The sequence below is a fragment of the Cornus florida genome, unplaced genomic scaffold, assembly GCF_030987335.1.
Source record: "Cornus florida cultivar Cherokee Brave unplaced genomic scaffold, ASM3098733v1 CherokeeBrave_3.0.0_Hap2_Chr03, whole genome shotgun sequence".
Taxonomy (NCBI): Eukaryota; Viridiplantae; Streptophyta; class Magnoliopsida; order Cornales; family Cornaceae; genus Cornus; species Cornus florida.
Genome location: NW_026775573.1, coordinates 34648263 through 34720351, shown reverse-complemented (window position 1 = coordinate 34720351; position 72089 = coordinate 34648263). Strand labels below are relative to the sequence as shown.

At 34.0% G+C, this 72089-nt stretch overlaps 3 protein-coding genes and 1 long non-coding RNA gene across 4 annotated transcripts; all 4 read left to right on the top strand.

Annotated features, from left to right (window-relative positions):
• Positions 1 to 13092: 13092 nt before the first annotated feature.
• On the top strand, positions 13093 to 30957 carry LOC132300242 (protein EXECUTER 1, chloroplastic). Its single transcript, XM_059797250.1, has 12 exons — positions 13093 to 13704; positions 15318 to 15434; positions 15534 to 15599; positions 16699 to 16805; positions 22222 to 22303; positions 23544 to 24263; positions 24373 to 24496; positions 24678 to 24847; positions 28900 to 28974; positions 29150 to 29242; positions 29366 to 29511; positions 30630 to 30957. Exons 1-11 carry the CDS (start codon positions 13231 to 13233, stop codon positions 29456 to 29458), a joined length of 2121 nt encoding a protein of 706 aa, XP_059653233.1. The 5' UTR covers positions 13093 to 13230; the 3' UTR covers positions 29459 to 29511; positions 30630 to 30957.
• A 1163-nt stretch (positions 30958 to 32120) lies between these two features.
• LOC132300243 (uncharacterized) lies at positions 32121 to 36810 on the top strand. Its single transcript, XM_059797251.1, has 3 exons — positions 32121 to 32827; positions 35041 to 35437; positions 36058 to 36810. The coding sequence occupies exons 1-3, from the start codon at positions 32390 to 32392 to the stop codon at positions 36456 to 36458; spliced, it is 1236 nt and encodes a 411-aa protein (XP_059653234.1). The 5' UTR covers positions 32121 to 32389; the 3' UTR covers positions 36459 to 36810.
• A 16875-nt stretch (positions 36811 to 53685) lies between these two features.
• Positions 53686 to 56228, top strand: LOC132300241 (uncharacterized). Its single transcript, XR_009480356.1, has 2 exons — positions 53686 to 54149; positions 55955 to 56228. It is a non-coding gene; the product is annotated as an uncharacterized LOC132300241 (long non-coding RNA).
• A 1617-nt stretch (positions 56229 to 57845) lies between these two features.
• Positions 57846 to 68574, top strand: LOC132300239 (GATA transcription factor 24-like). The gene is made up of 8 exons (XM_059797249.1): positions 57846 to 58638; positions 59208 to 59291; positions 59370 to 59503; positions 64824 to 64940; positions 65138 to 65243; positions 67635 to 67706; positions 67868 to 67959; positions 68199 to 68574. The coding sequence occupies exons 1-8, from the start codon at positions 58294 to 58296 to the stop codon at positions 68209 to 68211; spliced, it is 963 nt and encodes a 320-aa protein (XP_059653232.1). The 5' UTR covers positions 57846 to 58293; the 3' UTR covers positions 68212 to 68574.
• The last annotated feature ends 3515 nt before the right edge of the window (positions 68575 to 72089 follow it).

Here is a 72089-nt window from a genome sequence, read left to right as displayed (position 1 = left end):
CAACACACACATCTATGGTCAATTGCACAAAAACCCTTTTTTAAAACCATAATCTCAAAGTGATCAAAAAACAATTGCAAGATTTAATTTGGAGCATACACTTGTCACAAATCCAAGGCTCCATCCTAGGCTTAATCTCAAACCTACACTTGTCAACCATCCAAGCCAACAAGTGCACCAATCCTAGGCCAACAAGTGGTTAAATCTCCACCCTCCACATGTCCTCATCCAATGCCTCAAAGTGTTTCCGCACACATGTCAACAAGTGGACCAATGAGAGTGTGACACTTGTCACACTTTCCGGAAATTGCAAAAAGGTTCTTTTTGAAAATATCTTCCAAATCAAATTATAAAATGGTCCCTAAGACGAAAAATAATTACTTTACAGTAATTACACAAAAACCCCAAAAGTTTAAAAAATTACAAAAAGGTTATACGTCTATACCCTTTACAAGAAAAGTAAGCACTTAGCATGTTTTTCTACAAAAGTGAAAATATACATAGTATGGAATTTAAATATCGTGAATGCATGCAAAACCGGAATCAAATCCGAACACGAAAAGTGAGGTTATGCCAACAAAGTGACAACCGAGAAAAAGACGAAAGGTGAATAGTGTCACAAAAGTGAAAATGTGAAAATAACTCGGTCCTCAAAGGAAGTCGTCAATCCACGGAAAAGAGTCTCGGAAACCATCCCCGAGCACTCAAGATGACACTAAGTGACGAGAAACCGAACTCAGAAAGGAAAAGATCAACAGAAAAAATATATCCGTAAAATCTGAGAAAAGGAAAGGAAGGAAAATGACCGAGTCATTAAATGAACCAAAATAAAATTAGGAATAAATTACACTTACCTTCCCTGAGGTTTAGACAAATTTCACATGAGTGAAGCGCAGAACCATATGATCTATATACACGGAGGGATAGGCATGGTTTGTAAGAATTTTTGGGCTTCCATTGATTAACGTTATTAAAACCCGGATTAATGATTGAGACCATATATATGATTACCGGATTCTCTATTGAGGTGATTATAAATTATTGGGTTATGGTATACCTTAGTCACATGTACTAATATGTTATGAGATATGGATAAAGATATTAATATATATTAGCATTATATACGGTTACCTATAATGCGCTAAACATAACTCATGTTAGATTTTATTAGATACTTGATATATATATATATATATTGTTTGGTCCCCACTCTCACATATACGCTTAATTCAGTTTAGTCTAGCCCCATTGAAATAGACGTCTAAACAAAAGTGGAGAGGCTGGAAGATCAAGCAAAACTTTCTTTTGCAGATCTTGTATGTTGTTCTACTTCTCGTTAGTTGTTTTGATTTCTTACTACACGTTACGTAATGATTTCCGCAGGTATTTATTATTACATGTTGTTAATTATTATATTGTTGTGTTTTAAGCATGTGTATGGTTTTTTAAATTTATTTACATGTGGCATCAGAGCCGTCCATACACATCTTTAAGACCCATTTTGATTTTAGTAACAAAGTATATATTGTCACTAGTGTGATTAAATTAATCATTATATAGGATTAAATCTATTGAGATTAAATCAAAAAAATAACATTACACCCGTATGATTGTTTATACCGTGTTGATTATTAAGGATTGGTTATTAACGTATATAATTTGATATATACCCTATCGCTGAAATCCAACAACTTTTATATATGATTTTATAATATATTTTATTTTGTTTATCATGTTCTAATTTCAAATTACATTATTTTGAAACATGAATTGTAATTCGTGTCGTGACTTATTGGAGCATAACCTAGATTGGTGTATTCTTATTTTATCCAGATTTTGGTAGTATTTTTTCCTACCTGGTTTACGTTTCTATTTTTTCTATTATATTATTATATGATAATTTTGATAACGATTTTAGATTGGAAGAATAGTATTCCGATTATACAATCCAACCTATCATTCCCATCTGGATTAGTAGTTTACTCTCAACTAGAGTTATTGTTAATGGACAAAATATATGTACCATTGGTTTGGTATTTACTAACCTTATTTACAAAGGCTAAAAATAGTCAAATATTTGTAAGATACATGAAGTTATGTTTGTATTTTATAAGGCTAGTCACTTTTAATTTTAGCTATTCGGTTACGTCTTTCCTACCCTTTATATAAAAATTATCTTCCTTGATTATGGCTAAAATTAATTCTTTAGAAAACTCTTCGAAAATGATTTAAGATTCTTACAACTTAATATAACTCTTTGTCCATTAGAATTTGTCTAATTTACATGTTAATACACATTTTTAGAATTCTCCAATTATATAGGAAACGCGTGACATCAAGATTGACGATATAATGACATTAAGTGTGGCACAATTATATTGTGTTTTTAATATATAGTCATAAGTTTCTTAATATAAATTGCAATCGTGTATTTTTCACATTAAATATTTTGACACTATAACATTTTTTTATGTGATTATTTAAGTCATCGAAGTATGTCAAAATATAACTAAAAATTGTCATTATTTGTTTATGCTTGTGATAACATGTAATTTAATATTTGATCACGTTCTAAGAAAATTCTAATGGATTGATTGGGTGTGCTACCAAAGTGGTACATTCATGAAATTTATAGGATTTTCTTAGTTCAATAGTGTTAAAATTGCATTTTTGGATTATAACATAATAATAATCCACCCAAAGGAGATTTTTATTTGGTTCAATTCGAAAATGGCACAAAATAATTTATAAAATGTAAACTTTTTAATATATCTTTACCCAAAGGTGTTAAGGTTTTTAATAATTTTACATTTTATAAATTAGTTTTATTGCATGTTATTTTCACCTAAAGGAGAGAGTATAACAATGCATACAGAATTTTTGGGGTTAATTTTTTTTATTAAATTAGCTATTTACATTAATTTGTGTAATAGCAAATAGCATGATTTTATTTCTTTAGCGTTATGAATGCTTCTATTGTTAATAATCATTTTTCTCCCATTAAGATATTGATTGGACCAACTATTTTGGGCTTATGGACGCTGAGTGAGGATGAATCTTGTAAGTCATCTAGTGGTAGTTTTCATAAATAGAGAGTAAAATATAAGGAATGCGATAAAGTGAACTTCATGTATCTATTAATTCCTAATGTGTCTGTTGATTATGAATAGGATATGTCTGATGCGATGAGTTTGTTCATCATGTTTGATACTATTTTTTGGGAGATTTAAGTGTAAAACAATTCTTAAATGTCCTAAAATTAAATACATGAAGACATATTTTGGATGATATGGCAACTAAATGTTCTTTTCTCTATTCTTGGTCCACGTGGGAAGTTGGGTTTCTTATAATCTTTCACATGTAACATTGTAGAGTGGTAGAATTTTTTAGAATGTTTATTATAATATCTAGTTAAAATATCTTGGTTATAGATTGAAATGCATCCAAAGGAAATTATATTATATGAACGGAATGTCTATATAATTGGGATGAATATTTATTGTACTGAAGGCCTTTCCTCTTTATTCCATGATGTAGAGAGAAGACATATTATTCAGGGGCTTAAGATGGGGCGGGGATGCCCTTCGATAACTCATTTACTTTTTGCGGACGATGCCCTTATTTTCTGCCGTGCCAAGGCTCCGGAGGTGAGTAAGGTGAAAGTTCTTTTGAATAGATATAAGGCATTATCTGGACAGCTTATAAACCTGGATAAATCGTGCTTGTATTTTTCGCCTAATACTCCTCTCTCTTTTAAGAACCTTTTTCGGCCTCTTTTGGGGATCCGTAATGTGGACTGGACCAACCAGTACTTGGGTCTTCATTCTTTTCTCGGCAGATCAAAAGTGGCGGCTTTCAACTTCATTGTTGATAAAGTGTCCGCCAAAACAAAGTTACTTAAGGGGAAGATGATGTCCAAGGCCGACAGAGAAATTATGATTAAGGCTATGCTTTTGGCCCTTCCTACTTATTCAATGCAATGTTTTAAGCTTCCACAGCACAATTGTAAAGCCCAAATTAGTAAGTTTAGGAATTTTTGGTGGAACGGCGATGAACATTCAAACAAAATAAATTGGGTTAGTTGGGATCAGATTTGCAAGTCCAAATTGGAAGGCAGTTTGGGTTTTAGAAATGTTGAAGCGATTAATACGGCCCTCCTTGCAAAAATGGCCTAGCGAATGGAGGTGGGAGACGATTCTCTGCTTTTTCGTTCTTTTAAAAGGAAGTATTTTAAATCTTGTGATTTTGTTGATGCTCCAAATAAATCTAATGCCTCATGGGTATGGAAGAGTATTCTTTCGGCTAAAGATGTTATTAAAAAAGGTTTGAAATGGCAGATTGGGGATGAGTCTCTTATAAATTGTTAGAAGGATAACTGGCTTCCAGATTTGTCTAATCTGGCTATCACGTCCCAATGTTCCAATGCGCGCTTCGCCACAATGGCTGACTTTATCATTCCATCCTCTCATTCATGGAATGCTCCTTTGGTTTGTTAATATTCAATAGCAGAGATAGTACGTTAATTTTGCAAATTCCCATTAGCTTTCGAGGGGGGCCTGATTGTAAGGTCTGGGGGAATACTAATAATGTCTTTTTACAGTTAAAGAGTGCATATCAGGTAGCTTTATCCTTGCTTTGTGCTCATTGTGATACCCCGATATTTTAAAGGATTAATAAATTGAAATTAATTACTTTTATTTTATTTTAAATGATTTATTTGATTAATTTGAATTAATTGCGTTTATTTTAATTTTTAATTGATTTATTTTATTGAGTGCTTAGATTAATTGTTTTATTTTAATTATATTTCGTGATTATATATGGTGATAGTTTGTGTATGTGCTTGATTATGAATTGAATTATTGATATATTGATTTTATTTGTATGTTGCGACTTGGTTGTAATTTCTTATTTTGTTTATATGCTTCATGCAATTAGATTTATTTTAATTTACGTGTTTATTTAATTATTTGATTTATTTAAATTAATTGGATTTTGGCTTAAGGGAAGTTGTCCCAAATGATTTAGTCTTAGGCTTGAAGGAGACCTTATTGGGTTAAATTAATAAAGGCCCATGGTTATTTAATTATTTAAATGATCATTTTTTGTATTAATTATAAATATATAAAATTATATATAAATATAATTAATTAATAATTGTTAGAGAAAGATATATGTAGAGATATATATTTATGGATATATATAAGTTTATATGATTTAATTAACTAACGGTTAATTATGGAAGATAAATATATATATGCTTGAAATATAATATATTTATATATATATATTATATTAACTAAAGATTATTATCTTATTAGTAGTCCTAGTTGGAATAGGAGTTAAGTTTTAATGTGTATAAATATACACATAAAGTTTAGGGTTAAAAAGTTTATACGTTAGAAAAATAAGAGAATTAGAGAGAAAGAGAAGAAGAGGAGTCCGGCAAAGAGGAGACCGAATCGGAGAAAGAGGATGTCGGGATTCGAAGAGTCTTGAAGCGTCGGTTTTGTTTTAAAACCTTCAGGCGAGTTCTTCTCTATTTTTCCTCTTAGAACTCATAAGCTTATCACCTTGATTATCGAAATTATAATTTTATTTTATTAAATTAAATTATTAATCGGATTAGATGAGTATATTTATTCTTTATAAAATTATAGGTTTAAACATGTGAATATATGTATGTATTGTAATTTAAATTTTGTATGTGAGGTTAGCTTAATTGAACTTTATTTTTTTAAAATTTTTATAGCTTGCTTTTATTTTGTATAGCATGATTAATTAAATTAAACCGATCTTAATTTGATTATATATCTTCTTTTATGCTTAGAATAATAAATAAAGCTTTTGGGATTTTTCTGGAAATTTTCTGGAATTAATTTAGATTTTTTAATGTTACTTTAAGAATTTATATATATATATATATATATATATATATATATATTTGTTGTTATACACATACTGGGCTAGATTCAAATCGGCGCAATCTAGTGCGTTGCAGTCCATGGTGGTATGGTGTGCCGCGGATAAGGACTGTGGATGGGGTTGATCAAAGGGAGGATGATCTGGTGTGTCGCAGCCCAACACGCTATGGTGCATGCGTGGATCAGAGCTGCTGATGGCGGTTTGATTACAGGAATCGGATCCGGTGTGGGCAAGCTTACCTGGACACAAGGGGAGGACCAATGGAGGCACGCCAGCATACGCAGAAGGCTCACAGAGGCACGTACAGGCGCGTGGACGCGCCTGCCAGTGTGTTTTAGTGCGTGGAAGCGTGTGTAGAAAGTGGAGGCGCATTTGATGGCGCGTGGGGCCGCGTGCGAGGGTGTTTGAGGTTCCGGTAAGGTCCTGTGGGGTCCGGTGAGTTTCCAGATTTAATTTAAGTCTGTGAATATTGAAATTAACCACTAGAGGTGGTATTCCTAAGGTTTTGGAGAGCCGTTAAGTATTACTAAATATATAGTAGCATTTATTTATGTAAAACAATTATTTAATAATTGATTACGGATGAGGGGTATGTATATATATATATACAATTATTTATATATATATAGGGACATGATTTAATTAATTTGTGATCAGTATGGAATGAAGTGAAATATATGGAAGGAATTATACATATATATATTGTATAATATATTGGTATATGTATATATCATTTAAGATGATTTAATTATTAATCTTATTTGGTATATATGGGTAGGCTGGTTATTAAATTAATTATATGCATATGACATGCATGGAATGCCTAGGTAGGTGTTGTTTTGTTGATAAGTTAATTTGCCTATATATGGATTGTTTAGTTGATAAATTAACCTCTAAGGTTTGGTACATGGTTGAATTTTAGGCATGGATAAGTTGTCAAAGGACATAAATATATTGCCTAAGTATAGGGATAAATAAAATATAAATAGGAAGCATGGATGAGTTGCTAAGTTAAAAGTATAAATATATATACTTAAGGAGGCATGGTTGAATTACTAAGGTATAAATAAATATACTTTCAGGAGGCATGGTTGAATTGCCAATATATAAATAAATATATTTTTTTAATGGCATGGTTGATTTGCCAATGTATAAATAAATATACTTAAGGAGGCATGGTTGAGTTGCCAATATATAAATAGATATATTGCAATAGCATGGTTGAATTGCTAAAGCGTAATTAAATTATTATGTGTTAAATGATTAAAATATCATCTATGGTTATTGTATGTATAGGTTGGATTATGTTTAAATATTCTTAAATTAGAATAGTCTAGTACTTATAGGTTAGTGTATTATTTTATGCATATTAATAAAATAATATTGGTGGAGACATAGATGATTTGTCAAAGCTTAGATTTTGGATATGTGATTTAAATAATTAAAATCATTATCGGGTTTGGGATTAAATATTATATTCTTTTTATTATAATTTATTATTTAAATGATTAAACAACTGACTAAGATGGGATTAAGGTTAAAGGAGTTTCTTTTTAAAATAAATGGAAGATTGGTCTAGAAATGATTATTATTTTAATAATTATTTAATAGGTATGGAAATTTAATAAACCTATTACTGGATGTGATTAGTATAGTATATATAATTATATATAGACATGTATATTGTGCTTTGTTAAAGTTAAAAATTTATTAGGTTTGGTTTTGATCAGAAATGATCTGCTTATTGGTTTTCAGAGGCCTGGTAGAGTGAACTTGCTCGTAGGGTTTAACCCACGATTTATTTTTCAGGTTATTAGAGGTTCCAGTCTCGAGGTTGAGGATCCGCAGCTGGAAGACTATCATTCATCTATTCATCTTGTGTACTTTTAAGTAGTATTGGATAATGTTTTGAGGGGTCCTTGAGTTGTGGGATTCCCGAGCTGTAACCATTGGATAATTATTAATGGATTTATTATTTAATAGATTTTCCTTTAGCGAGTTATTTATTCTTTTTATTTTCTTTTTGTACTCTGTGCTTGTTAAATACTTAAATTGTTTTGATATCCCTTAATTTTGTGCGCGAATTTGATCAACCCGTGTTCCGAAATTAGGGGGTATCACACTCATCCTATCCCCCTTCCCCTAAGTGTGGGTTGTAGTTTTGACGCTGCCAAAAGTATTATGTGGCGCGGTTTGGAAACTCAAGGCTCCCAGAAAAATCCAGCTTTTTATTTGGCAGACTCTTTATGACCGTATTCCAGTGCAACAACAGTTTTCTTTCTGCGGGGTGTCCGATGTGTCTTGTTGTTTTCTTAGTGGAAATTCTGTTGAGACGGTTGATCACCTCCTATGTACTTGCCTTTTTGCGTACAAGGTTTGGAAGCTTAGTCCTCTTCGGATTGATTTTGCTGGTCAGCAGCCTTCAACTTGGCCGAAACGATGGATGGACATTTGTTCTCGATGGTCTTCCTCTGACTCTTCTGCGGATGGTATTGGGTTGGTTGCTTTTATTTGTTGGCATCTGTGGAAGAGCAGGAATGACCTTATTTTTAACTGTCATCTTCGGGAGCCCCTGGATGTGGTTCAATGGGTGATGAGAGCTTTTCATGAGTTTTTGGAAGTCTCTAGGCAGTCGGATTTGATGTCTCTCCCTGCTCCTTCTTTTCTTTCTCTGTCGGCAACTTGGTACCCCCCTGCCCTGGGTTTTTTTTAAGCTTAATATTGATGCCTCTTTCCATTCTTTCAAGAAGTTTTGTGGCTGGGGTCTGATCCTTCAGAACCACCTCGGTCATCCAGTTAAGATTGCCTCTGTTTTTCTTCGGAATATTTCGGGCTCTTCTTTGCTGAGGGTCTGGTGTTAAGGGAATCCCTTATCCTGTTGAAGAGGTGAGGATATCAGAATGTGTTGATTGAAGGGGACTGTCAATCTGTGATGCGGCTGTCCCCCTCTGTGGAGTCTCTTGCGGTGGTCCTTTAGGATGTTTCTTTTCTCCTTAAGGATTGTTTGGGTGCAGCGTTGGGATGGGTTCCTCGTGGAGGAAATTCGGTGGCTCACTTGTTGAGTAAAAAGACTCTGGTAGCCGTATGTGGCGATGTTGAGTGGAGCGTATGACCCCAGTGGTTGTTAGACGTTCTTCTCCCTAAATGTAATTTTTTCCCCGGTTGAATGAATTTGTTTCTGTTTTGATAAAATTAAAAAAAAAAAAAAAAAAAAAAAAAAAAAAAAAAAAAAAAAAATTGTTGTAACCAACAAATTCTGGGTTAAGTATCTTTTGTAAGGCTTAAGGTATACAGTGTCATCCAGTAGACTTGTGATTGCGAGTGAGTATACAATATTTTAGTGACAATAAAGTGTTAATATAGAACTTTTCTACATATCTTTAGAAGAAACGACGTTAATTAGATAGGAGTTATTAGGTTTCAGTTAGAGTCTGATTTTCTTTAGACGAATGATAATTCTACCATACCCTGGCATAAACGGTTAGGTCATTTTTTTTTAAGGAAATAATTGAAAAAAGAAATACTGCTTCCACTGTATTTTGGAGATTTTGGTATTTGTGTTGATTGTATAAAAGGAAATTAACTAATTCTATAAATAAGGGTTCCAATTATAGTTAACAACTTTCAGAGATTATTCACACTGGTTTATGTTGTCATTTTCCTATACCAAATATTAGTGGACATCGTTACTTTGTAATTTTCATCGATGATTTTTTACATTATTGTTATATTTTCCTATTATCAGAAAAATTGAGTGTTCTTGATGTCTTTAAAGTTGAGGTTGAAAATCAATTGAATAGGAAAATTAAAATTGTAAGGTCAGGTCGGGTGGAGAGTATTATGGAAGATATGATGAATCTGGTTGTCATATGGGTCGTTTTGCTAAATTTCTTGAAGCTACTCCTGGGACGCTTGAACAAAATGGGATTGCAGAAAGACGTAATCGTACTTTAAAGGATATGGCCAAGAGCATGATTTGTAAATCTTCCTTGTTTTTATTTTATTTTATTTTATGGGGTGAAACCCTTAAGGCTGCCAGTTATATTTTGAATAAACCAAATATATTTTGAATAAGGTTCCTAGTATATATTTTGAACAAGCACTTAAGGTTGCTAGTTACATGGTCGTGCAAGACTGAATGACATAGGGGATCCGAATTAGGTATTCTATGTGTAGAATTTTTAGATATTAGTTGCTCGAATTCGAGTAACTAATATAAATTGTTGGAAGATTGCATTGATATTCACTCTAGGTGGTTTATATAAATGTCGGTGATAAATGCGTCATTTCAAGCTATTTTGATGAATATTTTTTAAAAAAAATGGTAATTTTTTTAAAATTTGACCTCGCTTTGATATGTGAGATGAAAGACATTAACAAAGCATACTAGCCAACTCTATTTGAGGACAAATATAAAAATTGTTAAATGTAAACTATTTTTGTATATTAATTGGTCTTTATCTATTTATTTGTTTTTTTATATATATATATATATATATATATATATATATATATAATTGTGTAAGATCATCATCTCATAATTTATTACTAGCGCGTGCAATTTTGTCCCATCAGACAATTGACCTAAAAAGTTTCCTAAGGGTGGCCCAAAAGGGAATATTAATCGATTTTTACACTAGTTTTCTTGTGGTTAATTTCATATAATATCTCTGAAATTATTAGAGAATATGCTTTTATATATATATATATATATATATATATTATTTCTTTTGAGGTAAATATCACACAAAATTATTTGAACTCGGTCTTTAGTGATATTACATAATATTTTTACTATGGAGGTAATGATCAAGGCTTCTCCTCTACCTTTGAAAGGGAATGATGTAACAATTTCCCGTAAGAACAAATGAGTATGTGTGGAGGGAAAAATCCCCCTCCAATAAAAATCATCCACGTAGCCACAACATAAGTCTTATTTTTAATCTCTTGGTGGGTTACAAAAGCCCAACACTGTTCAAGCCCAGATAAAATCACTTACGGCCAACATCGCCAAATTTGAACTTCCAGCTCATTAATAAAGTCAGTTGGACCAAGTTACATTTGGCCCAGATTTGTTTATAGACAGAACCAGTCCTACCAAATAAATGATCCTTTATACAAGGAAGTTCTAGAGCAAGAGAAATCTGGCATGGAAAGAAGTATAGAAGGAAACAACAATATATGAAAGAACATTGTATATGGAATGTATTAGAGGGCAAACAATGCGAGTCCTACCATAATTTCACCACCTTTTTGTATATAAATAAAGGCCTAGACCTCCAATAAAGATCATCAAGCAACGCTTTTCTCTAAATAATTATTGCTGAGTTGTATTTTTTTCTTTTAACTATTTTAATTGATTGAAGTGTAAAAATGGTTTCTTTTAACTTATTTATTAATGTTTTATTTTATATTTTTGCCCAATTGTAAAAGACATGTAAAATCATATCTTCTAGTTAACAGAACAATAAAAATCAAAACTTACTGTTTGTTTTTTAAAAAATGCCTAACTATATTATAAATTTTTTCCTCTCCAAAGCACATATGTTTATTGATTCTAAAAGAATTTAGAAAGTAAAAAGTGAAAAAATTACACTTCATTCCTTCCAAATTTCCAATCTTCCACCACCAACTCAAAAAATAAATTACTTAAAATAAAAATAATCACAAAAAATGTGATCTCATTATGTTACAAATTTCAGTTTATTCCAAACATAAAAAAGAATTGAATTGTAAAGAATTTCATTTTAATTTATTATTCAATTTCTTTTGTCAATTCCAATTTCAAATTTGATTCAAACAATGAAATGTGAATGAATTTGTGTTGGTATATAAAATTATAAAAATTAAATAAATAAAATAAAATAATCACATGATAATAATATAAGGGGTAAAGTATAGTCACACCCCTTGAGGTTTGACAAAAGGACACTTGGAGGAAACTTACCTGTTTTTTGAACAAAGACCCCCCCTAGAGGTTCAAAAATGGACAAAGACACCCATTTACATAAGAAATTGACCAAATTACCCTTTGATCGTGTAGGAGACTTTTTTAACTTTACAATTTAATAAATTGGATCAATCTATTCTCATGAACAATTTATGCATAAAAAAAAGTTAAAAAAAAAAAACTTTATATTGTTCCTTTTTTTTTTTCTTCTTTATTTACTTTATAACTGTCCTAACTTTTTAAAAATGTAGATGTCTAAAATGATTTTTTTGATCCAATACATATATTTCAAATAAATTATATTTTGTTATTACTTCTTTTCTTTTTCTTTTTTATTTTTAAATTAAGATACTTAATTATTTCATCTAAAAAAATTAAACCAATCTCTTTTCTTTAAAAATAAAAAATACGGTACCAATATAAACTTTATGCATCTTAAATTATATATCAAATATTATGCATTTCCCAACATAAAAGAAAATAGGTAATAATATAACTTTATGTATCTTAACTTTATGCATGTCTTTTTTTTCCCCCCCTTTTTTTTTTATTATTATTTTTCCCTTTGTTTTATTATTCTTTTCTCTTTGTTTTATTATTATTATTATTATTATTTTCTTTTATGTTGGGAAATACATAATATTTGATATATAATTTAAGATGTATAAAGTTATACTGGTACCATATATATATTTTTTTAAAGGAAAAGAGATTGGTTTAATTTTTTTAGATGAAATAATTAAACATCTTAATTTAAAAATAAAAAAGAAAAAGAAAAGAAATAATAACAAAATATAATTTATTTGAAATATATATATTGAATCAAAAAATCATTTTAGAAGTCTATATTTTTAAGAAGTTAGGACATTTATAAAGTAAATAAAAAAAAAAAAGTGAATAATGTAAAGTTTTTTTTTTTTTTTTTTTATGCATAAATTGTTCATGAAGTTAATTGGTCCAATTTATTAAATTGTAAAATTAAAACAGTCTCATAAATGATTAAAGGGTAATTTGGTTAATTTCTCATATAAGGACGCGTCTTTGTCCATTTTTTTTATTTTTTTATTTTTATTTTTTTTTTTGTCAAATTTCGTGAGGTGCGACTGTATTTTTACTCTAAAATGAAAGTAACGACAAAAAGATTTGGAAGCACGAATGAATTCTGCGTATGATGTGTGTACGTGTTATATATATAATATACGTGTGTAAGTTTGTGTATTACAACGAGTCTCGGCCTTGAGTGCGACTGAAAATCATCCTTATCTCTGTGTCTCTCCAATCCACAGACTCTTCCTGAAACAAACTTCATTTCACCCTCTCTCTCTCTCCCTAAAACTTTCTCGCTCCTCCATTTCATGGCGTTAATACCTCCGCAAACCTTCCCCTCCCCATCCACTCGCTCCGACCCCTCTTCTCACAGATTCACCTTCCCGAACCCTAAACTCAACTCTCACTTCAAACGATCAGCACCCTCAATTCCCCAGTCTCACTCTATCTCTAGCTCTCATTCTCTCTCTAGGGTGTCCGATTCCACCACCCTCTGTCGCTGCCACAACAACAAGGATAGCAACCCTGACTCACCTTCTCCCTACGACAACTCCTCCTTGAACAGCCGGTGGGACTCACTCCGAACCCTCTTCAAACGGTTCGATGATTACATGAATTCTTTTCGCGATCAGAAGAAAGCGGAGAAAGGTGTTGCGAAGAGTGTGGATGTTGTGGAGAGATTGGGTGGGGTGGAGAGTGACGATGAAGACTGGGATTGGGAGAGATGGAGGAAACATTTTGCCGAGGTAGATGAGCAGGAGCGCATTGTTTCTGTTTTGAAGGTACTTCCGGGGTTTTTATTGATTGCAGAAATGCATTTGATATATGCCAATGACTAAGTTTCTTCATATTTTATAATTATAATTAAGATAAATGGGTGTGACAGGAATGAGTTGGATTAGGATATAAAATAATAATTAAGATAAAAGGGTGTGACAAGAATGAATTGGATTAGGATTTTGGAACTCAGAGGCCCTCAATCTCAATTTTGTAATAAATCAAAAATAAATTCATTAATTATGCACTTGAAGCTAGAGATGCACTTCTGAAAATTTAGTTTATTGATGCAATTATCGATTGAAATGAACCTGTTTGTGATAGAGTTAGGGTCGTGCCATTTGAGGCAGAGGCAATGGAATGTCATTTAGGATTCAGCCATTTTCAACGGTGACCACTCAGTAGAACTGTGTAAAGGAGATTTGATTATAGTTGAAGGCACCAAAAGGGCAAAAAGGAAAGCAAAAAAATATGTGCATTGAGTTGGTAAGGAAAGATAGTATTTTTCAATGCTTAATGGAGGAGAAGTACTAGATAGAGTATACTCCAAGTCAAGGGGCTAAACAACTATTCTAATATCATTTTGTGGGCAAGTAGTGCTTCAAGAGGTTCCTGGACACTTGGCGCTGCTTTTTCCTTTAGGTTTACACTTCATTCTCTTCAAAAAATGAGACAATCTTGAATTTAATATCTAATGCAATTGTTTGCCTCTTCCATATGTTTGTAGTCACTCTTGTTTGTAGTTTCATTTTGGTAGACCAAAAAATGTAAGGTTTTGGAAATGTTTCAGAAAGAAACATGCGAAGTGTATAAATTTTGAATATATTTAGAAATGTGGGAACATTTGGATGAAGAAAAATAGAAGGATTTCTTTTGGGGTGGAACTACTGTGGAAAAGCTCAAGCATATCCTATTGACATCTCTTTCTTTCTCTCATTACTTTCTGTGTTAGCTTTGCATATTTTTTGGTTCCTTGGTAGAGTTTCAGGATGAGTTAGGTCATTGTTGAGTTTGTTTAAAAGAATATATATGAGTCTGTATTTTTCAGAAGGAAAAAGCTAACCTTTCCACATTTGTGGGGAGGAGTAGAATATTCCCGTGCTACCAAAAACAAAAATGACCCCATTGAGATTTGTTGCTTATTAATTACTGGTAAAATAAGTAATTTAGTCAACGAAAAAGTAACAGATGTGAAATCGAGGAAATCACTTTCATGAAATATGAGTTTCTGTGGTAGCTCTCTGACTGGCTCACCGGCACATCCACTACCCTCTCTTCCAGTTTGAGGCTTTGAGTGCCTTCTTTGTATCCCTGAGTATTTGAAATCAATTTGGTCATATTTTGGAACCTCAAAAGAACTACTATAATCTTAAGCTATCCAAAAAATACATGAGATCCTCCAGTCTTACAATGTCAACCATGGATCCAAAAGAATAAGGAAATAAGAATATAGAATTTGAGCGTTCAAACAACACAGGTATTCATTGCTTGCATGGATTCATCAATTATTGTTGATACACTTTGTTTATGCATGCTTTGTAAAGGCTATTTTGGTTTCGCCAAATTTTGTTACAATATTTGATTTTTTTGACACTAATATTTACACTGTTCTCAACAGTTACAGTTAGCTTCCGCTGTTAATAGAGAAGATTACAACGATGCTGCTAGGATTAAGGTGGCGATTGCAGCTGCAGCTACTAATGACACTGTTGGGAGAGTGATGTCTCATCTGAATGTAGGAGAATTATGTAACTATTCTTGTTTTGCAAAAATAGCCATCGTCGTTTGCTAATCTTTGTTTCTTTACTTTTATATTGTGGACTTCTGACTGTAGGGAGCTGTAAAGGAACAGCGCTACCAAGATGCAGCTTTCATACGGGATTATGCTGGGGCGGGGCTGGTGAGTTAACAGAAATTTCCAAAGTATAATTTGCATATAATTGCTTGTCCTATTGCATTAAATTATGATAAGGAACGACTGTTTGTTTCTAAATTGAGTGCTTTCACAAACTTTCCTGATGGACCATTTTTTTTGCTTAATATGTCTAGTTTCATGAATTGTTGCCTGCTCTGAATTTATGTGGTGTTGCAGAGCATAATTGATTCTCCATTAATGTTATAGTTTGCAGCCAGAATGTCCTTTATACTCATGGATTTATATTTTGCTGTATTCTTTCCTGTTTATTGTTGTATTTGAAATAGGGGTAAAATCATAAATTCCCCCTGAAATTTATGCATATAACCTCCTTGTACTAAGTAAACCTCATGAAACCCCCTTACCTTTTCAAAAAGTCATCAAATTACCCCCTTACCGTTGGTTTGCCGTCAGACACTAATGGGAAAGGAGCATGTGACACACGTGAGTATCACGTGCTCCTGCTTACTTTCCATATGACCAAAGTGCCTCTGTATATACCCTTTTCAGCTTTGTAAATTAAAATTAAAACAGTAAGGTCTATTTTGTCATTTCACAATCTAGTTAACAGATCCATCACGGAATGTTGTAAAATGATCACTCTTGTTAGTACTGGGGGATTATTTGATACTACAGGGGTTTATGTGATTAATTGGAATAGTACAGGTTTTTTTATTTTTTATGATTTTACCCCTTTAAAATATTAAGTGGTTTCTTCTTTGACGACGCGATTTTGTTATAAAAATATTTTGTCTTGTTTCTGAGAAATATTTGTTGAACATGACCATGGCTCCCAGCCTCCCCCTCCCTCTCTCTCTCTGTTCTCCCAGCTCCCTCTCTCTGTGTCTCTTTGTTATTCTTGTCATATGTGGTATTTATATGGTCAATATATGTTATGGAGAAGTTTCATGTAGCTTGAATTGGTATGCGATTTTCCAATTCCCTGTATCTAAAACCATATTCCAACTTCCAAGTCTTCCATTGGTGTTTCATAGTTATAAACATCAAATAAACTATATATGCAGTTGCATATTACATGTTTACTTAGTGTACCATTAGTTATTTCTTTATCCTGGCATTTCAGGTGGGTTGGTGGGCTGGAATTCCGGATGATGCTAATGATCCTTATGGTCGCATTATCCGAATAAGTGCAGAGCATGGAAGATATGTAGCAAGAAGTTATAGTCCCCGGTAAGGACATTCACTTGCTTTCGTCGTTCCATTTCAACTTTGCACCTTTTATTGGGGAAACTGGAAAGAACTTTACTGCAAAATAAGCTTTCTGGAAAGAGGAAGTTCAAATGTTTAACATTATAGTATTGGTGAGGTTTTTTTTTTTTTTTTTTTGTGATAAGTTATTGTATTGGTGAGATGCAATCTTAGAATTTACTGGAAGACCAAAAAAGATAAGTGATCTGATGGCCTTTTTTTGAAAGATTCAACTGTGTGTGTGTGAGTGTGTGTGTTTGTGCGTGTGGAGATTGTCTGTCTAAAAGATGCTGATTGGACTTTTTGTTTGTGAGGATTTCATCATATTTCGCTTCCCTCGCGCTCCTTTGTTAGTCCATTCCCTCTTCCCTTCATGATTTCTTGCCTTCACATAAACGAAATTTTTTGGGTTTTGTTTCTTTTAACTTTGCAGAAGTTAGACAGTTCTTTATCTTGATCCACAATTCTGTAATTCGTGCATTTTTTCCTGTTAATAATTTGTTTACTTTACTAGTTGACCAATTTAAGAAGGGAAAGTTCCCACATGTACTTCTCTCTTCTTTTTTTTTTTGATAAATAAGATTGTATTAAAAAGTATTTCAAAAGGGGAACGCATCCCTCAAAAGCTACACAAAGCCAAATAGGGCCTTTAAACTCTCAAAGAGTCCAAAAAATCAACTAACTCCTCCATGGATTTACAATATCTCCCTAGAACCCAACAAAAAAGAGTACTAATGATGGAGAACTTAAGCGCACCAATAGGAGTCGGCTTTTCTTCAAAAGATCTCCTATTTCTTTCAAGCCATAAAAACCACCAAACGCACAAAGGCGTGACCCTCCAGAAATCACAAACTTGGGCCCCCATTATACCACCTCTCCAAGCCTTAACTAAGCCTCTATAAGACATAGGCATAACCCGCTGAACCCCAAACAAACTCGAAAACAAAACCCAGCAATCACGAGTCACTGGGCAATGCAAAAGAAGGTGGTCAATTGTTTCTTCATCTCTCTTGCACATGCAGCAATAGTTGATCACCGCCTGTCTCCTCCGCTTTAAATTATCTTGGGTTAAGATTTTCCCCAGCACTGAAGTCCAAACAAAAAAAGCCACCTTGAGGGGGGCCTTAGAATGCCAAATAGCCGTCCACTGGAAGGCATCCCCTGGAGCATCCATAAGACACCTATAAAAAAACCGATCCTCAAAACAACCTTGGGTAGATGGAGCCCACACTCAAGAATTAGGACCTCCCCCATTCACCTAGCTATACAGCAGCTCCAGAAAAGCAATGGCATCCTCAATCTTCCAATCTTGAAAATGCCTCAAAAAATGCACATCCCAGTATGTTCTCCCGCTATCAAGTTGATAGCAGTTGACCACCAAGGCATGACGATCTGTGGCAATCCTAAAAAGCATGGGGAAAGAAAGGGCCAAAGATCGCTTGCCACACTAAATGTCCTCCCAAAAACGGATCCTCCTTCCATCCTTGACACGAAATTGTTTAGAAAATTCATGTCGACCTTTCCAATGAATTTCCAAACCCCTACTCCACCAGGAGAGCGCACCTCAGAGAGCACCAACCTCCTCCATCCTCCCCAAATCTACTCGCAATAACCCCCCTCCAAAGTCTCTGCCTCCCACTCCCAAATCTCCATAACCACTTCCCAAAAACGGATCCTCCTACCACATATATTGTTTTGCCCTCCAATTTTGCATAACATCAGGCTAAACTTGTCCTGTTGTTGCATATATATTGCCTGGGTCCTTGGTAGCAAGCAGAAACAATCCCCTAGGGGGTGTCGCTGTGGTGGCGTGAGACATGTGTGGCGAGAAACAATCCTTGGTAATATTTTGTTATTACATTTACAATTGGTTTTCAACGAGTTTTTATATTAAACAAGACTTTCATACATATTGAAGAAAAAAACTTTGTATATTTACATAACACAATTATACAAAACAAACTCAATTGTGCGTGTTTTTAGTGTATTCTTCATTTCCTTTTACAATATTAATAATTTTTTGTTAAGTCAAATTAGTCAAAGATTCAACAAACCTAGAAAGTCATCGCTTGCAATAATTAAAAATTAAATGAAACTTGTCTTTGTATTGGGAGTGTGAACTATTTTCAATTAGGTTCTACGAGTCAAAAACTAATTGGTAATTAGATTAAACCAAATAAATAAGGAAATTGCTCACTTTACAATATAGGTCTTCACATTTTTTTTAGCGGGTTTATATTTATGATTTCCATGTATCATATACAATAAAATAAAAGCAGATGAGGATTTTTTATTTAACTTTATTTATTTATTTATTTATTGTTACTTTTGGGTACCTTCTCAAAGATTGTGATAAAAAAAAATAGATGAAAAGAGACTCGTGTAGCATAAGAAAAGAGATGATTAAAGATAGAGATTTTTTTGATAATTAATATTTCAATAGAAAACGCTCAAAAACAGGGAGCGTAGCCCAAAAAAAGCTGCACAATGACCGAATAGGGCCCCTAAACTCTCAATATGTCCCAAAAATAAAAAATCAACTATCAACCCCAAATATTTACCTCCCGTATACCCAACAAAAATGATAACTAATAATTGATAATTTCAACACCCTAATAGAAGACTCCTCATCATCAGATGATCTCCTATGCTATTCCCTCCAAAGACATCACCACACACACAAGGGCGCAACCATCCAAAAATCATGGACTTGGGAACCCATTGTACACCTCTCCAAGCCTCTCGAGGACCCCGGCATGACACGGTGGATCCCAAACAGACTCAAAAGCGAGCCCCAATTGTCTCGGGCCATTGGATAATACAAAAGAAGATGATCAATCATCCAGTGTGGCAGCGTCAAGATTCTCCCCAAAACTACTGTCCAAGCAAAGAAGGCCACCTTGAAAGGGGCCTTAGTGCGCCAAAAAGCCTTCCACGGAAAGGGAGGCCCCGAAACATCTAAGAGTCACCTATAGGAAATCCTGGAAGTGTCACACAAAGCGCGCACAGAGATATGGAGTATCTAGTGATCAAAGAGCTAAGAAGCATGGGCACTTACACAGGACATGAACACAATAGGACACTGATACGCCAACATGTCAAATTCTAAAAAAGTAAGATACGAACATGACTAATATAAATATAAATATCCATATATATATATATATATATATTGATATGGACAATTATAGGACTTCCAAATTAATTTATAATTTCTATACTAAACGAATATAAAAAAGAATATATTATATTATTTTGTTCATTGCATACTACATCTGTTGAATGTCAAATTTGTAAAGGAAAAGATGTTGGACACTTTGATGTATGGTCATAATATTGTTTTCAGGACTGTCACGTGTTTGTTTTATATAAGCTGAAGAGTGTAGGATGTGTTCTTGAAGTATCCGTAATGTGTTGAACAAGTGTCCTAAATGTGTCGATCAAGTGTCCAAGATGTGCTGGCCAAGTGTTCTAAATAATAAAAAATATTTTTGAAGTATGGACACAGTCATGAAGTGTTGGACACGTATCCTGGAGTGACCATGAAGTTACTGTGTCCCTGTACACACAAATTTCGTAGTCTGCAAATAAAAGAACGAAATATGGGGCAAATAGTAATTTTATTGATTTATGAACATTCAATCTCCTTTGTAAAAAGAAAGAAAATATCCTCTAATTCGATCTCCATTGTTAGTTGGATCTAAGGGCTGTTGGAGCTTGATCTTGAATCGGGCTATTGACAATCTTCTTCAAGTATTTGTAGTTGAGGAAGATCGCCGATGAATTCTGATCGATGGCTAAAGAAGCTTGGTCTTGAACAGTGTTGTTTGGCGATTCTTCAAACTTGTTGAATCGTATGGAAAGAACGGTACGATTTTGATGTGCTTGTTGTTCTTTGTTGAATTTGAGGAACAATGGTACGACTTTGGATTGGATGTGCTTGCTGTTTTTCGTCTTCAGAGAATTTGTTGAATTTGTGGAAAAACAGCACGACTTTAGTTGTGCTTGTGGCTCTTCTTCTTTAAGGATTGAGTGTTGGGGATGAATGTCAACAGAACTTCTGTATTTTACTCTGGATTTCTGAACTTCTAAGTCTCTGAATTTCTGCCCCTCTGAATTTCTCTCTGTAATTCTGGATTTTTAGAATTCTCAATATCTAAACCCCTTCCTCCTTCCTCCATGCCTCTATTTATAGGCTTCTTGGATTAATAAGATGATGACATGTGTCCTCTCCTGATAAGGACATAATTATAACTTGGCCGGGCCGTTTATATTGTGATAATTATCTATAAGAATAATTATTTCAAATATATTTTTTTAGGAATAATTATCTTTTTTTATTTAATCATCTGCGCTAGGCTAATTAAATAATTTTAAGTGTACCAAGTTTGGGCCAATTAAATAATTTAATTAAACACGAGACCCACATTTGATGGGTCAATTTCTCAAAACAAAAATCCATGAAATTTCAGTATCTACAGTCCCACCTGGACACGGCACCTTTGTAGAATTTTCGTGATTCTTAGTCAAAGAGAGATTAAATTGGAGTCTAAAGATTAGAAGTTGGTCAATTTTAGAATTTTGAAATTCTTTATATACAACAAAATGAAAATATTAAAAAGTCAAGGGGTGATTTTAGAATTATAAAATTTTATATTTGCAAAAAGAGAATATAAAATTTTTGAGGTGGGGCATGACATAGCTCCATCCCTGGTTGTACTTGTCTCTGGTGTCTATCCATTTCCATGCTTCATGTGTATTTGTTATATTGTAAATGATTTCTTGGCACTTCATTTTAATACTGTGGATGCTTTGAATGCTCGCTAGAACAAATTCTGCTTTCTTTTCTCATGTTTGGATAAAAAGGGAAAAAAAAAATTTAAGAAAGCAAGGAAAGGATAGTGTTTTCCTTTTATCATGTTTGGAAAGTTGATGAATTGAAAAGAAAAGAAAGGATTCTTTTATTTTGTGAGTGGAAAGGGCTAAACAAGACTTCATTTGTTTTAAAAACTGGGGCAAGATGGGTGATTTCTAACCCTCTTATCCTCTCCTTCCAAATCCTCCCACTTTAGAAATATCCAAAACACTACTCAAAGGGTTAGACTTTTCCTTCTTTTCCATTTCAATTCATCTTTCCCTTGTCATTTTAAAACAAACACAACATAGGCAATCCCTCCTTTTCCTTTCGTTTCTTTTGTCTCCAATTCCCTTAATCTAAACGAGGTGTAAGTTAGGTCATCTGAATTTTGAAGGTATAGCTTGGTTGTTTTTGGGATTTGAACTTACTGTTAGATTGAATGATTTGAATTACGTTCACAAGTTTTTTCTTAGGTCCTGCAGTCTGTTTATTATTTGTGTTTACTGCAGAAGATATTGGCTGATGCACTTTGTCTTTCAGGCAGCTTGCTACAGCTACAGCTGGTGCTCCGTTGTTTGAGATCTTTCTTACAATTAACAAGAAAGGTGAATACAAACAGCAGGTACATTCCTTTTCCTACCCATGTTTGTTCTATTATTTGCTGCTTGAGGGAGACCGTGCTAATTGCTGAAAGTATGAATAAAAGCATTTTTTTAAGCATGGGATGGACTGCGAGAATCTTACTGGATATTTCCAAAATGCTTAATCCTTACAGATTCTTTAATGCTTACTTTATATGGTCTTTATATGGTGATCGAATGCGACCCTAAGGCTTTGATATGTCGGAGTGTGAGCGGTGGCTTAGATTATGGGTGAAAATATCTTATGGATAACAATTTTGATTTTTAGTTATTTTTGGGTGATTATGCTGATTGTGATTTGGATTTAAGTTTGTATCCGTTAAATTTTAAATTCTTTCACCACCATAATCGTGCATTCATAAAATGTATAGTAGATTGGAGACTATTTTTACGTGGAAAACCATAAATAGGAAAAAACCATGGGACCTAGTCCAGTCAGGAAAATCCACTATATGAGAAAGAAGTTACAACTACATTAACAGTCCCCAAAAACTGCCAGTTGTCTCCTGGCCATCTGTCCATTTGTCAATAGACTTTGCTTATCACGAATCTGCTTAAAGAAGGCAAAGCGAGCAGCAGGAGAAGGATTGGTAATAGAAGGTAATGAACTAGAGACTCAGAGAGAAATCAGAAGCAAAACTCGAGAAGGAGAAGGTTGATCTCAGGTGCTACACTACAATAGGTGTCACCTGGGGCCGCACGACTCAGGCAGACTCTCTATCCGTGTGTATGCATATTTTGCTTTAGGAGGTATCAGAGTGGAGTTTTGGGTAAAATCCCTTTCGATTTCTGCTAATTCTCTTGTTGTTGCACCATGTCCACGGAATTTAAATTTTACATGGTGTTATTTCATCTTGTGTTGACATTGGTGCGTACAAGTCTGTGTGTGCATGCACATTGGTGTTTTACGTGTTTGTTCATGTATATCTATCTGTGTGTGTGTGTATATGTACACACACACTCGTAATTATGTGAACATGCATTTGTTACATGTTTGTTCATGTGTATCCAGCTGGTGATATTTATATGTATATACACACAATTTTAAATATGTCCGTGTTTATTTGTTTATGAATCTTTTTTTGGAACCTTATATACATTTCACGGTCGTTATGTTCTAGCGGTTTTTTTTTTTTTTTTTGTATATACATTATCTCAAGGTATTTAGATGTTTTATTTTCTCTTTCGCCCCCCTAAATGGTGCATTCACATGATTTCCAGGCAGTGTACTTAAAGCGGAGGGAAGTTTCTCAAGATTTCCCAATCGTCTCCCCCAAGTCATCAGGTCCTACCAGTGGCTTGAGCCCCTTAGGCCCAGCCGAAGACAAAAATGATCTACTTGTCACAAGCACGGAAGATGCAGAAGGTGGTGAGGAAAGGGACGATGATGATGTAGCTGTGGGGTTGTCTGGTTTTGAGAATATCTTGCGAGATATGATTCCTGGTGTGAAGGTCAAGGTTTTGAAAGTGACAGCCCCGGGGAAGGTAGATCGGGATATAATATCTAAAGTGATTGAGCAAATAATGGAGGAAGAAGATGAAGAAAAGGATTTTGAGTTGGATAATGTTGATGCAGAAGATGAAGTCAAAAGTGACAGCGATCAAGAGCTAAATGAGATTGAAATGGATGCCGATAGTGGAACTATTGATGGTGAAGAGCAAAGTGAAATTGCAGTCAAGGTTGTTCTTGGTAGTGGTCTTGTACAGAAACTTTCCAGCAGTGCGCGTAATAAAGATTTACTTCGAGTGCCAGCTAAGCTAGAGAATAAAGGTCGCTTGTCATTTTCTTTTTCTATAGAGAAAGAGGACAGTCGACAGGTTTCTGGTGGCAAGGGGCAAACTTCACCAAACAAAAAAGCCAAGCTTCAAGGTCAAAATAGCATAGAGCGTGTTATGTTTGATCTCTCAAAGATCGTTGGCAGGGGAAAGATACCGATGAAGGTTGGTCTGAGTGTTTACATGTCTTATTTTTTTTTTTTTTTACTTCTATTTTCTTATAACTAGTATTTACCTAAGATTACGTGGTTCATAAACTATTCTGCATATGCAGGTGCTTAGAGATGTTGGTGAACTGATAAGTCTCACCCTCAGCCAGGTTCAAAATCGTCAACCATTGTATGGATCAACAACATTTAGTCGCATTGAGATTCCAGCATCTCCTGATCCTCTAAATGGTAATCTAATTGCAGTATTTCTTGGTGATATCATTGGATGCTACTTTGTTGCTTCAGTGCTGCCTGTAGTACTTTAGTACCTTATGCTTCTATGCTTCTGCATCTCCACTTACTCTGTTATAGGCTGAATGTTCTAGCCTATGTTACTCTAAATGTACTGAGAATGTTGTGATCTCGTCAGGCCTATACATTGGTGCGCACGGGCTTTACACTTCAGAAGTCATTCATTTGAGACGCAAATTTGGTCAGTGGCAAGATGATGGTGGGATTAAGGGGCCTCCAAATCTTGAGTTTTATGAGTATGTGGAAGCTGTAAAAGTAACTGGGGATCCTTATGTGCCAGCTGGCCAGGTAATATTTATTTTTAATTTTAGCATTTGATTTACATGTCCTTTTATTTATTAACTTATTTATTTTACTTTATAGCTTTATTAATTTTTTTTTTCCCCCTGTTGAGGTTTAGGACATGTTCAATGTTATTGGTAGAGCTAGATTTAATGCATGCATCGCCTGTTTGATAGACACCTCATGAATATTTGGAGATTTATGTATTTCTAGAACACAATAGAGTTCTTACATTTGTTATATTAGATATTGTAAAAAGATTTAGATCTTCTACAAGATGTACTTGCATGTATTTTCTAGACGTCCAAGTAGCACAAACATTTCTATAAAGGACCCTTAAGTGTCTCAGGTACCAACTTTGACCCTTCTAGATAAGTGTCAGTATTTCTTAGATGTGTCCATTATTTGAAAATACCTTTTATAATTTTGGGCACTTGGTTGAGACTTGGTGCCTTGGCAGAGACTCCCTAACACATGACATATACTGTCACAGTCCAGGATGTGAGGGTCAGGGAAATAAGGAAGTAAATTAAACATTTGTTTATATGGTTATTCATCCTTTAACCACTTTGATATGAACAATGAAATAAAATAAAAAAATTATTGATTTGCTGGGAATTTCTACTTGTCTGGAATTCTAATGTCCCTAAAGTCAGTCTCATGAGAACTAGGAAAATATATATATATATATATATATATATATATATATATAGGGAATCCAAGGGGATTTGGGTTCTCACTAATAAATCAAAAGAAACTTCATTAACGGCCTTAGGGACTGAGTTTAACAAACTATTTTATTAAATAAGTTTGCTTTCCAAGTTAGGAGGCCAAAACTAAATCTTAGATACCAAAGAAACTTCATCAATTAGCTACCAAAGAAGTCCATCTTTTCAAATGTCGTTAAATTTCTTTTTATCATAGCAGATTTTTACAGTATTTGACATATCAGCTTCCTTGAAAAATTTAAGATCAGTAGCAATGTCAGTACCAATCTCAAATATTCCATGTGTATTAACAGAATCATACCAAAGAATTTTGTTGACTCTCCCTTAAACAAGTTTTAAAAAATAAAAAATAAAAACAAACGCAGCAGTTAAATATCAAACCAGAGAATGAAAATAAGCATTTTAAGATGCAATCTGTAATAATAGATGAAAACATACATAGCATATGTAACCATTAGACCAGAAAGCTCTACCAGACCAAATCACTTCCGAGGGGACACAACAAACATGGATTCAAGCTTCTCTATACATACCTAGAACATGGAAAAGGTTTCTCCAATACATACAAAACATGGAACCTTAGAAAGCAAGAACTAGGCATGTTAAAAGTTTTCAAAAGAAGTGAGTTTCAGCACCATTCATCCAGATTAGGCCATATACATATGTACATAATAATCACATGCCAAAACAAAATACAGTAAAAGAAATCTATCCAAGGAGTAGCACTGTATCAACAAAAGTAATTCCATCTACAAGTTCCAAATTCCTCATTTAGCATCATCACCACCACCTCAGGTATCATTACCTGAAATAGTAAAGGGTACTAACTAGTACCACTATGAGGTTTTTTTAATGCATCATGCTATTTTCCAAAAATACCATTTTTGCAAAATACATAGTCTCTAAAATGTTTATAAAATGAAGGGACTTAACTTTAAAATATACTCCCTCCGTCCCACAAAAAATGTCTCTTTTTGGGAATCTAACTTTGTAAGAGGATGAGTTTTAGGATTTTTTTTAATTGTATTGTTAGTGAATGAATTGCCAAATCTATCCATAGTGGGTCCACATGGATGTGATGGTTTACCTTTTATAAGTTCAAAGCAACAAGGTTAAATTGGTAATTTTACAAAAAATAGTACTTTTGACTTTTGAATTGGGACATTTATTTTGGGACAGCCAAAAATGGAAAGGTGGACATTTTTTGTGAGACGGAGGGAATAATATGCAAACTGATCATAAAGGCTGCAATAATTATTAAAATTCCTTTCCAGTCCCTTCTTTTATTTTCAACAGGTGAATGCATTTATCAAAGTATCAACCAATGGCGGTTCTCCCAGAGGATCCACCGGCCAACCTTCCGCACTGGCATGGCCCCAATACCCAAACAAGGGTCTACCACGTGGGTTTAAGATCTTACACCCAAGGGTAACTCCTCACTTGCTTCTTTAGGGAATTTCACCCCAGTATCGCAGCCCAAAATTTTCTTGATTCAACACGTTCACCAGCAACATACCTAAACACTTGGTCAAAACCAATAAAGCTCATTTTCTAAAAATATCAAACCCAAGTTGCAAATCAAGAGCTTTTTCATATGACATTTGTTGTCTAAAATCGACAGTGCAATATAACGGATAAATCCGCATTTTAACAAAAGAATAGGCTATAATCATGTAGAATACGGTATAACATTTCATGATTAAATTCTTGTAAATAATCATGCTTAAAAAATAAAAAATAAAAAATAAAACATCATGCAAAAACAGATCTGCAATTATTTATGCTTTAAATACTTTTTAGAAAGAAGGCCAAGGTATATACATTAGAAATAGAACAAGAGCTGAAAAAAAAAACCAGTTTTTGCAAAGAATGAGAACGGACTCAAAGTGAGTAGAGGTCAGTATTTCCTTACCTAAAATGCAAATTTGCTATGATCATATGAATTTTCCACTTTTGCTTCTTCTTCTTCTTTCTCTTTCTCTCTCTTTGTTTCTCGCTGGGCACAACCAGCTATCTCTCACTTCCTTTTCTTTTAGTTTTTCTCTCTTTTCTTCTTTTCCCTCTATATTTTCCCCATTACAACCCACGTGTATGAGACCTCATACACTCGTCTTACTTCTTGCATGGGGTTGACACGTCACCCCATGTTTGAAATATTATATTTGACCCTCCTATCTCCTTATATTTCTGTTTCCTCCACCACTACTAATTAAATTTTATTCTTTACCACTCTACTTGGCTCCCCACATTTCCATATAATTTAAAGAGTATTAACAAAATAAAATGATTAATCTAAATTAAATGTGATTTAATCCATAATACATAATTAAATAGCCTATTAAAAATTTAGGACATCACATATACAATAACGTTGACACTCTTAGTAGGAGCCCTGTTGGTACGCTTGCAAGCACAAAAGCCAATTCTTATTTTCCATGAAGAGTTTGACATCTTACACATGGCTGCTACTAACCAACCATGCGACATCACTTTTTCGTATAGGAAAGTGACGTAAGAAATATAAAACTAGATAGTAGTAGTTTCATATGCATAATATGATTCTGTAAATAACATTGTTGAGTTTCATATTCCTTATTGTGCAACTATTTTATTTGGTAGATAACTATTCAAAGTTAAATGTCTTATTTGTGTGTGTGTTTGTATTAATATATTGTTGTGTTTTTTCCCACGCTCGAATTATATACTGAAAAAATCCTTTATTTTGATCTTGTATTATGTGTTGCATTTTTTATTTTTTCCCATGTCCATTTAATATTTATCTTTATTATACATGTGCCTTACTTCGATCATGCTCACGCTTACGTTGCGCCGTGCACTTAGGTTCGAGGAGACCTCGTCGTCTTAGTGCACCTTGAGCTTTTAATAACTATGAATGTGCATGCCGTGTAACTTCAAATGAGATTATAGTAAATAAATCAATAAGGTTGCTATATTTAGTCAATTGTGATGTTTTCTTCTCTCACTTTTTTTTTTTTTTTTTTTTCATACCAATTAGTTTAGATTTTATTGATATCAACCGTCTCGTACAATATATTTTTATGGGAAGCTTTTTAGGCTTAAGAAACTGAAGGCGCTATTTATTGTCTTTTTGGGACACAAGATTACTATTTTAGCAGAACTTGATATACAAAATGTGGAACCTTGACAACCCAAAGGGGCCATTTATTGCCTGTTTGGGATGCAAGAGAAATTTTGAGCAGATCATGATTTAAATAAGTTATACTCTTACAATAGTCTTTACAACAATACTCTACATATCTAGTCCTTCGGACTAAAGCTTGATGATGTAATATTTGACCATATCTACAGGTAGCATTCCGTGCAAAGGTTGGGAAAAGATATCAGCTTCCTCACAAAGGAATTATTCCAGAAGAATTTGGAGTGGTATATTGTTTTTGCTTGTGAAAATTTAATATCTTTCCCCTTTTTCTTTTCTTATTCCGTGTCTTCTTGCTAATCTTGCTTTGAAAACGTTATTAACTGTACATTAGGCTTCATCACCTCATTTTTGTTTTTTATTATTTTCCTTTAATGTTGAGTGATCTTCTTGGTAATTCAGATTGCTCGATACAAGGGCCAAGGGAGGCTTGCTGAGCCAGGGTTCCAGAATCCTCGATGGGTCGATGGTGAACTTGTTATTCTGGATGGAAAGGTTTTTAGTCCTCTATATTATTTTGTCTAGTTGATTTGTCAAGCTGTTATGAGTTCTATTGAAACTATGCCATATTTTATCATTTTACCAAATTCATACTGATTGTGAAATGCGTTTGTGCAGTACATTAAAGGGGGGCCTGTAGTTGGATTTGTTTATTGGGCGCCTGAGTATCATTTCTTGGTGTTCTTCAATCAGCTGAGGCTGCAAGAATAGATTGTACTTGTACATAAAGTTTGAACTTGTTTATTCTTTTTCCGATTTTGTAGGTAAGTTCTTCCTCCTAAAAAAGTAGGCTTTGAAAGCACAAATTTTTACAATTGGATCTCCTGACAAAGAAGGTTTAATTTGAAAATAATATTGCCAAATTGAATTATCTGCCAGCAAACAAATTATGTTGATTCAATTGTTCGATTTGCGAATTTGAATCTCTCTGGCACTCTTGTGCACGCACACATGCATGTCTATATTGATAAATTGTATGCCCATTATCCATAAAAAGGTAAATAATAACAAAGAACAAATAATAACTAAATAAGTTACCTTTTTTGTATTTGGATTGTGTTAAATAACGCAATTTCTACATGTTAACGGTGGACTTTGTGATCGGGCTGAACTAAGAGTAGCTCAACCCTTGCCAGAATGAGAAATCATAAGCTCAAGCTTGGCTCAGCCTGTTTTACTTATCAAAAAAAAAAAAAAAAAAAGGGAGCTTGGCTTAGCCTGTTTTGAACTGACATGTACTATTCGGAGCTTAGTCTTTTCGATTGTACGACTTCCTGGGCATGTTTGGGCGAAATCTAGCTGTGACACCTCAAAGCAACAAAATATCTTTGATTTAATGAATTAGCTGTTCTGCTCAATCATTAATGTGAATCTTTGATCGTAAAAGTTGTGATGCAAGTTCTTTATGGTCTATGTGATACTAGTGGCGTAATATTTACCCCGGTCTATACTTTTGGAATGAGTTCATGCTCTTCCTAGAATTTTAACATTGAATGTGCCAATTTTCGGACAACTCTGTTGTTAAGACTTGTTCTTCTCCAGCCAGTGCATAGAATGGTGTGAAGCATCTCTCTCTCTCTGGTTCAATGATTCCATGAAGATAATCTTCCCCCCTCTCCCTCACTGTGTGTGTGTGTGTGTGTGTCGTGTTCAAATGATTATATGAGGATATATTGAGACAGATTTTAAAATTTTTGGGGATAATATCTTTACAGATTTCCCCTGTGAACTCCATTGCAGAATCAAAATTTCATCAATGGCAGCTTAATGTAGAATTCATTATAAAATGATGTATTACAATTGTTAGCCAGTATGCTCAGGAACATATTTTCTCCATTGCTTATTTATTTATTTTTGTTTGTTTGTTTTGGTATTTTTGCAGGTTAGAAATGTTTGTTGACATAAAGTCCTCCATCTAGAGCAGCAGAGAGAAAGCCAAGGGTTTCGCGACACATGTACAATGCTCACAAGACTGACTGGTGTACTTGCAGGCAACTAAGCATTATGAAGTAATAATACTTGATGAATGACCACCAAAATTTTGAGATGTTAATTTTGGGTATTCACTAAAGCTTTGTGATGTAGTGAATCTTTGGTGCTTTTCCTGCTCTCTTTGTTGAGGCAATCTTCCATCGATGTATATATATCCTCTGTAGTACCCTTCCAATTGCTAGATTGAAGTTCATAAGTCAATTGCATTGTATTTGTCATATCTGTGTACCTCTCATCTTGAAAGTTTTTTTATTTTTTATTTTTTAACCCTTCCAAACACCGGCCCTTTGGACTTGTGCTTAAAAGGTAAATCTCGGATATATATAATCACTCGCATATCACACATATTATTTAACACTCAGGATGTCCGAGTTTATGTCAGAGTTTATGGCTCGTACCTTGACTCTTTAACTATTGGGCCACCCGTGCGGGTTGTTTGAACGAGTTGGAGTGCGCTTGTCTGCTTGGAGTAGAGTTTGGTTCAAACCTGTTCTCATGTTAGATTATTGTGGAATGAGGGTTTGTATTTTATTTTTACAATATAAATAGATTCTTCCTCACACAAAAAATAGGTAAATATATGTTTTTTTTTTTGAAAAATTTCCATGCTTAGTAATTCTTAAATGACAAATTTGTTACCGTGAACACACATTATGCGCATTTCTTTAGTCAACTGGTTGGAAACGATTGTTTAACAGCTGTACCCTGTGCTAGGATGTCAGTTTGGTTTCATATCCATGCTTCTGAAATATAATCCTATTTTTGAAGTTGAGTTTAGGTCATACTAACTTTTGTTTCAAATTGCAAAACTAGTGATTGACTGGAATCCTTGGAGAAGATAAACTTTTATGAGTTGTTTGATAAAATTGTAAATTGAGAATTGAAAGTTTTAAGTAGTAATTATAAATTAAGATATTTCTAAATAAATTTTGGGTTTCAGGTGTTGAGTCCCTTATTCTAAGCGGGACTAATATTCAAATTGTGCTATCAAGTGTACCTAATTGAATAAGTACTCTAATTGAATAAACGTAATTCATTTAGAATTAATATGGTCATCAAATGGCACCTAACATGATGATTAGTCTACATTATCAGCGTAAGGATTTTTTTTTTTTTTTTTTATAAGGTAAGCAACTCACACAAAACTGGTCCATGTAGGATTCAACTTCGAAATTCTCGTAAAGAGAGCTCATTGTCATGCTCCGTAAGACTCTAAGAGGCTTGACACCACCATTGTCGTGATAGACATAGAAAAAAAATGCCTAGTAACAATTCCAGCCCATGAGCAAATGGCCATAAACCCATGACAAGGACCAACCCAAAAGCAAAGGGCTATGCGATCCACTAACCGCTAAGGACCAACTAGGCTTACAAGGGGAAAAAAAGAAAAATCATAGTCATGTGCAAAGCCAACTGACATTGAAAAAAACAAAAACAAAAACAAAAAAAAAATGCCAGATTGACAGACAACTGAAAACCCAATAGATTTTATCCGATTGTTTCATTCATGTTATCCTCTTTTCTGCTGATTTCTTTGAAATTCAGACAAAACCCTAATAATCAGTTTCAGATGACACCCTTCACTTCCAATTCTCCAATCAACCCATCCCGAGCCGTCATCTCAACCACCAAAAGCTGCAAAGTTCTATAATGCAAGCATCCACTAATACTATAGTACTCCTGGGTCCAACGAATACCAGTTTCCCGCCAATCTCCCGCGTTTTCCAGCCAAAACTGCAGGGTTTCCCGCCAAAACAGAGAGTTCTCGCGGGAAGAAGCAATCTTTATTGGCCAAGAATGGATTTTCCTGGTGGGTTTAGGATAAATTCACAACTGGGTGGTGGTGGTGGTGGTGGTGGTTTTGGTGGTGATGGTGGGTTGCCTACTCTAATGGAATATGTGGGGAAGGGAGGGGCAAATGTGGGTGATGACTTAGTGGTGTTGTATGGTCATTTGGAGTACGCTTGCAAGAGAATTGCAGCTATTGTGGCCTCTCCTTACAATTCTAGTCTCAGCAAGAACAAGGGTGTTGCCGGTGGCAGTGGTGGCACAGGCAGAGATGCCCCGAAGCCGCTCGATATCGTATCAGTGAGTTCAGTAACCACTTTATCATTGAATTCCCACATATGTGGCTATAACTGTGGTAGAATTGATCATGTTCTATATTTGTAGCCTTTGATGCTCATTTAAAGGTTCTTGTGGTGTTATGCAACTTTGATTAGATTAATTTAAATGTTTAAAGAGAATAAGAGTAGTATATGAATGATATGTTGGATGTTTGAGGATAGTGGACACAACACAGGCACTGCCAGTGACACAGGTAGAAAATGATTTGAGAGGGGGCGGCGACCTTGAACAATAATAAGATTTTTTTTTTTTTTCAATCTACTGTAATAAACAAAAGAACTTCAACTTAATAGATATTCTCATCTAAATCTCTCATATTTCCATTTCAATTATTTTTTGGTAAATACTCTGATTTTAATTATTATTTGGCTAACATACTAAAGCAATTCAAGTTAAAGGAATTCTAACAAGAACTGTGTATACTCTATCATAAAATTCTGAATTAAAAAAAAAAAAAAAAAAAAAAAAAGAAAATTTTAAAACTAACCAGTTTTATGTGATTACTCTTAGATTTTTTTGGTAGACCAAGATGGTAATTAAAGATGATCTTAGAAAATTTGTGGTCAACCCATATCCAAGAAGCAGAGTGAAGTTTAAAAAATAGATAGAAGGGATGATTGTGGCAGGTTTGGGGGCATGTACAAGGGGTTTTGCTAAAATTTCAGTGGGGTATTTTTAGAATTTTGACCAAATTTTAGGAATGTAGTATAAATAAATTAAATAATCAGTGGGGTGGCCGGCCTAACTCGGCCCTTACTGTCACCGTGCCCAGGCACTGTTATAGCAGCCCTGAAAACCATTACCATTCATGGGATGCTTATGAATTTCATTTTCATAACATCAATGACTTCGGCCAAGAAGCTTCCTTGTTCAAAAGATGAAGCAGTTCTCAACAGCTTTAATCTTCCAATTGATTGCTTGTGACATAAACGTCACTTCATGTAAATGTTGCAGGTCACTTGACCATTTTGGACTTTTTGCTAAATATTCTTAGTTTAATCTGTTTTTTACATCTTCTCTAGTTAGATTATGTAACCTAAATTTTTATTTGATGAACCTAATATCGAAATGGAAATTCTATTACCTTAATTTACTTGGATTGACCATGAAAGTGATCTCGTCATCATGATGTGTTGGGTCTATGAGATCAGCCTTCTTTAGACATTGACGGCAATCTAAATATTTATACTGACAACGTCTGTATATCATGAATGAATGGACTGTTTAAGCATACAGAAATTGCTGTTAAGAAAGAAGTTCAATAACGACGAAATGTTGTTCAATGCAGATCTTTTGGTGTCTGATTAGGCGGTATGTTCTTCTGATATTAATAGAAAAGGGAACCCATGTAATGTGCACTAACTTTGTCATTCATAAATCATAAGGATATGGTCCTTTTCATATTGTGAAGTGTAGGTCAAATTAAGTGTTGAGGCACTTTTGCTTCATATAGCACCTTTCCTGTTGCTACATGGAACTGATTTTTTTATTTTTATTTTTTTTTCTGCCTGTCCTAATTAGAGAGTTTTCCCTATGGAAATAGTTACGAGAGTTTCGAATGATAAGCAATCAGGGTTTCTTCCAGAATAATACATGTTACTCTTTTCATTTTTTACCACCATTTTCACTTTTGTCATTTGGTGTTTCTATAGTAATTGCATCTTGCAGTAATACCTCCTGGACCTGATTTGAACTGCAAGCACCCAAGTGTTTTCTACTTTAAGATAAAACTTTTAGCTTATGCAGTCATTTATGGGTTTGGTTTGGGTGTCTAAACCTTTATAATATGCCCCATCCTGATTAATTTCTAAATTGTGAACCGAACCATACCCTATCCAATCCTTTGCCAAATCTGTGTGCTACATTCTGGGTGCTTCTCTTATATCGGTTATTGAGAATAATTGTGAGAGAATTCAGGGGAAAATATAATTGTGAGAGAAACCTTCAGTTAGTTTTAGTGTTAAAATAGATAGTCATAAATGGTCCGATAACAAGTTTGTTGCTTGAATTTATGATAGCATTTGATTGCGCAAAAGATTGATGTCAAATTGAAATCATATGAGTTTTTTGGTTCACAACACTTATTTTGCCCTAACTGTGGCTTTCCTTTCTAAAGTTCTTAGTATCAAATAGTAATTTAAAGAGTTATTCTGTTTGGCTGTAATCTTGTGCAGAATGAGATTCTTTTGTCATCCCTGAAAAATTCTGGAAAAGTTGCAGTTTTTGCCTCAGAAGAAGATGATGCTCCAGTTTGGATAACAGATGACGGCCCATTTGTCGTGGTCACAGATCCCCTAGATGGTTCCCGAAATATTGATGCATCTATTCCTACCGGGACAATTTTTGGGATTTATAACCACCTTGTGGAAGTAGACCATCTGCCATTGGAGGAAAAGGCAATGCTAAATTCACTCCAGAGTGGAACTAGGCTTGTAGCTGCTGGTTATGTTCTCTATTCATCTGCCACAATACTTTGTACCAGCTTTGGTTCAGGAACTCATGCATTCACACTGGATCACTCAACAGGGGACTTTATTCTCACACATCCAAGCATTAAAATTCCTCCTAGAGGTAAAATGTTCTACATTTATTATCTAAACATCATGACGCATTAAAAGAGCATGCAAATTGCATGGTATTGACTGATATTGCAACTAAATTAATTGTATATCTTTGAGGAATTTCCTTCCTATCGAAACTATTACTTACAACGTAACCTAAATTGAATAGCAATGATGAAAATGGATCTGATTTTGTGTGGTTTCTTCTTGTATATTGTAGATTCCTACTGCTAGACTCAATTAAAGGGATTGCTTCCCTATAGGACTATATATTGGTATCTTTACTGTCTTGCAATTCCCTTCTTGATTTGTAGTACCATGTTAAATATGTGCATTATTTCAAGGGTTAATGTCTTGTTTATTTTATGTTTAGAAAGGAATTACAATAGAATTCTGGTGTAATAATGATAAATTACCATTACTAGTTTTCATATAATGGCTGCTCTGTCATATTAGTGCTTGTGACTGGCTTGTATATTTTATGCGTGACGATTAAATTTCCAGCATAATAATTAATATCACCATTATTAGTTTTCATCTAATGTGTGTCCATGAAAAGGAAGAAATTTTATGGGTATTCAGTTTGGATTCCTTGAGATCTTATTAAAGATGGCTGCTCTGTTATGTCAGGGCAAATCTATTCTGTAAATGATGCACGATATTTTGACTGGCCCGAAGGTTTAAGGCGATATATAGACACTGTCAGGCAAGGCAAAGGCAAATACCCTAAGAAGTACTCTGCCCGTTACATATGTTCTCTTGTTGCTGATTTCCATCGGACTCTCTTGTATGGCGGAGTCGCAATGAATCCAAGGGACCATCTTCGCCTTGTTTATGAGGCAAACCCTCTTAGTTTCCTTGTGGAGCAAGCTGGAGGTAGAGGTTCTGACGGTAAAAGTAGAATTTTGTCAATTCAGCCAGTCGAGCTGCATCAAAGACTTCCTTTGTTTCTGGGAAGTTCAGATGATATAGAAGAGTTGGAGAGTTATGGAGATGTTCAACAGAAAGTAAACCCTGGATATGAAGTCTGATGCTGTGATTGTCCTCAGTGATTATAGGGTTAATCTTGGACTGTCAAGTTTTGGTAACCCAACTCCAAATATTTCTTAGATTTCATCTGTTCTACCGGCCAACTAGCAGGGCATGGATGTTTTAGGCATGAAGTACTTAAAGTAGAAGAGAATATGTTCTATTTTGTGTTTTTTGCTTTTTTCTTACATTTCACTTTTACTGTATTTAACTGTAATGAATATGTCCTGTGAATGCTCTGTATATTATTATCTGTATCAAAATTGTTACATCATGACAATCATTTGTATTATAGTGTTCCACCGTTTATAATACACCGGCTTGCCCTTAAAATTCAGGAGGCCGCTTGTAATACATTGAATTGTGTTTGTAGAAGCCAATATTAGTTTTTTAACCTCTTTGATGAAAATTTACTGCATTTTTACATTATCTTATCCCATCAAGCAGTTTCACATTTATAGGTCTGGCTCATTCTTGGCATACAAAAAGAGGGAGAGAGAATGAAGTAGCATGGAATGAGAAGTTAAGCACAGCAATGTGCTTGAAGCTTTGGAATGATTAGTAGAGTATTTATAGAATGTGCCATTTAATGGACAATGGTAAAATATGTCAAGTGTGGTATAGAGCAATCTGTCTATGTGAATGAGCTTCATGACTTCAAAGTGGAAGTAACTTTATCACATTCTGGTGTGAGATTCAATTTAGTTGTTCATTTGGTGTGCAAGTATTGTTGCTTTTAGCCTTTTACACTACATGTTTGGTTTGAAAAAACCAAATTGTTCATTTAATTCACACCAGTTAAATTCTTTCCTCTTCCTTTTTCCCTTCTTATTTTCATGAATTTCTTCTTTTAATTCTCTGATTTCAACATTTGCACAGTTAGAGATACCATTAACAAGTTACCGGTGAGTCTTAGAAAATGTTGGTGCCAAAATCCGGCAAGAAATGCATATGGTGATTGATTTGGTGAGATTTCAGAGGAACATAGACCAATTTTTCACCAAAATATTTACTTGTCATTCTAATTTTTACTTATTCTTACAATACTATGTAAATTTCCTGCTTGATTTTGTTGTTTCTGAAAATACTGAGCTATGTTCGGCTGCATGAAATTGAAGAAAATTCTAATTTAGTTTTATATGACTTCGAACTAAGTTTTTCTCTAATTCCAAGGCTCCAATTCTAATTTTAAGATTTCAATTCCATGCAGCCCGATTATACTCTGAAATGAGTTATGAGTGTCTCACTAGGGTGCAAGCAATTTTGAGAGATCAAATTTACAGAATTGCAATTAAAAATATAAATCATTTAAAAAACAAGTACTCAAAATCTAAGGATCAGCTACCACCCATTTAGGGAGGGTTAATGGATCCATCCCCTTATCCCATTGATATGTGTCTTATCCAAGTGAGACCTACCTATAAAATATATGTGTGTGTGTGTGTGTGTGTGTGTGTGTGTGTGGGGGGGGGGGTTGAGATACACCAATTTGTCCTTGAATAAGGCGTTAAGGTCGATCCAAATCAATTGGTCGTCAACAAGAAATTATTCATTATAATCGTTGCAACGATAACGTGGTGTAATGAACGGCTACAAACACTCCACCAAAGCATATATATTAGCTTTTTTATTTTATTGTAGGTTCTCTTTACTTTGGTAGAGTATTTGTAACCATCTGTTACACCACGTCATCGTTGCAACAGTTTCAATTAATAATTTCTCGTCGTCAACATGGGTTTTGTACTCATTCGGTTGAGATCAAGCAACTAAGACTTGTTTGGTAATTGTTGAAGGATATAAATATTAAAGTTACACTCTCCTAAATAACTTAAACTTTTGGAGTAAATGATTATTAAAATGACATAAGAGTCAAAAAGTCTCGAGTCCAAACCTCACTGTCACCTTAATTATTTTAAAAAAAAAAAAAAAAAAAAAAACAAACAAACAAACGCGCATTGAATCAAACGTGAGGAGCGATAACGATTCTATAATTTTTTTATTTTTTGTTACAAATCTTAAATACTCTGTAGTTTTTATTGGCTAGTTTTGTAATATTGATTTAATACGTCTTTATAAGTTTGATCATTTGATACTTCAAAATGCAAACCATCTTAGTATTAACGCCAAAAATTCGTTAAGAGTCATTTCTTAGAAAACATCGTTGAACGGGCATTTAAATTTTCATTCCTTTATTCAATTCTTTTATCAATGTAATTGCAGTGGTCGATACAGCTTAATAAAAAAAAGTTTTTGGGACAAAAATTATAAAATAATGAGTAAAAAATTATATTATGCAGTTCAACTTTCTTTTGCTCCTTCCTCTTTGTCAAGACTTCATAGGAGTGTTAAAATTAAGCTCTGATTAGCTATAAACACCTGAAATAAAATAAAAAAATTAAGCAAATAAAGGCTAAAATTGTAAAACAAAGATAGAATAGGGTGCTAATTTATGTAAGGTAAGGACTGAATTGTGCATATTTCAGCCCTTACCAAGAGTGATGAAAGGCGAATGGATGAACAACGAATGTGAGTGATTAGGGTTAGGATTTCTTGGTCTTTGTCATTTAAGACAAAAAATATCATGAATTTTTGTCTTAAAAACAAAAATGCAAAATGATAACATCGCTTGAACACAGAAATAGCAACGAGACAGTTTGGGGGTGGAGATTCCATTCCCCATCCCTGCCCCATTTAATTTTGTTGTCTTTATAATCACCACATAACCGATTAAAAGATCACCCCATAACTGCCCTGCCCCCTTAAATCACAACTGATTTTAGTGCTTGGTGCTACTCTCAGGCTCAGCCTGTGATGAATAATAATAATAAATTAAATTTGAATAAGTTGATGAATAATACAAAAAGGCAAAAAAAAAAAAAAAAAAAGTTTCAAACTATACAAAAATGAAACTCAGCTGTGATGAATAAAAAAATCAAATATGATGAATAATAAAAATAAAAAAATAAAATAAAATAAAATCATATTTGTACAAAAAAATGAAACTCAAAAGTGTTATATACATCTCAGATCAATGCAAAAATGAAAGAAAAAAAAAATCATAAAAAATGATACTTAAAAGAGATACTTATGTTTCCTAATTACATGTGTGATGAAGTTTCCAAAACTGGGAGGGAGGCTGCCTATTGAGTAAGAAGTCAATTAGGTCTATATATCCTTCTAGGGTTTCTTTAAGGGTCAGTTTGGTTAGCGTCAAGTAACTATAAAGGAAAAAAAAAAAAAAAAAAACATTTAAACTTTTTGGAAATTATTATTATTTTTTTTCGAAAACTTAAGCATTGAGATAAATATAAAGGTAATTACAGTGTGAGCCCTTCGGCCAAGAACAACCCAATGAAGGCAACAAAGCAGCCCAAAATTTTAGGCCCAAAACAAGTAAAAAACCACAGCCCCAAAACAAGCTAATAACTGCAATTAACGGCCAATTAGCCGTTAATGGAGGAAGTTAGCAAACATTCCGGTGGTAGCCCTAAATGAGTAACGGCTGGATTTAGTTCAGTTCAGCGGTCTTGGAGGGGGACAGTAAGAGGGCGAGAGAATAAAACATATGAAAATTTACTTTCCAGCAAAAGTTGTGCACTTTATATATTACTTTTCTATTATACCCATATTAGTTGTCTTTTTTCATCTTCACTTAATTACACAGATTTCATTGAAAAAGAGAGTTCATTACTTCTATAAATTGTTTTTTTATACAATCATGTATTACTAATTTAATTGTTTGTATTTTTATGTGTGCATCCAAAATTAATTTATTTTTTCCTTTCATTATTGAATTATTTTTTTTCTTTACGAAAGGTCTGAAATAAGTAAGATATATATATATATATATATATATATATATATATATATATATATATATTTTTTTTTTCTATAATTAATAATGATTAACAGTTATAATATATATACATAACTATTTGTTGATTGCAAAAATGTTTGGCGAAACCAGTCTACATTATCTTAACACAATTTGTTTCATATCCAACATCAAACATTATCTTGAGAGAGTTAAAAGTCAGTCCATGACCTTTTATTTTCTCAACCATGTGAAAAAATTGTAATTAGCTATAATTAAATATATAGTATCCAATTACATCATTTACAAATAAATAATAAATAATAAAAATAAAAACGAAGATAAGAAGAAAATAAATACTTTGAACTCTGATTTTCTACTCTACCAAAAGCTATTTTTCTTACCTTAAAAAATAAAAGATTGAAAATTCAAGTCTACATAATAACAAGTATATATATATATATATATATATATATATATAGAGAGAGAGAGAGAGAGAGAGAGATGATATCACATACTATTCTAATCCATATTTCACCATTTCCTTGTTAAAATAAATAATTAAGTATAAATAATATTCATCTAACATAAATTTATTTATTTTTTACTACTTAAAATTATAAGGATATTTTCAGTAACTAGAATCATATTCTTTAATTTTTCATGCTATCCAAACTAACAAAATAATATTTTCTCACAACTTTCTTTAAAAAATTTACTGTTAACCAAATACACGACGGAAACTTGATTTTGCTTTGTTTCACTTTCACTTTCACTTTTACTTTCCATAAAAATTTTCGTCTAACCAAACAGACCTAAGTATACATATATTTGGGTATTTTAGTAATATATTTTATATGCATAGGGAAACATAGTAAATTAACACTCTAGTCAGGGAGTAGATATTGAATGAACCAGGGCATGTCATGTCATTGGTATTCACACCCAATGAACTTACACAATTTAATTAAATTGGTCCCACCTACAAATTAAAACAACTTAAGAGTAACCCCAGCACAAGCTCAGCACAAGCTCAGTTTGTATAATATCTATGACGGTGGAGAAGCAAAGTGCTTGGTTTGCGGATTACACATTCGCGGGGCCCATTGCATATTGTACACTTGACACTACACTTCTGGAGGTTGGAGTAGCGCCTCACAAAACAAAGTTTTGTGCCTGAATAATAATATAATATGAAAAAATGATTTTGTGTGATGGTGTGTAGAATAATTATTTTACGTCATTTATTTAAAGTTTATTGTGTATGTTTTTCTATGGGTATTGTATTAAAAAATTAATGTAGAAGAGTCATAATTTAATTAATTAAAAAAGAGGCATTTTTTTAAATAAATAAAAAGAGTCATTTAATTTGCATAAGAATTTAATTATTTATTTTTTTAAAAAAAAAAATTGTAGCTTTTGACTTATCAATTTAATTTATTTATTTATTACATAATAATTTAATTAATTTTCATAATAATATAAAAATTAACATTTCATTCGATTAATATATTTAAATATCTTCATCACATAATGATTTAATTAATTTGTATAATAATACAAAAATTATATTTTATTCGATTATACCAAATTTAAACATCTTCATCACCAAATTGATTCCACAAATGTTCCATCAGATGTCTCCTGAGATCAGCATTATCCGCTCTATTACGAATTCTTCTAAATCGACCGAAAATGTGTGCCGCCAACATTGTTGGGTTTCGAATGTATTATGGGAGGGATATTGGCTCATACGGCGGAGGTGTCCATTGCAAATATGTCTGTGCTCATCTTCAATGATCATATCATGCAATATGATGCACGTTCTCATTATCTTATTTAGATCTGCTTTGTCCCAATAAATGCACGGGTCCTTGCATTATAGCATATGAAGCATGAACACGGACATGGGACATGGGTATGATACGACACGACACGGATATAGCAATATGACAAATTTCAAAAAAACAAAACACGGACATGACAAGGATACGACAATAAAATAATATATATTATAATAATATTTTTATTTTTACTCAATTTCTAATTTATATTTAATAAACTTAACTTTTAAGCCCATTATTCTCTTAAAAAATATAGGCCCAAATACCTTGAAAATATAAACCAAAAAAAGAAGGTACATATTTGCATCTAAAAGTAGAATTATTATTCTTATAACCGGTTCTAAAAGATAAGATTGTAATCTTATCACTTCTCACTTCTCTCTTCTCTCTTCTCTAGGATTTTTATTACATTTTTTAAGCGAGTTTCTTTAGGGAACGAGACGGCAGAGGGGAAACATATGCATCCAAATAGGAATTGATCGCAAACAAGCAACCTATTTTCGAAGCTTTTCATTGGTCAAAGGTCTGAAAATGCAAGTTCTCTATTCTCTTGGAACCGATTTTCTTATCTCCACCATCTCTATCCCTCAATCTATCTTTCTATGAATACAGGCAATCATATACATGTATATATCTCTTTATCTTTATCTTTTTTCTTTTTGATAAAAAAATCTGAACCCCATGTCCTATGCGTGTCGTTGGCGTGTCTTTTGCCGTGTCCGGCATGAAAAAAATGATAAAAAATAGGACACCTCAACAGAGGTGTCGGACACGTGTCGGAGCCTCAAACACGCGTGTCCGTTCGGACATGGGTACGACTACCCATTCCCACGTGTCAGTGCTTCATAAGTTATAGTCCACCTGATCTCCTGATCTGCAACACGCCAAATGCTCATTTAACATCTTTCTTAACGGCTTCTTGTTTTTTAGGAAACAATTTCTCTTTGTCAGTTGTTGGATGTGAGATGGTCTAAATCAAAGTTGCCCACTTGGGATAAATACCATCAGATAGGTAATACTCCATTGTACGTCGATGTCCATTTACCTCGTAATTAATCAGATGCATAGTGCCATTTATTAGGCTATTGAATACTGTGAAATGATCCAAGACATTCACGTCATTGTTTGAACCAGACATACCAAAGAAAGCGTGCCAGATCCATAGATCTTTCGATACAACCGCCTCCAATATGACGGTAGGCTTATGATTTCTTCCCCTGTGTGTGTCATGCCAACCTGTAGGGCAGTTATTTCATTCCCAATGCATACAATCTATAGAGCCAAGCATATTTGGGAAGCCTCTTTCTTCCTCTTCTCGAAGCAGACGTGTAATGTCCTCTTCGTTCGGTGTGCGTTGGTATTACCATGCATACACTGCAATTACAGTATCACAAAAGCGCTTCAAGCTTTTAACCGTAGTGGTTTCAGAAATCTTTATGTACTCATCACAAAGATTTGCTGAAATTTCATATGCGAGTATACTTATTGCAGTTTTTATCTTCTGTATAGAAGTGAAACCTATACGACCGAGGGCATCAGGCTTCTGGATGAACCATTCTTCATATGCTATAACATTGTTTAAAATACAAACAAACAACTTTCGCCGCATCCGAAATCATCTACGAAACATCTCGGGTGGAAAAGTGGGATTTTCAGCAAAATAATATTGGAATAACCGCTGGGCTGCCTCCTCTCGATCATGTTTAATATATTTCCTCTTACGATATCGAAAGAATGCCTTTAACTTCTCAGGTGATAACAATTGCATCACCGCATTCATCCTTTTTCGACGTTCTTCAAAAAAATCTTCCTCATCAGAAGTGAAAAGGAACTCGATGGAGAAATTGACCCGGACACTGGAATAGATTGTGGTGATGAAGCTATTTTTTTTTTCTATAATAAAGATAAGGACTCAAAGAAGAGAAAATGAATTCGAAGATGTAAAGAAATGGGCTTGGTAATTGAAAAAATGAGAGAATAAGTGGTTTATATAGCCATTAAGAATATAGTTATTGAAGAAAAGACAAATAGAATATAGCCGTTAGGAAAAAGACAAACATAATATAGCCGTTGGGAATATATCCGTTAGGAAAAAGACAAACAGAATATAGCTGTTGAGAAAAAACAAATAAAATATAGCCGTTGAGAAAAAACAAAGTGAATATAACCGTTTGTAATATCACATATTCTCTATAAATACCTCTACACTTCTATCAAAATTTCTCATCATTCATCAGTTAGTTATCTTTCTCTTTCTCAATCTTCCTTTTAATTTTTCTGACTCAATTTTCTTCCTTGAACACTCCATGGATCAACGACCTCCATTACCCCCATCGGAAAACTCTGAACTACAACTATAATTCAATTATGATTTTTACTCTTCAGGATTTTACCTATCTGAAAACCTATCTCAATCTCAATTATCTCCTTTCCAAAACCCACCTCATTCCCAATACCAATCTCTTTCTTAATACCTACCTTTTTCCCAATACCAATATCATTCCCAATACCCAGCTCCCATCCAATTTCAACCTCCTTCCAATATAGATCTCAGTCTGAACATTCTCAATCCAAGTCTAATTCAAGGAAAGAAAGGAAAAATTGGTCCACCCAAGTAGATGAAACGTTATGCAAAGTGTGGATTAATATTGGAGAAGATCCAATAACAGATGCAGATTAACAAAGTGGCACATATTGGGGACGTATTCATACTGATTTCAAACGCCAAAATGGACAACATAACACAGTGCTGACACCAATCAAGTTTGTCGAATCGATTCACATTAATTAAGCGAGTAGTCAGCAAATTTAATGGATACCACCAACAGATCCAAAACCAACATTGAAGTGGATACGACGTTGAAGATGTCGTAAGTTTCTTCCTTCGTAATAAATTTCTTACTGTCTAAATTTCCTTAAAAATAAATATTTATTTTAATTGACAATGTTTCTAAATATAGTTTTTGTTTAATTTTTATAACACATGGCAACAAAAACACAATATGAACATGAAGAAGGGGAGCCATTTAAATGGTAGCACTGTTGGGATCTTCTTCGGAAATCTTTAAAATGGCTCCAAAATTGCGATACAATGAAGAAAAAAAAAAACCAAACACAAAGAAGAGAGCTATGGATCTTGATCTAAGTCACACAGAGCGGGTGCGATAGAGGGAGCGAAAGCGAGAGCGCGAAAGTTTCAAAGTCTAAAGTTTTTTAAAGCGGGAGCGTTTTGAGAGTGTCTGTATATTATGTTTAAATAAAATTATAACATGTCATGACATATTTATTTTATATATTTTTATTTATTGAAATCCAATAGCAAATATACTCATTATTATTTATTCTATTAATGTTGTATGTAATGAATAAACTAATTTTTCTCACTAATAGATGCTTGATTTATTTGTAATATTCTCCAAATGGAAAGTTTTTTAGTAGTATTTTTTCAAAGATGTATAATTACTATATGTGTGTGTGTGTGTGTGTGTGTGTGTGTGGTAGTATAACAATGACATACAATTGGGGCACACATGGAGTTTAAGTAATTAATGTATATATTGAGTAATAGTGTAAGTAATAAATGCATATATGGTAATATAGGTGTTCCATATCACTGGAACTCTAACAAATTTAGCTGTATCAAGTGAATATACTCATTATTATTTATTCCATTAATGTTGTATGTAATGAATAAACTAATTTTTTTCACTAATAGATGCTTGATTTATTTGTAATATTCTCCAAATGGAAAGTTTTTTAGTAGTATTTTTTCAAACATGTAAATTACTATATGTGTGTGTGTGTTTGTGTGTGTGTGTGTAGTAGTATAACAATGACATACAATTGGGGCACACATGGAGTTTAAGTAATTAATGTATATATTAAGTAATAGTGTAAGTAATAAATGCATATATGGTAATATAGGTGTTCCATATCACTGGAACTCTAATAAATTTAGCTGTATCAAGTGAATTCGTATGGAAATCGCGAATTAGGAAAACAAATTCGCGAATTGTAAAAATTGAATTTGCGGATTTTGTGCGAATTCGCTCCCAAATCGCAAATTCGCGTGCAGAGCTTGAGAGCAGGGCTTCTTTGGATGAATTGTGTGACTAAGATCTTGATATGAATAAGCCTACAGATTGTTACGAAACAGTTCCATCAACACCAGGTGCAATCCCAACTAATTCATCTATTCAGTCAACTCCTGCACTATTAACACCAGGTTCGGTAAACCTTGGTGGCGACGACTCACCTGCCATTGACGAAGGTTCACGTGACACTTCACAAAAGCTGCCAAGAAAGGTCATAAAAGTGAAGATAAGGTACAAAATAACTTATTTCTTACATTGTTTCAATGATTTGCTGAACAAAATAAGTTGATGGACAACTTAGCACTTGAATCTCTTACTTCAAAAATGAAATCAAAATTCGATTTGGGCATGGAGCAAGAACGGACACGGCAATTGGAGCTTGAGCTGCAAAAAGAAATGAAATTAAAGGAGCTTAAGGCACACAAAGAAATTAAGAAGATTGAGATTGAGCGGGAGCAATTTCTTTGGGAAAGACAAATGATGGAAAAAAATCCAAATGATGCTGCAACACCAGCAATGAAAGCTTGGATCGAGGATCGACGAAATAAAATTATGACGTGTTATGCAAAAAAGGACAATTAACTGTAATGTTTACTATTTTTTTTTTTTTTTTTCATGTGTGGAAGTATTAATGTATTTTTTTTTTTCCAGAGTTGTATTGTTTTATTTTATTTGTAGGAAGTTATGTAGTGCACTTTTTTATTTATTTTTATTTTTTATATATGTAATATTATTATTTTTTAATATTAATTTTTTTAAAAATCTATCTAAATATATAATCGGAGCAAACAATTATAGCTGTTAGTATTATAGTTGTTGAGAATAAAACCGTTGGAAAAAAAATAATTAAAAATAATTATTTTTTAAAAAAATAATAATATAATAAAATGTAGAATGAAAAAATGACTGCGCAACAAGAACTTGAAATCCTTAAAATAAATATAGAACCATTTGCTGATGTGGCTGTACACTTTACATAAAATGTAAAATGGAAAGGTTGCCTTGCGCTGGGGTTACTCTAAATGGAACATGTTATTGAGACGGCATACCAATGATATGTATGCTCAGCTTATCTAATATCTTCTCCTATTCAGGGCAGGGGCAGGGGAGGGTGAGGGTGAGGGTGTGGGTGAGGGTGACCCTTCCCCGAATCCGCCCGAAATTGATCAATTTTTTAAACATTAAACCCTTCTCACCCTATTTAAATAAACAGTTTCCTATAACTGTTTTAAACGTGGCAAGGTGGGGCGGTTCCCCACTAGGACAAGCTAAAACCCTGGTTGGATTCGATCTAAGAAAACAATTTTCTGTTTTCATAGTGACAAAAAACAGAAAATGGTATTTTACTTCTGCTTGGATCTATTTTGTGGAAACAGTGTTTGAAAAACTGAAAACTTTATGTAATAAATATATATATGTGTGTATATATATATAGAGAGAGAATAATATTATGTGAGAAATGAAAAGCAAAACTTTCGCATATAGAGAGAGAGAATGAAAAGAGAGAAAATGGAAAGCTTTTTTATTCAACTGTGTTTTCCCCAAGTAGTATATACACTTGGTCTATTTATAGGCTCAAAATTGTAGCTTCCCAAACAAGCCATAATAAGGCTTTCACTGTAAGTAAAAATTAAGCTTCCTCCCTACGCCAAGTATGTCATCATGGATGACTTAAATATTGTGGACCCCACAAAACATATATATATATATATATATATAACACTCTCCCTTGGGGTCCACAATATTACACTAACAATATGCCTCGTTAAAACCTTAATAAGGAAAACCCAGTGGGACAAAACCCTAGTGAAGGAAAAAGAGTGCAGTATACTTGTGTATGGTATTGCATAAATTAAAAACTGTCTCATTAAAACCTTGCTAGGAAAACCTAGTGGGACAAAACCTGGACGAAGGAAAAGAGTACAACATGCCAATACCTATTTAATCAATTGCTCCGCCTCATTAGTTTAACCCTGAAGATCCTTTAGTTGACGCATTCCAATGTTGTGCACCAGTTTCTTGAATATTGTAGTTGGAAGCGTTTTAATGAATAGATCTGCTAAATTTTCACATGAATGTATCTTCTGAATATCAATATCACCCTTTTTCTGGAGTTCATGTGCATAAAAGAATTTTGGTGAGATGTGCTTGGTCTTGTCACTTTTAATATACCCTTCTTTCATCTGTGTAATGCATGCCGCATTATCTTCATATAATACTGTTAGGCTTTCTTTTATTGATGAGAGACCACATGTTGTTCGAATATGTTGGTTCATTGATCTCAACCAAAAAGATTCTCTACTTGCCTCATAAATTGCGAGTATCTCAGAATGATTCGTAGAAGTGGTAATCATTGTCTGTTTCATAGATCGCTATGATATAGTTGTGCCGCCACAGGTAAACACATATCATGTTTGTCAATAGGCTTTATGTGGGTCAGAGAGATAACCGGCATCTGCATATCCAACTAATTGAGAACTTGATGCTTTTGAATAAAACAATCCCATATCAGTTGTGCCACAAAAATATCGCAATATGTGTTTGATTCCATTTCAATGTCTGCGAGTTGGTGCAGAACTGTACTGTGCTAATAAATTGACTGGAAAAATTATATCAGGTCTTGTGTAATTTGCAAGATATAAAAGAGCACCAATCGCACTAAGATAGGGCACTTCAGGACCAAGAAGTTCTTCATCATCCTCTCGAGGACGAAAAAGATCTTTCTTGATGTCAAGTGATCGGACAACCAGCCACTTATTTAAAGAAATAATTTGAAATGAAAGATCTCAAAAAAACAAAATTCTGCCTTGGGCTGCAGGTTGAACATTTTTCGAGCGGTATTCTCATTCATGTTTATCCATATGAAAACGTCTCAGAATCTTTTCTATATATGTTGCTTGATGAATGAGAATACCGCTCGAAAAATGTTCAACCTGCAGCCCAAGGCAGAATTTTGTTTTTTTGAGATCTTTCATTTCGAATTATTTCTTTAAATAAGTGGCCGTCTTTTCGATCTTGTCTAATGTTCCCACAAGATTCAGATCATCAACATATACTGCAACAATAACAAAACCAAATTCTGATTTGTTAATGAAAATGCATGGATAAATATGATTGTTCACACGCCCTTCTTTGAGTAAGTAATCGTTAAAGCGATTGTACCACATTCGTCTAGATTGCTTTAATCCATATAACGATCACTGTAATTTTATCGAGTACATATTACAAGGTTTTGTTTCAGGTATTTTAAATCCTTCTGGGATTTTCATATAAATATCACTATCTAATGATCCATATAAATATGCTGTAACCACGTCCATTAAATACATATGCAATCTTTCTGTGACTGCCAAATGTAGTATGAATCTAAATGTGGGTGCATCTGTCACAGGGGAATATGTTTCCTCATAATCAATACCAGGTCTTTGTGAGAAACCTTAAGCTATCAGTCAAGCTTTGTATCTCACGATTTCATTTTTCTCATTACACTTTCGTACAAACACCCATTTGTTCCCAATAGGATTAACACCCTCAGGTGTCTGGACTACTGGTCCAAATATTTCACGTTTTGCTAATGAATTTAGCTCTGTTTGTATTACTTCTTTCCATTTTGGTCAATCATTTCTTCGTCGACATTCTTCGACGTTTTGAGGTTCCGGATCCTTATTATCAATATCAAGGGCAACAACATAAGAAAATATGTTGTCGATAACAATTTCATTTCTATTCCATCTCGTTTCATAATTTAGTGAGATCTCATTATTTTCAGGTACATTTATCTCATCAAGAGCGTGTGCCTCATCAAGGGCCATATCATTATCTGTTACTTTTACCTCATCAATTTCAACATTTTTAGGTACCTGAGACTCATCAAGAGCCTCTACCTTATCAAAGACTATTATCCCAGATTGATCAATAATATCCGTTGCTCATTTTGTGGCCTATTCAGGAGTGCCAACTTTTCCTTGTGATTTCCTCTTACGAGGAACAACATCTTTTGTACCAATTGGTCTACCACGTTTTAGGCGTGTTTTAGATGCATTTGCTGCATTACTGATAGAAGATCCCTCATGGACAGCAATTCATGCTGGAATATTTGCAGCTCATATATGTGATTTTATTACTTTCTTTGTATCGGTAAATGCATCAAGTAATTGGTTTGCAACATTTTACAAGTGAATGATCCTCTGAACTTCTCGTTCACATTGATTTGTGCGAGGATCAAAATAAGACAATTCCAGGGCATTCCAAGTAATATCATGTTGCTGCTGTGCCTTTTCTCTCCCTAATGGTGGGAAAACAGCCTCATCAAAATGACAGTCAGCAAATCGTGCTTTAAAGACATCACTTGTCAGGGGTTCAAGATATCTAATAATAGATGGAGAATCAAAACCAACATAAATTCCAAGTCTACGTTGAGGACCCATTTTAGTGCGTTGGGGTGGTGCAATTGGAACAAATACAGCACAACCAAAAACTAGTATGTGAGAAATATATGGTTGTTGACCAAAAATAAATTGCAATGGTGAGTACTTATGATAAGTAATTGGTCGTATACGAACTAATAATGCAGCATGTAATATGGCATGTTCCCAGGTAGAAACAGGTAATTTTATTCGCATAAGTAAAGGACGACCAATTAACTGAAGTCTTTTAATAAAAGATTCGGCCATACCATTTTGAGTATGAGTGTGTGCAATATGATATTCAACATTAATTCCAACTGACATGCAGTAATCATCAAAAGTTTGAGAAGAAAATTCAGCGGCATTATCAAACGTATTATCTTAATTAGGTAATCAGGAAAATGTGCCTGTAATTTAATGATTTGAGCAAAAAGTCTAGCAAATGCAACATTACGAGTAGAAAGCAGACAAACATGTGACCATTGTGTTGAGACATCAATTAATACCATAAAATAGCGAAATGGTCCACAAGATGGATGAATTGGCCCACATATATCCCCGTGAATTCGTTGTTAAAATGGGGGAGACTCAACACTGACTTTTGAAAGGGATGGTTTGATAATCAACTTACCTTGTGCGTTAATCTTTTAGTGGGTGTCCATGTGAATATCAATAATTTGATGCATCATTGTACTCCCCAGGTGACCAAGTCGATCATGCCAAAATATAAAAAGTTTTGGGTCACAAGATTTTTTATGTATCACAACATTTGACTCAATTGTCCTAATGGTTGTAAAGTATAACTAAGAAGATAAAATATGGAGTTTTTCTAATATTTGTTTTTTGCATGAGGTAATGGAAGTAATCCAGAGATATTTCACATTTCTTTCATTTGCGGTCTCAATATGATACCCATTACGACGCAAGTCTTTAAAACTCAACAAATTTCTCCGAGATCTTGTAGAATATAGGGCATCATTGATTTGCAATCTTGTTCTATGTGGTAAAATGATGTTGGCTCATCCGGAGCCTTCAATTAAGTTGGTGGGACCTGATATTGTACTGACATTAGCGTCTGTCAGAGTTAGGTGAGAAAAATATTTTTGATCTCGAAGGGTTGTATGGGTTGTTCCACTATCTATAAGACATATGTCTTTACCATTTATTTTGAAACTAGTCAGATCCATTCATATTCATGCAAATTTCTTTATCAGAAAAGAAACATTTATAACAAAAGAAACTTTAATACAAACTAGAAGATAAAAACTTTAATACAAGGAAAACAAAAACATAGTAGACAGAACATGAAAATAAAATGGGATTAGTTGATGTGGACATTTCCATCACCAATCAGGAAGTTTATCTTTCCATCACGGTCCTCAAAAAAATCTGATACATCCAGATTTGTGATGTCAACTGGCTCATCATGATTAATAAAATTTATTTCCAGATTTGTGATGTCAACTGGCTCATCATGATCAATAAAATTCATTTTCTTTTGTTTCCCCTTTTTCTTTCATTAAGGCTTGGTAAAGTTCAGCCAGATGCTTAGGTGTACGACAAATGTTTTGCCAATACCCTATCATGCCACACCGATAACAAGTATTCTTATGTGCCTTGGGAGGTTGAGCCATATCATTCCCTTTTATTTGTTTCATTTTATTATAATCTCTCTTTTAAGGATATGGTGTGGATCTCTAATTGCGAAAATGTGAGGATTGATATCCTTCACAGTAATAAGAATGATTTCTACCACGACCATATTCATTATTGTGGTAGTTATTTTTACTACGACCATATTCATTATTATAACCATTTTTACCACCACGACCACGTCCACGTCCACGTCCACGTCCATGACCACGGGATGAAGCAGCATATGTTTCATGGATCAGTGTTGATCCAGTTGGACGAGACTGGTGGTTTCTTAACAAAAGTTCATTATTTTGTTCTGCCACAAGTAAACATGATATCAGAATATTTTTTAAATCTACGCTCTCGATATTGTTATTGTAAGAGCACATTCGATGCGTGAAATATGGTGAATATTTTTTCCAGCAAAAGTTCATCAATAATGGCATAATCACATAATTTTAATGTAGAGCTGATTTTAAACAGAGTTATATTCAGCCACAGTTTTAAAATCTTGCAACCGCAGTTGTTGCCAATCAGCCCGAGCCTTTAGAAGGATAATTTTTTTTTTGATGATCATATCTTTCTTTCAAATTATTTCATAAACACAGTGGATTTCTTTCAGTGAGGTATTCAATTTTAGCTCCTTATTAATATGGCGCCGAAGGAAAATCATGGCCTTCGCTTTATCTTGTAATGATACATCATTCTCTTCTTTAATTGTGTTTCCAAGGCCCATGTCATCTAAATGGATCTGAGCATTCAGAATCCAAGATAAATAATTTTTACCAGAAATATTCAAGGCCACGAATTCCAGCTTTGTCAAGTTTGACATTTTCAGAATAACTAGATGTAACAATATAAAAATATAATTTAGAATAATATATAAATAAATAAAATGGCATAATATGAATTATTTAAATAACAAAGGTAGTAAAACCAGGCATAGTGAATAAATTATTAAACAATAAAGGTGGTAAAACCGACCATAAATTATTAAATAATAAAGGTAGTAGAACCGACCGTAATGTGAGCACATATATCATTTAAGTGAATAAATTTATTTTATGAACAATAATTCATAATTAAAATTTTCTTACCCTTTTGAGTCAGAAATACCATTTTCTTCGATAAAGTAAACCAACCCAACAATCTATCAAAACTAATATCACAAAATAGATATATAGTTGAGATAGAAAGAGGGAGAGAAAGCTTCTTCTTCAAATCTCAGATAGATAGAGTTCATGCTAATAACGTATAATAAATATGTATGTGTGTGTATATATAGAGAGAGAATAATATTATTATGTGAGAATGAAAAGCAAAACTTTCGCACAGGGAGAGAGATAGAATGAAAAAAGAGAAAATGGAAAGCTTTTTTATTCAAGTGTGTTTTTCCCAAGCAATATATACACATGGTCTATTTATAGGCTCAAAATTGTAGCTTTCCAAACAAGCCATAATAAGGCTTTCATTGTAAGCAAGAATTGAGCTTTCTCCTTGTGCCAAGTATGTCACCGTGGATGACTTAAATATTAAGAATCCCACAAAACATATACATATACATATATATATATATACATATACATATATATATAACACTATATAGTTTTTGGAGAACAATAAAAAGGTGTTGTGGGAGTTTTCGGAAATAAGAAGACGCACTCTTTGAAAACACGGAGAACTCTTTTCACTTAAAAAGAACGGGAGTAGGATATCTCGTTTATAACATTACCCACATCTCCTCAGCTGCACCAAGTGTTCTCTCTCTTCAAGGCTTGAAGTTCTAACAGATTTCTTTGCAAAGTCTCTCTTCAAGCTATCTCTCTCTCAGTTTCTTGCGTTTTTCTTAGGCAGAAAGGTCGATCTGCGTTTCTCTTCCTACCATCATCTCTGTGTGCGGGTAAAATTCTCTGTCTTTCTATTTTTCTCTCTCTTAGATTTATGGGTTTTCGATTTATGGTTGTTCACACTCTGATTTGGGTTGAGAATTGATTATTGGATGGATTTGGTTAGTTTTATTTGATTTGTTTGGGTGAATTTGGTTCTTTGGATGGATTTGGTTGGTTGGTTGGTTTGAAATTGTTTGATTTGTGAGTTTTATGTGGTTTTTAACACTTATAGATATGGGTTTGATTTAGTTGGTTGTATTTTTTCTTTCCGTATTTCAGTTGTGTTTGATTTTTTTTTTTTTTTTTTTCTCTCTCCATTTTAAAAATTAAAAATTTACAAGTGAGAAAAATTAAGGAGTTAGGGCTCCCATTTTTCTTTATATGTCATTCCATTTCCATCTATTGGAGTTAAGGTTCGAGTCCTCTGACTCATTTTGGTTAAAATGACATGAAATTTTATGAATTGAACTCACTTTCATTCCTGTGGCGTTCTCCTTTACCTGGTTATAATTGTATTTGTAATGTCAATTATAAGTCTATAACATATCTGTCAAAGAATTTGATGAGTTGGTCTGTTACTCTTGATGTTGAAATGTAATTCTATAGTACGTGTCTTCACTATTTGAGGCCAATGACTTGTAAATGATACAAGCAATTGAAATGTTGAAATGTCGTAGAACTGTGCTTTGATCTTTAATAGTTGGATTGTGTCATAGCCATTTCCAGATAATTGTCTCTTCAAAAGCTTTTATAGTATATTCAGATGGACAATACAAATTCCTGTCCCATTTGTATTCTTGATATATTCAAGTTTTGCTAATTCTTTCTAAATATTCAATAACATGTATTTACTATTCTCTTTTATGATGATTGGCACTATATAGCCTTATAAATCATATAGATTTATGCATGTTCTATTGAGTTCTAATTCCGGGAAGGAAACAATCTTTTCATTTTCTAGTTTGCTAATAAAAATAAGTTTTTATTTATTTATTTGTAAGGCCTATAATGTGAGGATATGATAGGAAATTGCTTAGTGTTGAAGTTCTAATAACAATTGTCACTTTTTTCTACTCTATAGTTCATTCCTATCAAATTTATAATTCCTTGATTTACTCTTTCTTATATCGGATACTGAAAATATCGAGGGAGAAATGTGTGGATGAATAATAATTCCACATTTTTTAGGAACATGGAGCAAAGCAGCAGACCTTCCCTAGAGGATTACTTGAAAGGAAGGAGTAGTTCATAAAGCTTACATTAGCTTCTCTTGTATTCTATTTAAACACCTTTTATTTGTTTACAAGTAATTTCTGCTACAAGCCAAGGCTAACAGAGTGTGTAGTTCGTCCTTGTACAGGGAAAGGAAAAAAAAAAATTGCACCCCCTCTGATGAGGTAGTTTATGTTTGTAGGCACCGAATTCATGTAAAGTTATTAATGGAAGAAGCCCAAGATAGAAAGGGTTCAAAGTTTGCAACACAAAATATGTGTCCTGATTAAAGTGTTTTTTTTTAAGTAATGAAATAGTCACATAAGATTTAAATATATAAGCATACAAACCAGTGCAGGATTCAATGGTATGAAATGTACTCGTTTTCCCATTTTAAAGCTTATGCCTTGTTATAAGTTGGTTAGACAACGACTCATAATAACTGCTTGTTGCACGATTCATAATTTCATTCGTCAAAATATATTAGATGATCGTTTTTTTATGGAGTATTGGGAAGAAGATGTTAATGTTGCTAATGGGGGGAATGGTAACAGTAGCAATGTTGGTGTACTGAATGCACTTAATTTATCTGACGATGGTGCAGCACAAATGGGAATCCTTAGAACTCATCTGAAGAATGAAATGTGGGCATCATTCAGAGGCAATGCTAGATGAAGTTACTTTTACAATTCTCCAATGTTTTACTTTGATTAGCTATTTGTGTAATTTTATAATATTTTGTTTTGGTTATGTATGACTAAAATTAATGTTTGTACAACTAAAAGTGCATATGACACTTGAAGTAATTCCTGTAACTCTTTTATTGTATATAAATTTAGTGAAATTTTAATTAAACTTGATATATTGTATTTGTCCAACTTTTATTAAGTTATGAATACTAGCTAAAATAAATTCACTTCCAACACTTATTTAAACATCTATATATATATATATATATATATATATATTTACATTAATAGTTAATATCATAAATTAAAGAAATAAAAGAATGAGATACAATAATATTTTTATTTATTTTTTTAGTTTTGTTTTCCTGTAAATTCTCTTAACCAAGTAGGTTTGAAATCTAAAAAAACTGAAAACTGTTCTCTGTTTTGATTCTCTGAAAACTGTTATCAAGAACAGTTTTCAGAAATGCCATCCAAGTAAGGCCTAAAATTTCACCCTTATTTGGATGCTGTCGAGATAATTGTTACCAATCCCTTATCATTGCAACACTACTGTCATTTTGATTGGAGTGACAATGCAGTTTCCAAATGTGTTTTTGCAACCATTTTCCTTTTTTTTCATTTTGGTTGCAGAAAACTAAAAACAGAATAGCTTGGGCCTAAGTATTCAACTACCTTCCTTCAAAGAGGAGGATATGGCTCGAGCCTGGGCAATGTTTGTAACTTAGTTGATAAAAAATGTACTAACTAATAATAAAAATAATTATTCAGTTACAATTCTAGTCAAGTCTAAAATTTCAATGTAACATACTCATATATGACATTACCGAGAGATCCACCACCCCTGAAAAACTTTCTTATGACAAGAATACTAGAGACTATTGTGGATGTGACTTGTAGTTACTATCAATACTTTGATTTAAGGGCCCTGGTGGTGCCACCTTACCCAATACTCCATGGTTACCATAAATCATGGAGCAAGAGCTTCAAAAAGAAAAAAAAAAAAAAGGCTTTTGACATTTATAATAGGAATCAAATTCTTTTTGGTGAATATTTATCCACAATATAATACTTGCGCAGTAACATTAAATCGAGAATACAATCACAATATAAAAGTATTGAATTATCAATTTAATGGCTTTACAGTGTTTCAGCTATATTGCATTTTTGATAAATAAAAAAAAAAAAAAAAAAAAAATGTGTTGCATCGTTATTTTATGTGTATTGCATTTTTGATAGTGTATTTTATTATAGTTTTAAAGTGCTCTGATAATAATTCCCAAAGTGTAAATGAGATAATACCAATATATATAATACACATTTTACATATTTTGATTTTTCATCATATGGTTGGAGTCAAACATTTTCATCATATGATTGGTCATTTTCCATCATCTGTATTTTCAATTTTAAAACCCTATACTACCTTCCTATATTTTCTAAAAAATGAAATAAAAATTCTATTCCATTTCATATTTCATATACGTAAATGCATCCACAAGCTTGAATCATTTTGAACTTTTTTGCAGTCACCAACTCACATCCCTCAATTGGTCGCAACACATGCAATCTTTTCTTCATTTGTCTTCTTCCTTGATTCGCTCCCCCCATTTTGTTTTGCCCACTTCCCATCTCTCTCACACACACACCACACACAACACACAACACACACTAACCAACACCACCCTTCGTGCTAACTCAATGCCCAGTGGCATCCCCCGTAATTTTCCCCAAAATTTGGGGTCATTTCCCTACCCTCCTCGTCCCCTCCTGGTATCTTCCACGCCCCCTTTTACCTCTAAAACACATCGAACCACCAATTATTAATCACACCCCACCTTTTGCTCTCATCAATTTCACCTTCAATTTCCTTCTCTCTGTATATTATTACTCTTCTCTCTCTACATATATATACACACAAACATATTATTATATATAAATATATATACATATATATATATATATAGGTATTAAATGTTCCTTTCGAATTTTAGCAGTTTTTAAGGGAGTTCTTCAATTTTGCTTCTTAGGATCTTTTGTTTACATTTTTGGATTCTGGGTTTTTTCGAGATACAGTTTGGGCTCTTGGGTTTTCTTTTTATTTTTGAAATTAATTTTTCATGCGATTTGAATTGTTTTCAAGGGATTTTCTTTGAATTTTAAATACTAGGGCTTTATATATACACACACATAAGGTTGGTTGGTTTTGTTGTACAATTAGAGTGGTCTCTATTGGACCTGTAATGCTTGAGAAATGCCAGAGACGAACCACCAAGGGTCGATGTATGTAACGGAGACGATGAACATGCAGCGGCAACAGCGGAGCCAGATCGAAGACGAAGAAGACGAGGAAGTGGCTGCTGGAGAGTCTATAGACAACCCTCAGATCAGATACGAAGATCACGCGCTTCAGGACGGTGGTGGTGGTGTTGCCGGAGGGAGCGTGGAGGTGATGAACGGTGTCGAAGGGGTTCATCCCCACAATCTGTACGTTCCGGGTTCTGAAATTACTCCGTCCGCAGGTGGGGGTGGAGTGGACCAGTTGACACTGTCGTTTCAGGGTGAAGTTTATGTCTTTGATGCTGTTTCGCCTGAAAAGGTTGGTCTTTACTTCTTGTTATTGGTAAATTTTTTAGCTTTGAACTGAATCTTGTGTGCCTAATTCTGTTTTGCCTGAAAAAATTGGTTTTAGAACTGATGTTTGGTTAATTTTGTGAATGGTGCATTGATTTCTGAATAGTTCTCATCATCTCTAATGTCTGCATTTCAGCCAATTTTGTGAATAATCTAGTGTTTTGAAGTTTATTCATTTGGATTCTATTTTACCATTGTTTTAGCTAAATTTGTTACTATTTTGCTGTGTTTTGGTTTGAATGTGCGTCTGGGAGGGTCATTTCTGGGTTTTGTTTATGACTTAGAAGGGGATTATGTGAATTTTAGTTAAATTTTATTGCAAGTGCTTTTTTCTATTTTATGCATTTATATGGATCAAAGTAGGTGATCTTGGGTTTCTGTTTCTGCAAAATAGGTTTCATTTGTTTTTGGGTCAATTGCATGAATTATAAGTTATGTTTTATGAGTTGACGTAGGTAATTTAGTTCCTTTTTTAAATTTGTTAGATAGGATTATGTAAGTAATACAAGATTTCTTCTTGATTGATTTTCACAGGTGCAGGCAGTGTTGTTGCTCTTGGGTGGATATGAAGTACCAACTGGCATTCCTACAGCTACAATGACACCCCAAAACCAAAGGGTACTTATATAATGATGCAAGTTTCTTGTTATGGTTGGCTTGCATTTGTTTGCACTGTTTTATATGCAATTTTCGTAGGGTCTGGGTGACTTTCCTGGAAGATCGAGTCAACCACAAAGGGCTGCTTCCTTGAATCGGTTCAGGGAGAAGAGAAAAGAACGATGTTTTGATAAGAAAATTCGTTACAATGTGCGAAAAGAAGTTGCACTCAGGTATTCTACAGAATGATTTGCAATTGTTTTTACTTTTGCAACCTTTTTTTGTTGTTTTACTTTTTTCATTCCTCTTTATTTTTTCTTTCCGACAAACTATGTATCGAGTGGGATTAACATGGTAATAGAAAACAGACTCTGGTGTTTTGATGGAGGACAAAAGTAAGAAAATGATTTGATAAAGTTTTGTTGGACAACTTGCATTCATTGGGTTTAGGATTGTGCTACTTGGTAAACTGGTCAAGTTCTTTGCTTCCATTGTTTATTTAGATGGAGAATAAAGGTAAGAAAATGAGTTGATTGATGCTGTTGGATTAGTTTTGTAATTTGTAGCACAAACAAGTTCTTAACAAGAACCTGGCTATATAAAAAATGTGCAAGAAACACCCCTACTATCTATTATGTGCATATAAATCCCCTAATTTTCAAAATTTGGAGCAAATTGCCCCCTCATTGTCAATTTTGACCAATTTTTTTATTATAAAAAACCCAAAATGCCCTTAGAATTGAACTTTTTTTCACACCCCTTTAATTCTTGCTATGAAAGTACAAAATTGGCCCTCACTCTCTCTCTCTCTCTAATACCCCAAATAGGCTATAGTTGCTTCCTGTTTGCTTTCTCATTCTTATGTTTGCAATGCCACAGTTCAAGATCAGTTTTCGAATGTATCGATGGTGAATATTGTAGTTGGAGGCAATCATTGTCTAGGTTGCTTACATACTAACATATCCTTATTATTACCCAATCCCTTCAGTTGTAAGGAAGTGGAGAAACTTCAGAGGGATTTTTTATGGGATGTTTTGAGATGAATTCAAATATTATTTGGTGGATTGCAATCGGGTGATGATTCCATATTTCATACCCAATAACAAAACCCCCAGAACCCAGAAAATGTGTAGAATTCACGCAGCAAAATAATAGGCACCAAAATCAAAATTGATGATGGAAAGTGGGATTGAATAAAAAGAACATTGGGTGGGAGGGATTTTGTGTGCACCAATGATTCATAGATCATGATCCATGACAAAGTAGAAGGAATCTTTGCGCTTGTCTTCCAATCTCACGTGTTCTCACTTGGAAAAGTAATCGGCAAAAATCTGAGACAATAGCTAAAAACTTTTACCGCTGATTCTCCTTCAAACACTATCCAATTGTCTGCCAAGCCCAATCTCTAATCATCTAAAGAAACAATTACACAAATTAAGATAATAATGGTAACGTTTATGATATATACATATACATATACATACATATGTATACACCTTGTGGCGGATGGTGAAGAGAGATGTGCCGGAAGCATCCATAGGAGAGATCTCAACTTTATTGGCGGCGTAGTAATTGTCGAGTAGCGATTTCTTGTTTTGAAGGGTAGAGAGAGATCTTAGCTTTGGAGAGTAGCGATTTCTTCCACATAGTTACAACCAACTCCAGTGATTCACGTAGGGAAGAGAAAAGAGACAGGTTACATGTTTGGATACCATAATGGTATTTTTGGACATTTTGCATTTTTTTTCTTTTCTTTTTTTATTTATTATACCAAAAGGGTATTTTTGTCATTTCATTGTTCAATTATTGCCTAATTGGATAATTGTCCTTATTTGTTCAGTTTAGGAAATGTAGGGGTGATTTCTGAACATCAGGGTTATTTTTTTTTGCACATTGGGTTTTTTGCTCTTTACCCTCTTAAGAATTACTTTCCTGGATGCAGGACACATGCTTAATGTATCCATAATTTTTATTTTATTTTATTTTTATTTTTTTATTAGTTGCTTAATGCATTCATAATTAACTCTAGGAAAAGGAAAATAAAAGAAAAGGAAAGAGCGATGTTGTTAATGGTTGATATAGTTTGCAGTAAAAATTGAAAAGCAAAGATTTAGTTGGCTAAACTTTTTTAGAAGGTAGTGCATGAATATGTGTGTGTGCGTTTGAACTGTAAATTGTATACAGAAAAATGTGAGAGGAGGCACAATCACAAATTAGGCTCTTTATTTATAAATCAAATTCTCTTAAAAAGATCTGAAAGAGTTGTAAATAATGTTGAAATTTTGTTGCATCCAAATGAAAAGCATTCAGCATGCTTAAGTTGTAATCATGCATCTCCACATCCTCAAAAGCTCTTTTATCTAGCTTTCACCACAGACTCCACATAACACAAAAAGTTAAGCCTGATGGATTTTTTTTCCTAGAATAACCTTTCGTCCAAAAACTATTTAGCTACTCCATGGATCAAGGCATTACTCAATGCTCACCAAACAAACAGAAAAACATGCCCAACAGATCCCTAGCTACCTAAAATGGAAGTATAAGGCGATTGGCATTCTCTACGACTATTCTACAGTTATAGCACTAACTGGGGTCCTGCACATGAAGTCAAAGATTGCCTCCAATGTAGTTAATCAAAGAAAGGAAGACACTTTGGAGGCTACTTTGACCTTCCAAACAGGGGTGCAACTCAGGTTGGTTAGTGGTTGAGAGCTTATACCTTACTCAATTCAAGGTATAAAACCCCCTCCATCCTATGCGCAATCCAACCCGACTTTCAATCCAAGTTCTCAACTGGAGCTTAATCCACACACAAATTTTTGTAGCTTGAGTTTGGATTGGAAAAGGCAAATTGGAATCTGGGTTTGTCTTGCATTAGGTTAAGTTTAATTGACCAAATTTCATAAAACTATAAAAATTAAAGGCTCCATCACAATATATATATATATATATATATATATATATATATAAATAAAAAGATTGAAATATAAAATAATTAATTATACATTTCATTCGACTAGCAAAAAAAGGAAGCAAACTCTTCCTCACAGTTTAATTGTACAATGTAGTAATATATATGCATATACATTAAGCTAAGGTTGCCCAACTCAAGTTGAGTTTGGGTTGGCTGACATCTCTAACCCAAATTAAATTCAGATTGATTTTTAAACCTAGGCTCCCAACTGAATTTTAGAAAATATTATCCAAGCCTGTAAAAGAATTGGGTTTGCCTACCCAAATTGCACTCTTACTTCCAAATACCTTTTTTAGAAAAGACAAGCCTCTCTTCCAGATATAAATAATATTATTTTTTACATGATATTTATTAAGCTCCATTGATATAATCCATAAGTCTCTTCAGCTATAGCAAATTTAAAGATGTCAGAATTGGTTCAATTTCAAGGCAAATCCGACTCTAAAATCCAATTTATATTGAGACTTATATTATATTGTTTTAAAAAGTTTCTTTCTTTTATTTTTTCTTTAACTTTAGGAGTAGGTGGTACATTTGAAAAATATTTGTAATCTCTTAACATGAACTTTACTGGTTGTCTGTGAGTTTTATTTTGCATATGCTTCTTCTTGTTTTGTCAATTCGTTTGGACTTTAATAGTTACAATATTGGTTTTATTACATAAAGTTTTAAAGCTATCTACTTCCTATAGTTGGAGTCAAATTATGTTAAAATTACTAGTAGTATATATAGATGCATAAATCTTCCAATTGAAAAAGGAAAAAAAGAAAAAGGAAAAGAAAGGATCAGTTTTGGTAATTCTCCAATACTTGTGAAATTCTAGAAGGGAAATTTGATTTAATTTAAACCCCAAGGATGATGTCTAAGAAATTCTAGTAATTATTCTAAGAGAATTCTTAAGGGCGAGCCTTGGCGTAACGATAAGGTTGCTCCGTTATGACTAGGAGGTCATGTGTTTGAATTAAGAAATAGCATCTCTGTGTGTGGAGGTAAGGCTGCATATATTTCTCTCCCCAGACCTCGCAATGGTGGGAGCCTCGGGCACTATGTTAGCCTAATTCTAAGAGAATTATTCTTCTTCTTTGAAAGCAGACATTCGTTTTCCAACAAGAAGCAATCCTTAATTTTGTTCCTTTTTATACCTAAAGCTTACTTCCATAATCGTGATCTTTTACTGTCATAAATCCTTTCCCTTGTCACATGATACATGAAAAAGTTGCTGGCTATAGTTAAATACAGATACTTGTACATACATATTGAGGACTACATATTTCTACGTGTAGAATTGTATTTATCTTTGTGTTTTTTCTATATCAATATACATATATTTTGCAGTATTGCTATATCTTTGCTGTCTCCTTGAACAAGATGGTACTTGAACTCCTCCCCTATACTACCCCAAAGGAAATTACGCTGAAGCTCTTTATCCTTTTGGCAAACGAAGAGGGAATCTGAAAAAGAGAGAAGAAATAGGTGGGAAGACTCGACAACGTGCTCTTCATTAAGGTGACCCTTCTGCCCTTGGACCGATACTGCTTCTTCCACCCTGCAAGCCTCCTCTCAAATCTCTCCACAACAGGGTGGCAAGCCCAGATACGCAATAGATGCCCTGCTGCAAACCAATGTGGTTCTGAACCCATCCACCAAGGTATCACTGTCCACTGGGTTTCCAAAATCCCCTTGTTGGTACAACCCTTTCAAAGCTTTATGTAAGCGAAGCTCCCGATGCAAAATTGCGGCAGATTCGTCACTGAGTCTAAACTGAAGATCACGGCCTGCACAAATTTTAACCTCTTCATCTTGGCCTCTACTGATCCGCGGTCCATCAACTCACAGAAAGGGGTTTCAGTAAGACCTGTGCTGTCAACTCCCACCTCCGGATTACCCTCAGTTGTCACCTCTGTCACCGGAGATAACCTGGATTTTTTGTACCTGAAAAACTCCTCCTGGACCCCTGTTGATTTCCCCAAAACCCCGCGAGAAGAGGAAGAAGAAGGATCATGGATGCTCTGTGTTGACGAGGTGGAGATAAGATGTTCTTCTGCCCTAGCAACCCATTTTAGTTTTTGGGCTCTAGTCTATCTCTTTCTATGTGAATATGATTGAAGTTAGATTGTGTTGGCTCCATTCCATGAAGCCCAACTTAAGCATAACTTAAGTCTGATCTTTCTTGGCCTCCTGAAACTGAAAATTTTAAGTAAAATATATAGTTGGATGTAAGCAAAAGGCTTGGTAGTTCTTTAAACAATCATGCAGATAAGAAGGTCTATAAACTTTTGACGTAGCAAGAAACAGGGTAACTGAGACTCCACTTCTAGTGTAGGAGGAACTCAAAGAGTTTTCTGGGAACTAGGAACACTAGATTAAAGAAGATGCTAAGAAAAGAAGCTGATGTCATTGAAATAATGATGGTTAACCATTTGAATCACCCTTTGAAGCATACAAAGTAGATTTGCCTGTTTAGCATGCAAACTTTGGTTGAAGTTTTTTCTTCTCATTTTTTTCAGCTTATTGATCTCTCTGCCTTTTTGTTCTGTTCGTTCTGGCCATCTTTTGTCAATTTCTTGCAACTCTGGCAGGATGCAGCGTAAGAAGGGTCAGTTTACATCATCCAAGGCAGCTTACGATGAAATGGGTTCAGCTTCTGCAGATTGGAGTGGAACTCAGGGTCCTGGCCATGACGAACAGGAAACTTCGTGAGTGATAATCTGTTCTTTTGAGCTTTCTTCTCTCTCATCTTTCTATTATTATTTTTTCATGGAGGTGACTTGCTCTATGTTGACTGGGATTGATTGTTGTTGCATTTCATTTCAACTTTTAACACCAATCTTGCCAATTTGAAAGAAATTTGAAGCTTCAGGAACCTTGTAAATCTGTTTGATTGTCTGCACAGATGTACACACTGTGGAATTAGCTCAAAGTCTACTCCAATGATGCGTCGTGGGCCAACTGGGCCAAGGACATTGTGCAATGCATGTGGGCTCAAGTGGGCGAACAAGGTCTGTGACGTTGATGGCTTAATCTGTTTTTTAATTTTTGCTGTACAGTATCCCGTATATTTAGTGCATGTTTGGGCATGGCATTGAATTTGTAATCATTACCATTACAGTTGTTGCATTGACTGCCTACCTGAAAATAGTAGTTGATGTGATCTGAGTACTGTTGAGTGCATTTGGCCTGGATAGATCACTTGGAAATGATGTATGTTCTGCAAAATTTATAACCCGGAAAGTATGTTTAAGTTGGGATTCATAGGTGAAACATTGCTTTACTGATGATTAGAATAGGAATAATTGAATCCTAAAGGATCTTGTTGGATCTAAATTCTAATCTTTAGAAGGAAAGTTTGAAACTATTTTTTCATGGAGGAAATTATGTGGTATAGTGTACTGAGCTAAAAAAATATTACGTGGTACAGTGTAAAGAGACAATGCTCTTCCTTGATTAAATCAACTATTGATCTTAATCATATGCTTGCTTATACAAGGGTATTAAAGATTAGCTATGCTTCTAAAATTAGATATCTTGTTTGTCAGCCTCCTTTCAAGATATAATCTGCTTATAAGAAATAATTACTAAAAGAAAGAGGTATATCTATTAATGTACTGAATAGTAGTTAAAGTCGGGCTTAAAAAGATCTCTGCGAGTCTGCCCATTTACCAATCTTGTGCTGTGTGCCTGTGACCCATCATATTTTGTAATTCATCCAGCTTGGATGTGACACCTATGACAATTGTTAAAACTGAATCTGTTCTTCAAGATTAATGGTCAATCTACATCTATGACAATTGAAAGGGCAACAAGGATGTCGTGGCTACAAAATGATGGGAAATGTTGGGGGACAAGTGGATGCAAATCAAATCAGAAGGATGTTTGATGTAGGACAGAGTAGTGCTTTGATACCAAGTTGGTGTAGAAAAGCTGTGATACCAAGTTGATGTTGGTTCAGAAAGAAAGTAGGAGATGAGAAGACAAAATATAAGATAAGGCTAGAAGAAGGAGATGAGAAGACAGGTTGAAAAGGCAGGTTGGATAGACTGAATGGTTGAGAAGAGCAAGAATGATGAAGAAGAAGAAGACACAGAGAATTATAAAACTCACATAATAATCAATAATTCAAGACTGAATATTTTGATTACATATTAGTCTTTATATAAGATAAGGGTAGAAGAAGGAGATGAGTAGACAGGTTGAAAAGGCAGCTTGGATAGACTGAATGGTTGAGAAGAGCAAGAATGATGAGGGAGAAGAAGACACAGAGAATTATAAAACTCACATAATAATCAATAATTCAAGACTGAATATTTTGATTACATGTTAGTCTTTATGTAGGCAAGATGATAACCAAACCTTAAGAACCCCACGAAATAGGAAAATACAAAAATAACCCTGAAACTAAACATTACCCAAAATAATAATAAACAGAATTTTTTAGTCCTAATTTACAGAACTTCCTAACTCTATTTATCATTTCCCCTTTTCATAAGCGGTTCCGGCTCTTGGGTCGTGCCTTGGTCTCCATCAGTGTGAATTTTTTTTGGTAATACCTTCCTAATGAGCCTTGGCTTATGTTGAACTATGATAGTCTGTTATAAAGGATGGTTTGAGCTCGTCTTTGCATCACTAGTAATGCCAATGGCGGGGTGTTTTCTTCCATTGATGGCAGTGACTGCAGCTCTTATGAACAGCCTCCTTCAGGCTTAACATAAAAATATTAAACACCTGGTGTTGGAGCTGTATTTATAAGGTTATTGCAGATTAGCACGAAATGTTAGATGAGTAAACCTTGAAATTGATCTATTCTTCAATGATAGAAAGGCGATTGTGGCGTTGTCTAATTTGGGGTTGCTTTCAAGCATTTTCATAGGGAGCGAAATTAGGTAGCTGAATACTTTTTTAGTCTTGCTTACTTCCTAAAGAAGATAGGATATGATGGACCAGTTTCTAGCAGGAATTCTCAACCTTCCAGGGCATTAATTGGTAAATATCCTCACTGCTGCCCTCTGCAATTTAACTTATATTATCCTTGTGATTACAATAGTAAAAGTAATGAACATGAGGGAGAAAGTAAAAATTTGGAACATATTAGAGATATTTCTCAACTGCCATGTATGTAGCTACTGCTACTGCTATTCATTTGTTGCAAGATAAAAACTAAATGAGGAGAGATGAAGGGGGAAAATAGAAGCTATGAACAAACTCAAAATCAATATACTGCACATAATTATTGACAACAAAATTAGCACAAGATGGGAAGACATCATTAGAGGTATAGCACAAGATACTAAACAAATCACTAGTTTGAATTATGGTAGATCAGGAAGTTTTCACCAAAAATTAGTTTGTAGTAGGCTGTGGTGAGGCATGATTTTGAAGCTTGATTTTTGCAGGGAGTTCTAAGAGACCTTCCAAAGGCTTTACCAATGGGAATCCAAGATTCTACCGGAAAGGCTATTGTACAGGTAAGTGGTACACCCCTTTAAAAGATCCAATTTGGCTAGTCTCTTAGAAGTTGTCTCTCTTTCTCTCTCTCTCTCGTTATTTTTCTTTCTAACACCACATTCTCATATTAATTTCGTTAAGGTAAATATTCAAATCTTTCCATTTCCTTCTTCTGTTGCAGAGTGATGGTGAAGCTAATAACTCAGATGCTATAAATGCCGCTGCTGATATAGTCACTTCTAATGGCGATAGTTCAGCTGTAACTGCAGAACGGTGAGAACTTTCTTCCAGTCAATCCCATCCATGTTGCTGTTAGATTCGTATATGACGAATATTGCAGTCATTGTCATGCCAGTGGTTTTAAATTAATATATTTCAAATAAGTGGGAAAATTTTGTTTAGTAGCTCTCAGCTTTCTTGCATAGATTGTACATAAAGTTCAATGGCTTTGATCGATATATGAGTCATGAGATTATATCATAACATCATCTTAATTTTTCCATATTTTGTAGGTATGGAGCCTGATTTGGAAATATAATGTTATTTTGGCTTTGCATCCCAGCCAATCCATTTCAGACACCGTGAATCTTGACATGTGTTTGCTATTGTCCTATAACATCCGATTCTGTGTGTAGATTGAAATTGGGAAATTTTAGGGAAGTAATGGAAGGGAGTAAGTTGTATCAGTAATTTATTTGTCTGCCACCCAGCCTCAGCGCAACATAAGGAAAATATTTTTTGTTTTTTTGTTGCAAACTGGACGTCTGAGATATGTGAAGCCTTTGTATGTTACAAAAAACCCTTGCTAAGTCATTGTTAGAGAAATAATTATTAGAATCATCAGCTTTTGATGGCTTCAAGAAATATATGGGGTTTCATGGTGTATAATTGTTTGAATGTGGAAAAAGGTGTACCTGTGCCTCTTTAATTCAAGGAAAGGGATGTTCTTCTGGACCCGAATACTCTCCCGACCCGCAAGGAAAAGCGGGAAATCGTTACTGGAGAGAATTTTGATTTATTTATTTCTTCTTATTATAAGCAAAGGGAAGCATGTTTAACTGAATACATAGCATGTTTTTACAGGTCAACGACAACCCACATTACTACGATGAATGGCTAGTAAGCGACTCACGAGTTCTAACCAAGTTAGCCTCTTTAGAAAGATTTCCGAAGAAATGTGTCACGATCCATAAATTGTTGATGATGAATGGATGGTTTTATATCTTCCGAATGGTCTAACAAAGTTAGCCTCTTACGAATTGATTTTATATCTATCTATGCCAGAGAGCACTTGGTTCAGTCTGAGCTCAGAGAACTAGTTCTTGTACGTACCAAGATCATACTCGGTGTTATATCCTCTTGATCTTAAAGTGGATGGTGAGTTACAAATCTCGTGAGATCAAATGGTTGGGTGTGTATATATGTATATAATTAACATCTCTAATACCTCATATGACAGCTCCGCATATATATTAGGCCAAAGAAAAACACCCTTAATGCTTTACTTTTGGGCAAATAACACCTCTATTGTTTATTTTGGTTTTGGTTGAAAAAATGAGCCAAAAAAAGGGTGCTTATGTTGTGTATATAAAGTCCTTTTAAGTCATAAAAATTAGCAAAAGAAGGCTTGAAGTCACTCTTAAAATATAAAATTTCAAAAATACCATTTTCTCTTCCTATAATGCCCTTATAAGGGCAAAGTGAGAAAAACACCTACAATGTTTACATTTTGGATAAATAACACTCTTATCATTTATTTTGAATATATAAGTCAGTTAAGTTTGAAATTAAATATATAGGTCTGTTAAATGTGGCAAAAATTGGCTTGATGTCATTGTTTCATTAAAAATTTATCTATGTGCATTGCACATGACATTTTTAAGATATAAAATTTTAAAAATACCATTTGTCTCTTCCAATGATGTCCTTATATATGACACACTTGTTACATTTAATTAGTTTTTTTTTTTTACCAATTTTTATTCAGTTGTAGAGGGGTATTTTAGTCTTTTCAGCATTAAGGTCCTTGTTTGCACCAAAATTACATGTTAAGAAGTTTATAACGTACAACTTATACACTGTGTACGCATACCATAAAGGTATTTTTTGCCCGAAACCCTATATTATATATATATATATATATATATATATATATATATATAAAGAGAGACAATTTAGTTATTTCACATTTAATTAGTTTTTTTAACCTATTTTTTTATTCAGTTACAAAGGGACACTTTAATTTTTTCAGCATTCAGGTTCTTGTTTGCTTCAAAATTGAATGTTCTGGAATTTTTAGAACGTATAGAGGTTATACACTCTATATGCATACCATAAGGGTGTTTTTTACTCGTGACCCTATATATAATTCATTTAAGGATATTTTTGTAATTTTAAAAGTGACGCGGTGAACTGTAACAGCTCCACATATATATAAGGGTTAAGTGCAAGAAACACCTCTACTATATTCAAAAGGTGCAAAAATCACCCTGCTGTTTCAATGTGTGCAAATAAGGACGTTTCAATTGAAATGTCTAAAATACCCTCATAATTTTTTCTCCCATCTCTAATGTATTCCAAAACGTCGTATTCTTTTTAATTAAAAACCATTTGCGATAGCACTAGTCCTCGTAGGATACGGTTACATAAAGGGTGTCAAACCATAGAGATTGCAAAGTTTATGGCTTTTAAATTTGTAAGATTGATTCCAGTTTAATTCGGGATTGATTGGTTTATTTGTGTCGGCCCAAGTTTTATAAACCCGGTGCGTCAGTGATGACCAAAAGATAACCTAATAACGGATCTGAAATGCGGAAGCGAAAGATGATCAAAGTAAAAGGAAAGAAAGGTTTTGAGGCATAGACGAGTGCTTGTCCAAAGCCAAAGCACCGAGCGCTCGTTCGGCACTTATTAGCACCGAGCGCTCGTTCAGCACTCATACAAGGTCAGTCGTTCTGACCTACAAGGTCGGTCGTTCTGACCTACAAGGTCAGACGTTCTGACTTACATGGTCAGGCATTCTGACTAAAGGGTCAAGCATTCGGACTTGCATGGTCAGGAGTTCGGACTTACATAGCCAGGCATTTTGACTGCCAAACGACGAAACAAAAACAAGTTTAAAGCTAACCTTAAGGCTATACATGCATTCCAAATGATCCGAAACAAGTTTTAAAACATACTTGTGAACTTTAAAATTAATGGCCCTTAGCCTCATGTTATACATACAAAATAGGCATCGTCAAGTGTACTTAGATACACATTACATATCAAGGAAGCCATCTTAACTTCTAAAATACCATACATCTATGGTATGCAAAAATATAACATCAAAAGTAAGCATGCTAAACATTTGCATGTCAATACACAAAAATATTCCAAAGTGCTCATAAGCCTCTTAGGATGATGAGTATCCGAGAATATTGTCTCCTTACCTATAAAATAACCCAAACAATTAAGGTGAGTAATCAAGTTACTCGTAGGAATAAGCATATGCGTATACCCTAAAGTTTAAATATCATTGCAAGATTAATATAAACGAATACAAAGGATCATTCCACTTAACGTCTATGTTCAAGGTGTTCTAAAGGATCATCTTAAGCTAACTTAAATGATTATATCACAACACAATATCAATATCAATGTACTTAACGACATTAATTCTCAATAACCAAAATTACAAGTCACAATTAAACATTGGTTGTCAACTTGAAAATGAATGCGAAACCAAATAGTGGAAAACTTGGACATCAAATCCCGGAGTAAACCAAGACCTAAACGGTTATTACGGGCACTAACCCATTGGGAATACCACCCTAGTGCGCACTATAAATGGGGAGAACTCATACCTCCCGTACTAGAGCCAAACTCTAGCCATGTCACTTGTAACAATGTCCCAAGAGAATCCAAAATCATAATTAAGTTCAAAACTCATACACTATAATTAAGGCATATATATAGGGATGGCAACGGGGCGGGTTTCAAACGAGTTTACCTAAATCCATCCTCGCCCCGTTTAATTATTGGCAACTCCATACTCGCCCCGTACCCCGCGACGGGTTGGATTTTCATATCCATCCCCACCCCATTGAGGAATGACATGCCCCGTGCCGCGCCCCGCCCCCAATTTTTTTTTTTTCTCTTTTTTTGGATTTATTTTGTGACATGTACCCGCCCCGTCCGCCTCGCCCTGCCCCGCCCCAAAAATTTTCCCTTCCACTTTTTGGACCTAAGATGTTGTTTTACTGTAAATAGCCGAGGAATGGCGCATAACATATATGAATCCCAACAAAAATAAATAAATAGCATGCAAGTAGCATAATTCAGATAACATAAACAACAAAAATAAGGGTTTAATACAACCAAATTACTAGAAGTTATAAGCTCCAACATTCCACCATAACCAA

Coding starts and splice junctions, on each gene's coding strand:
- LOC132300242 (XM_059797250.1), top strand. CDS start 13,231: ATGGCGTTAATACCTCCGCAAACCTTCCCCTCCCCATCCACTCGCTCC. Junction 13,705..15,317: donor GCATTGTTTCTGTTTTGAAG/GTACTTCCGGGG, acceptor TGTTCTCAACAG/TTACAGTTAGCTTCCGCTGT. Junction 24,848..28,899: donor CTTATGTGCCAGCTGGCCAG/GTAATATTTATT, acceptor CCATATCTACAG/GTAGCATTCCGTGCAAAGGT.
- LOC132300243 (XM_059797251.1), top strand. CDS start 32,390: ATGCAAGCATCCACTAATACTATAGTACTCCTGGGTCCAACGAATACC. Junction 32,828..35,040: donor AGCCGCTCGATATCGTATCA/GTGAGTTCAGTA, acceptor AATCTTGTGCAG/AATGAGATTCTTTTGTCATC. Junction 35,438..36,057: donor CATTAAAATTCCTCCTAGAG/GTAAAATGTTCT, acceptor CTGTTATGTCAG/GGCAAATCTATTCTGTAAAT.
- LOC132300239 (XM_059797249.1), top strand. CDS start 58,294: ATGCCAGAGACGAACCACCAAGGGTCGATGTATGTAACGGAGACGATG. Junction 59,504..64,823: donor CGAAAAGAAGTTGCACTCAG/GTATTCTACAGA, acceptor CAACTCTGGCAG/GATGCAGCGTAAGAAGGGTC. Junction 65,244..67,634: donor GGCTCAAGTGGGCGAACAAG/GTCTGTGACGTT, acceptor TGATTTTTGCAG/GGAGTTCTAAGAGACCTTCC.